The 72089-nt window shown below is 44.3% G+C and overlaps 2 protein-coding genes and 8 pseudogenes across 2 annotated transcripts; 2 read left to right on the top strand and 8 right to left on the bottom strand.

The window, feature by feature from the left end:
- Positions 1 to 43861: 43861 nt before the first annotated feature.
- LOC149670731 (5S ribosomal RNA) lies at positions 43862 to 43980 on the bottom strand (annotated as a pseudogene).
- Positions 43981 to 44342: 362 nt separating this feature from the next.
- LOC149670730 (5S ribosomal RNA) lies at positions 44343 to 44461 on the bottom strand (annotated as a pseudogene).
- Positions 44462 to 44822: 361 nt separating this feature from the next.
- LOC149670729 (5S ribosomal RNA) lies at positions 44823 to 44941 on the bottom strand (annotated as a pseudogene).
- Positions 44942 to 45063: 122 nt separating this feature from the next.
- LOC149670728 (5S ribosomal RNA) lies at positions 45064 to 45166 on the bottom strand (annotated as a pseudogene).
- A 137-nt stretch (positions 45167 to 45303) lies between these two features.
- Positions 45304 to 45422, bottom strand: LOC149670727 (5S ribosomal RNA; annotated as a pseudogene).
- Positions 45423 to 45782: 360 nt separating this feature from the next.
- Positions 45783 to 45901, bottom strand: LOC149670726 (5S ribosomal RNA; annotated as a pseudogene).
- A 362-nt stretch (positions 45902 to 46263) lies between these two features.
- LOC149670725 (5S ribosomal RNA) lies at positions 46264 to 46382 on the bottom strand (annotated as a pseudogene).
- Positions 46383 to 46696: 314 nt separating this feature from the next.
- LOC149670724 (5S ribosomal RNA) lies at positions 46697 to 46815 on the bottom strand (annotated as a pseudogene).
- Positions 46816 to 49165: 2350 nt separating this feature from the next.
- On the top strand, positions 49166 to 53011 carry LOC149670723 (uncharacterized). The gene has a single exon (XM_089840461.1). The coding sequence runs from the start codon at positions 49166 to 49168 to the stop codon at positions 53009 to 53011; it is 3846 nt and encodes a 1281-aa protein (XP_089696587.1).
- LOC149670722 (uncharacterized) lies at positions 53012 to 53968 on the top strand. Its single transcript, XM_089840460.1, has one exon. It carries the CDS (start codon positions 53012 to 53014, stop codon positions 53966 to 53968), a length of 957 nt encoding a protein of 318 aa, XP_089696586.1.
- Positions 53969 to 72089: the final 18121 nt, after the last annotated feature.

Here is a 72089-nt window from a genome sequence, read left to right as displayed (position 1 = left end):
CGGGAGGGATCAAAACACCCGTCTTTTGAAAAGCAGCTGAACGCGCTAACCATTGCGCCACGGAAGCCCAAAAATTAAATGGTCGTCAGGTATTGTGGAAAAACCTTGACTTTTTACTTCACATCTGAGACGTCACAACACCGCTCCCGGGAGGGCTCAAAACACCAGTCTTTTGAATAGCAGCTGAACGCGCTAACCATTGCGCCACGGAAGCCCAAAAATTAAATGGTCGTCAGGTATTGTGGAAAAACCTTGACTTTTTACTTCTCATCTGAGACGTCACAACACCGCTCCCGGATGGGCTCGAACCACCAACCTATTCGTTAACAGCCGAGCGCGCTAACCATTGAGCCACGGAAGCTCAGAAATTAAATGGTTGTCAGGTATTGTGGAAAAGTTATGACTTTTTACGCTCCATCTTAGACCCCACAACACCTCTCCCGGGTGGGCTCGAACCATCAACCTTTCGGTTAACAGCTGAAAGCGCTAACCATTGCGCCACGGAAGCCCAAAAATTAAATGTTCGTCAGGTATTGTGGAAAAACTCTGACATTTTACGTTACATCTGAGACGTCACGACACCGCTCCCGGGAGGGCTCAAACCACCAGTCTTTTGAATAGCAGCTGAACGCGCTAACCATTGCGCCACGGAAGCCCAAAAATTAAATGGTCGTCAGGTATTGTGGAAAAACCTTGACTTTTTACTTCACATCTGAGACGTCACAACACCGCTCCCGGATGGGCTCGAACCACCAACCTATTCGTTAACAGCCGAACGCGCTAACCATTGAGCCACGGAAGCTCAGAAATTATATGGTTGTCAGGTATTGTGGAAAAGTTATGACTTTTTACGCTACATCTGAGACGTCACAACACCGCTCCCGGGAGGGCTCAAACCACCAGTCTTTTGAATAGCAGCTAAACGCGCTAACCATTGCTCCACGGAAGCCCAAAAATTAAATGGTCGTCATGTATTGTGGAAAAACCTTGACTTTTTACTTCACATCTGAGACCCTACAACACCTCTCCAGGGTGCGCTCGAACCACCAACCTATTCGTTAACAGCCAAACGCGCTAACCATTGAGCCACGGAAGCTCAGAAATTAAATGGTTGTCAGGTATTGTGGAAGAGTTATGACTTTTTACGCTACATCTGAGACCCCACAACACCTTTCCCGGGTGGGCTCGAACCACCAACCTTTCGGTTAACAGCTGAAAGCGCTAACCATTGCGCCACGGAAGCCCAAAAATTAAATGGTCGTCAGGTATTGTGGAAAAACCTTGACTTTTTACTTCACATCTGAGACGTCACAACACCGCTCCCGGGAGGGCTCAAAACACCAGTCTTTTGAATAGCAGCTGAACGCGCTAACCATTGCGCCACGGAAGCCCAAAAATTAAATGGTCGTCAGGTATTGTGGAAAAACTCTGACATTTTACGTTACATCTAAGACATCACAACACCGCTCCCTTGAGGGTTCAAAACACCAGTCTTTTGAAAAGCAGCTGAACGCGCTAACCATTGCGCCACGGAAGCCCAAAAATTAAATGGTCGTCAGGTATTGTGGAAAAACCTTGACTTTTTACTTCACATCTGAGACGTCACAACACCGCTCCCGGGAGGGCTCAAAACACCAGTCTTTTGAATAGCAGCTGAACGCGCTAACCATTGCGCCACGGAAGCCCAAAAATTAAATGGTCGTCAGGTATTGTGGAAAAACCTTGACTTTTTACTTCACATCTGAGACGTCACAACACCGCTCCCGGATGGGCTCGAACCACCAACCTATTCGTTAACAGCCGAACGCGCTAACCATTGAGCCACGGAAGCTCAGAAATTATATGGTTGTCAGGTATTGTGGAAAAGTTATGACTTTTTACGCTACATCTGAGACGTCACAACACCGCTCCCGGGAGGGCTCAAACCACCAGTCTTTTGAATAGCAGCTAAACGCGCTAACCATTGCTCCACGGAAGCCCAAAAATTAAATGGTCGTCATGTATTGTGGAAAAACCTTGACTTTTTACTTCACATCTGAGACCCTACAACACCTCTCCAGGGTGCGCTCGAACCACCAACCTATTCGTTAACAGCCAAACGCGCTAACCATTGAGCCACGGAAGCTCAGAAATTAAATGGTTGTCAGGCATTGTGGAAAAGTTATGACTTTTTACGCTACATCGGAGACCCCACAACACCTCTCCCGGGTGGGTTCGAACCACCAACCTTTCGATTAACAGCTGAACGTGCTAACCATTGCGCCACTGAAGCCCAAAAATTAAATGTTCGTCAGGTATTGTGGAAAAACTCTGACATTTTACGTTACATCTGAGACGTCACAACACCGCTCCCGGGAGGGTTCAAAACACCAGTCTTTTGAAAAGCAGCTGAACGCGCTAACCATTGCGCCACGGAAGCCCAAAAATTAAATGGTCGTCAGGTATTGTGGAAAAACCTTGACTTTTTACTTCACATCTGAGACGTCACCACACCGCTCCCGGGAGGGCTCAAAACACCAGTCTTTTGAATAGCAGCTGAACGCGCTAACCATTGCGCCACGGAAGCCCAAAAATTAAATGGTCGTCAGGTATTGTGGAAAAAACCTTGACTTTTTACTTCACATCTGAGACGTCACAACACCGCTCCCGGATGGGCTCGAACCACCAACCTATTCGTTAACAGCCGAACGCGCTAACCCTTGAGCCACGGAAGCTCAGAAATTAAATGGTTGTCAGGTATTGTGGAAAAGTTATGACTTTTTACGCTACATCGGAGACCCCACAACACCTCTCCCGGGTGGGTTCGAACCACCAACCTTTCGATTAACAGCTGAACGTGCTAACCATTGCGCCACTGAAGCCCAAAAATTAAATGTTCGTCAGGTATTGTGGAAAAACTCTGACATTTTACGTTACATCTGAGACGTCACAACACCGCTCCCGGGAGGGTTCAAAACACCAGTCCTTTGAAAAGCAGCTGAACGCGCTAACCATTGCGCCACGGAAGCCCAAAAATTAAATGGTCGTCAGGTATTGTGGAAAAACCTTGACTTTTTACTTCACATCTGAGACGTCACAACACCGCTCCCGGGAGGGCTCAAAACACCAGTCTTTTGAATAGCAGCTGAACGCGCTAACCATTGCGCCACGGAAGCCCAAAAATAAATGGTCGTCAGGTATTGTGGAAAAACCTTGACTTTTTACTTCACATCTGAGACGTCACAACACCGCTCCCGGATGGGCTCGAACCACCAACCTATTCGTTAACAGCCGAACGCGCTAACCATTGAGCCACGGAAGCTCAGAAATTAAATGGTTGTCAGGTATTGTGGAAAAGTTATGACTTTTTACGCTACATCTGAGACCCCACAACACCTCTCCCGGGTGGGTTCGAACCACCAACCTTTCGATTAACAGCTGAACGTGCTAACCATTGCGACACTGAAGCCCAAAAATTAAGTGTTCGTCAGGTATTGTGGAAAAACTCTGACATTTTACGTTACATCTGAGACGTCACAACACCGCTCCCGGGAGGGTTCAAAACACCAGTCTTTTGAAAAGCAGCTGAACGCGCTAACCATTGCGCCACGGAAGCCCAAAAATTAAATGGTCGTCAGGTATTGTGGAAAAACCTTGACTTTTTACTTCACATCTGAGACGTCACAACACCGCTCCCGGGAGGGCTCAAAACACCAGTCTTTTGAATAGCAGCTGAACGCGCTAACCATTGCGCCACGGAAGCCCAAAAATTAAATGGTCGTCAGGTACTGTGGAAAAACTCTGACATTTTACGTTACATCTAAGACGTCACAACTCCGCTCCCGGGAGAGCTCAAACCACCAGTCTTTTGAATAGCAGCTGAACGCGCTAACCATTGCGCCTGGGAAGCCCAAAAAAAAATGTTCGTCAGGTATTGTGGAAAAACTCTGACATTTTACGTTACATCTGAGACGTCACAACACCGCTCCCGGGAGGGTTCAAAACACCAGTCTTTTGAATAGCAGCTGAACGCGCTAACCATTGCGCCACGGAAGCCCAAAAATTAAATGGTCGTCAGCTATTTTAGAAAAACTCTGACATTTTACGTTACATCTGAGACGTCACAACACCGCTCCCGGGAGGGTTCAAAACACCAGTCTTTTGAATAGCAGCTGAACGCGCTAACCATTGCGCCACGGAAGCACAAAAATTAAATGTTCGTCAGGTATTGTGGAAAAACTCTGACATTTTACGTTACATCTGAGACGTCACGACACCGCTCCCGGGAGGGCTCAAACCACCAGTCTTTTGAATAGCAGCTGAACGCGCTAACCATTGCGCCACGGAAGCCCAAAAATTAAATGGTCGTCAGGTATTGTGGAAAAACCTTGACTTTTTACTTCACATCTGAGACGTCACAACACCGCTCCCGGATGGGCTCGAACCACCAACCTATTCGTTAACAGCCGAACGCGCTAACCATTGAGCCACGGAAGCTCAGAAATTATATGGTTGTCAGGTATTGTGGAAAAGTTATGACTTTTTACGCTACATCTGAGACCCCACAACACCTCTCCCGGGTGGGTTCGAACCACCAACCTTTCGATTAACAGCTGAACGTGCTAACCATTGCGACACTGAAGCCCAAAAATTAAATGTTCGTCAGGTATTGTGGAAAAACTCTGACATTTTACGTTACATCTGAGACGTCACAACACCGCTCCCGGGAGGGTTCAAAACACCAGTCTTTTGAAAAGCAGCTGAACGCGGTAACCATTGCGCCACGGAAGCCCAAAAATTAAATGGTCGTCAGGTATTGTGGAAAAACCTTGACTTTTTACTTCACATCTGAGACGTCACAACACCGCTCCCGGGAGGGCTCAAAACACCAGTCTTTTGAATAGCAGCTGAACGCGCTAACCATTGCGCCACGGAAGCCCAAAAATTAAATGGTCGTCAGGTATTGTGGAAAAACTCTGACATTTTACGTTACATCTAAGACGTCACAACTCCGCTCCCGGGAGAGCTCAAACCACCAGTCTTTTGAATAGCAGCTGAACGCGCTAACCATTGCGCCTGGGAAGCCCAAAAATTAAATGTTCGTCAGGTATTGTGGAAAAACCTTGACTTTTTACTTCACATCTGAGACGTCACAACACCGCTCCCGGGAGGGCTCAAAACACCAGTCTTTTGAATAGCAGCTGAACGCGCTAACCATTGCGCCACGGAAGCCCAAAAATTAAATGGTCGTCAGGTATTGTGGAAAAACTCTGACATTTTACGTTACATCTGAGACGTCACAACACCGCTCCCGGGAGGGTTCAAAACACCAGTCTTTTGAATAGCAGCTGAACGCGCTAACCATTGCGCCACGGAAGCCCAAAAATTAAATGGTCGTCAGGTATTGTGGAAAAACCTTGACTTTTTACTTCACATCTGAGACGTCACAACACCGCTCCTGGATGGGCTCGAACCACAAACCTATTCGTTAACAGCCGAACGCGCTAACCATTGAGCCACGGAAGCTCAGAAATTAAATGGTTGTCAGGTATTGTGGAAAAGTTATTACTTTTTACGCTACATCTGAGACCCCACAACACCTCTCCCGGGTGGGTTCGAACCACCAACCTTTCGATTAACAGCTGAACGTGCTAACCATTGCGACACTGAAGCCCAAAAATTAAATGTTCGTCAGGTATTGTGGAAAAACTCTGACATTTTACGTTACATCTGAGACGTCACAACACCGCTCCCGGGAGGGTTCAAAACACCAGTCTTTTGAAAAGCAGCTGAACGCGCTAACCATTGCGCCACGGAAGCCCAAAAATTAAATGGTCGTCAGGTATTGTGGAAAAACCTTGACTTTTTACTTCACATCTGAGACGTCACAACACCGCTCCCGGGAGGGCTCAAAACACCAGTCTTTTGACTAGCAGCTGAACGCGCTAACCATTGCGCCACGGAAGCCCAAAAATTAAATGGTCGTCAGGTATTGTTGAAAAACTCTGACATTTTACGTTACATCTGAGACGTCACGACACCGCTCCCGGGAGGGCTCAAACCACCAGTCTTTTGAATAGCAGCTGAACGCGCTAACCATTGCGCCACGGAAGCCCAAAAATTAAATGGTCGTCAGGTATTGTGGAAAAACCTTGACTTTTTTCTTCACATCTGAGACGTCACAACACCGCTCCCGGATGGGCTCGAACCACCAACCTATTCGTTAACAGCCGAACGCGCTAACCATTGAGCCACGGAAGCTCAGAAATTAAATGGTTGTCAGGTATTGTGGAAAAGTTATGACTTTTTACGCTACATCTGAGACCCCACAACACCTCTCCCGGGTGGGTTCGAACCACCAACCTTTCGATTAACAGCTGAACGTGCTAACCATTGCGACACTGAAGCCCAAAAATTAAATGTTCGTCAGGTATTGTGGAAAAATTCTGACATTTTACGTTACATCTGAGACGTCACAACACCGCTCCCGGGAGGGTTCAAAACACCAGTCTTTTGAAAAGCAGCTGAACGCGCTAACCATTGCGCCACGGAAGCCCAAAAATTAAATGGTCGTCAGGTATTGTGGAAAAACCTTGACTTTTTACTTCACATCTGAGACGTCACAACACCGCTCCCGGGAGTGCTCAAAACACCAGTCTTTTGAATAGCAGCTGAACGCGCTAACCATTGCGCCACGGAAGCCCAAAAATTAAATGGTCGTCAGGTATTGTGGAAAAACTCTGACATTTTACGTTACATCTAAGACGTCACAACGCCGCTCCCGGGAGAGCTCAAACCACCAGTCTTTTGAATAGCAGCTGAACGCGCTAACCATTGCGCCTGGGAAGCCCAAAAATTAAATGTTCGTCAGGTATTGTGGAAAAACTCTGACATTTTACGTTACATCTGAGACGTCACAACACCGCTCCCGGGAGGGTTCAAAACACCAGTCTTTTGAATAGCAGCTGAACGCGCTAACCATTGCGCCACGGAAGCCCAAAAATTAAATGGTCGTCAGGTATTGTGGAAAAACCTTGACTTTTTACTTCACATCTGAGACGTCACAACACCGCTCCTGGATGGGCTCGAACCACCAACCTATTCGTTAACAGCCGAACGCGCTAACCATTGAGCCACGGAAGCTCAGAAATTAAATGGTTGTCAGGTATTGTGGAAAAGTTATTACTTTTTACGCTACATCTGAGACCCCACAACACCTCTCCCGGGTGGGTTCGAACCACCAACCTTTCGATTAACAGCTGAACGTGCTAACCATTGCGACACTGAAGCCCAAAAATTAAATGTTCGTCAGGTATTGTGGAAAAACTCTGACATTTTACGTTACATCTGAGACGTCACAACACCGCTCCCGGGAGGGTTCAAAACACCAGTCTTTTGAAAAGCAGCTGAACGCGCTAACCATTGCGCCACGGAAGCCCAAAAATTAAATGGTCGTCAGGTATTGTGGAAAAACCTTGACTTTTTACTTCACATCTGAGACGTCACAACACCGCTCCCGGGAGGGCTCAAAACACCAGTCTTTTGAATAGCAGCTGAACGCGCTAACCATTGCGCCACGGAAGCCCAAAAATTAAATGGTCGTCAGGTATTGTGGAAAAACTCTGACATTTTACGTTACATCTAAGACGTCACAACTCCGCTCCCGGGAGAGCTCAAACCACCAGTCTTTTGAATAGCAGCTGAACGCGCTAACCATTGCGCCTGGGAAGCCCAAAAATTAAATGTTCGTCAGGTATTGTGGAAAAACTCTGACATTTTACGTTACATCTGAGACGTCACAACACCGCTCCCGGGAGGGTTCAAAACACCAGTCTTTTGAATAGCAGCTGAACGCGCTAACCATTGCGCCACGGAAGCCCAAAAATTAAATGGTCGTCAGGTATTGTGGAAAAACTCTGACATTTTACGTTACATCTAAGACGTCACAACTCCGCTCCCGGGAGAGCTCAAACCACCAGTCTTTTGAATAGCAGCTGAACGCGCTAACCATTGCGCCTGGGAAGCCCAAAAATTAAATGTTCGTCAGGTATTGTGGAAAAACTCTGACATTTTACGTTACATCTGAGACGTCACAACACCGCTCCCGGGAGGGTTCAAAACACCAGTCTTTTGAATAGCAGCTGAACGCGCCAACCATTGCGCCACGGAAGCCCAAAAATTAAATGGTCGTCAGGTATTGTGGAAAAACTCTGACATTTTACGTTACATCTAAGACGTCACAACTCCGTTCCCGGGAGAGCTCAAACCACCAGTCTTTTGAATAGCAGCTGAACGCGCTAACCATTGCGCCTGGGAAGCCCAAAAATTAAATGTTCGTCAGGTATTGTGGAAAAACTCTGACATTTTACGTTACATCTGAGACGTCACAACACCGCTCCCGGGAGGGTTCAAAACACCAGTCTTTTGAATAGCAGCTGAACGCGCCAACCATTGCGCCACGGAAGCCCAAAAATTAAATGGTCGTCAGGTATTGTGGAAAAACTCTGACATTTTACGTTACATCTGAGACGTCACAACACCGCTCCCGGGAGGGTTCAAAACACCAGTCTTTTGAATAGCAGCTGAACGCGCTAACCATTGCGCCACGGAAGCCCAAAAATTAAATGGTCGTCAGGTATTGTGGAAAAACCTTGACTTTTTACTTCACATCTGAGACGTCACAACACCGCTCCCGGGAGGGCTCAAAACACCAGTCTTTTGAATAGCAGCTGAACGCGCTAACCATTGCGCCACGGAAGCCCAAAAATTAAATGGTCGTCAGGTATTGTGGAAAAACTCTGACATTTTACGTTACATCTAAGACGTCACAACTCCGCTCCCGGGAGAGCTCAAACCACCAGTCTTTTGAATAGCAGCTGAACGCGCTAACCATTGCGCCTGGGAAGCCCAAAAATTAAATGTTCGTCAGGTATTGTGGAAAAACTCTGACATTTTACGTTACATCTGAGACGTCACAACACCGCTCCCGGGAGGGTTCAAAACACCAGTCTTTTGAATAGCAGCTGAACGCGCCAACCATTGCGCCACGGAAGCCCAAAAATTAAATGGTCGTCAGGTATTGTGGAAAAACTCTGACATTTTACGTTACATCTGAGACGTCACAACACCGCTCCCGGGAGGGTTCAAAACACCAGTCTTTTGAATAGCAGCTGAACGCGCTAACCATTGCGCCACGGAAGCCCAAAAATTAAATGGTCGTCAGGTATTGTGGAAAAACCTTGACTTTTTACTTCACATCTGAGACGTCACAACACCGCTCCTGGATGGGCTCGAACCACCAACCTATTCGTTAACAGCCGAACGCGCTAACCATTGAGCCACGGAAGCTCAGAAATTAAATGGTTGTCAGGTATTGTGGAAAAGTTATTACTTTTTACGCTACATCTGAGACCCCACAACACCTCTCCCGGGTGTGCTCGAACCACCAACCTTTCGATTAAAAGCTGAACGTGCTAACCATTGCGCCACGGAAGCCCAAAAATTAAATGTTCGTCAGGTATTGTAGAAAAACTCTGACATTTTACGTTACATCTGAGACGTCACAACACCGCTCCCGGGAGGGTTCAAAACACCAGTCTTTTGAAAAGCAGCTGAACGCGCTAACCATTGCGCCACGGAAGCCCAAAAATTAAATGGTCGTCAGGTATTGTGGAAAAACCCTGACTTTTTACTTCACATCTGAGACGTCACAACACCGCTCCCGGGAGGGCTCAAAACACCAGTCTTTTGAAAAGCAGCTGAACGCGATAACCATTGCGCCACGGAAGCCCAAAAATTAAATGGTCGTCAGGTATTGTGGAAAAACCTTGACTTTTTACTTCACATCTGAGACGTCACCACACCGCTCCCGGGAGGGCTCAAAACACCAGTCTTTTGAATAGCAGCTGAACGCGCTAACCATTGCGCCACGGAAGCCCAAAAATTAAATGGTCGTCAGGTATTGTGGAAAAAACCTTGACTTTTTACTTCACATCTGAGACGTCACAACACCGCTCCCGGATGGGCTCGAACCACCAACCTATTCGTTAACAGCCGAACGCGCTAACCATTGAGCCACGGAAGCTCAGAAATTAAATGGTTGTCAGGTATTGTGGAAAAGTTATGACTTTTTACGCTACATCGGAGACCCCACAACACCTCTCCCGGGTGGGTTCGAACCACCAACCTTTCGATTAACAGCTGAACGTGCTAACCATTGCGCCACTGAAGCCCAAAAATTAAATGTTCGTCAGGTATTGTGGAAAAACTCTGACATTTTACGTTACATCTGAGACGTCACAACACCGCTCCCGGGAGGGTTCAAAACACCAGTCTTTTGAAAAGCAGCTGAACGCGCTAACCATTGCGCCACGGAAGCCCAAAAATTAAATGGTCGTCAGGTATTGTGGAAAAACCTTGACTTTTTACTTCACATCTGAGACGTCACAACACCGCTCCCGGGAGGGCTCAAAACACCAGTCTTTTGAATAGCAGCTGAACGCGCTAACCATTGCGCCACGGAAGCCCAAAAATAAATGGTCGTCAGGTATTGTGGAAAAACCTTGACTTTTTACTTCACATCTGAGACGTCACAACACCGCTCCCGGATGGGCTCGAACCACCAACCTATTCGTTAACAGCCGAACGCGCTAACCATTGAGCCACGGAAGCTCAGAAATTAAATGGTTGTCAGGTATTGTGGAAAAGTTATGACTTTTTACGCTACATCTGAGACCCCACAACACCTCTCCCGGGTGGGTTCGAACCACCAACCTTTCGATTAACAGCTGAACGTGCTAACCATTGCGACACTGAAGCCCAAAAATTAAGTGTTCGTCAGGTATTGTGGAAAAACTCTGACATTTTACGTTACATCTGAGACGTCACAACACCGCTCCCGGGAGGGTTCAAAACACCAGTCTTTTGAAAAGCAGCTGAACGCGCTAACCATTGCGCCACGGAAGCCCAAAAATTAAATGGTCGTCAGGTATTGTGGAAAAACCTTGACTTTTTACTTCACATCTGAGACGTCACAACACCGCTCCCGGGAGGGCTCAAAAGACCAGTCTTTTGAATAGCAGCTGAACGCGCTAACCATTGCGCCACGGAAGCCCAAAAATTAAATGGTCGTCAGGTACTGTGGAAAAACTCTGACATTTTACGTTACATCTAAGACGTCACAACTCCGCTCCCGGGAGAGCTCAAACCACCAGTCTTTTGAATAGCAGCTGAACGCGCTAACCATTGCGCCTGGGAAGCCCAAAAATTAAATGTTCGTCAGGTATTGTGGAAAAACTCTGACATTTTACGTTACATCTGAGACGTCACAACACCGCTCCCGGGAGGGTTCAAAACACCAGTCTTTTGAATAGCAGCTGAACGCGCTAACCATTGCGCCACGGAAGCCCAAAAATTAAATGGTCGTCAGCTATTTTAGAAAAACTCTGACATTTTACGTTACATCTGAGACGTCACAACACCGCTCCCGGGAGGGTTCAAAACACCAGTCTTTTGAATAGCAGCAGAACGCGCTAACCATTGCGCCACGGAAGCACAAAAATTAAATGTTCGTCAGGTATTGTGGAAAAACTCTGACATTTTACGTTACATCTGAGACGTCACGACACCGCTCCCGGAAGGGCTCAAACCACCAGTCTTTTGAATAGCTGCTGAACGCGCTAACCATTGCGCCACGGAAGCCCTATTTACTTCTCATCTGAGACGTCACAACACCGCTCCCGGATGGGCTCGAACCACCAACCTATTCGTTAACAGCCGAGCGCGCTAACCATTGAGCCACGGAAGCTCAGAAATTAAATGGTTGTCAGGTATTGTGGAAAAGTTATGACTTTTTACGCTCCATCTTAGACCCCACAACACCTCTCCCGGGTGGGCTCGAACCATCAACCTTTCGGTTAACAGCTGAAAGCGCTAACCATTGCGCCACGGAAGCCCAAAAATTAAATGTTCGTCAGGTATTGTGGAAAAACTCTGACATTTTACGTTACATCTGAGACGTCACGACACCGCTCCCGGGAGGGCTCAAACCACCAGTCTTTTGAATAGCAGCTGAACGCGCTAACCATTGCGCCACGGAAGCCCAAAAATTAAATGGTCGTCAGGTATTGTGGAAAAACCTTGACTTTTTACTTCACATCTGAGACGTCACAACACCGCTCCCGGATGGGCTCGAACCACCAACCTATTCGTTAACAGCCGAACGCGCTAACCATTGAGCCACGGAAGCTCAGAAATTATATGGTTGTCAGGTATTGTGGAAAAGTTATGACTTTTTACGCTACATCTGAGACCCCACAACACCTCTCCCGGGTGGGTTCGAACCACCAACCTTTCGATTAACAGCTGAACGTGCTAACCATTGCGACACTGAAGCCCAAAAATTAAATGTTCGTCAGGTATTGTGGAAAAACTCTGACATTTTACGTTACATCTGAGACGTTACAACACCGCTCCCGGGAGGGTTCAAAACACCAGTCTTTTGAAAAGCAGCTGAACGCGGTAACCATTGCGCCACGGAAGCCCAAAAATTAAATGGTCGTCAGGTATTGTGGAAAAACTCTGACATTTTACGTTACATCTGAGACGTCACGACACCGCTCCCGGAAGGGCTCAAACCACCAGTCTTTTGAATAGCAGCTGAACGCGCTAACCATTGCGCCACGGAAGCCCTATTTACTTCTCATCTGAGACGTCACAACACCGCTCCCGGATGGGCTCGAACCACCAACCTATTCGTTAACAGCCGAGCGCGCTAACCATTGAGCCACGGAAGCTCAGAAATTAAATGGTTGTCAGGTATTGTGGAAAAGTTATGACTTTTTACGCTCCATCTTAGACCCCACAACACCTCTCCCGGGTGGGCTCGAACCATCAACCTTTCGGTTAACAGCTGAAAGCGCTAACCATTGCGCCACGGAAGCCCAAAAATTAAATGTTCGTCAGGTATTGTGGAAAAACTCTGACATTTTACGTTACATCTGAGACGTCACGACACCGCTCCCGGGAGGGCTCAAACCACCAGTCTTTTGAATAGCAGCTGAACGCGCTAACCATTGCGCCACGGAAGCCCAAAAATTAAATGGTCGTCAGGTATTGTGGAAAAACCTTGACTTTTTACTTCACATCTGAGACGTCACAACACCGCTCCCGGATGGGCTCGAACCACCAACCTATTCGTTAACAGCCGAACGCGCTAACCATTGAGCCACGGAAGCTCAGAAATTATATGGTTGTCAGGTATTGTGGAAAAGTTATGACTTTTTACGCTACATCTGAGACCCCACAACACCTCTCCCGGGTGGGTTCGAACCACCAACCTTTCGATTAACAGCTGAACGTGCTAACCATTGCGACACTGAAGCCCAAAAATTAAATGTTCGTCAGGTATTGTGGAAAAACTCTGACATTTTACGTTACATCTGAGACGTCACAACACCGCTCCCGGGAGGGTTCAAAACACCAGTCTTTTGAAAAGCAGCTGAACGCGGTAACCATTGCGCCACGGAAGCCCAAAAATTAAATGGTCGTCAGGTATTGTGGAAAAACCTTGACTTTTTACTTCACATCTGAGACGTCACAACACCGCTCCCGGGAGGGCTCAAAACACCAGTCTTTTGAATAGCAGCTGAACGCGCTAACCATTGCGCCACGGAAGCCCAAAAATTAAATGGTCGTCAGGTATTGTGGAAAAACTCTGACATTTTACGTTACATCTAAGACGTCACAACTCCGCTCCCGGGAGAGCTCAAACCACCAGTCTTTTGAATAGCAGCTGAACGCGCTAACCATTGCGCCTGGGAAGCCCAAAAATTAAATGTTCGTCAGGTATTGTGGAAAAACCTTGACTTTTTACTTCACATCTGAGACGTCACAACACCGCTCCCGGGAGGGCTCAAAACACCAGTCTTTTGAATAGCAGCTGAACGCGCTAACCATTGCGCCACGGAAGCCCAAAAATTAAATGGTCGTCAGGTATTGTGGAAAAACTCTGACATTTTACGTTACATCTGAGACGTCACAACACCGCTCCCGGGAGGGTTCAAAACACCAGTCTTTTGAATAGCAGCTGAACGCGCTAACCATTGCGCCACGGAAGCCCAAAAATTAAATGGTCGTCAGGTATTGTGGAAAAACCTTGACTTTTTACTTCACATCTGAGACGTCACAACACCGCTCCCGGATGGGCTCGAACCACCAACCTATTCGTTAACAGCCGAACGCGCTAACCATTGAGCCACGGAAGCTCAGAAATTAAATGGTTGTCAGGTATTGTGGAAAAGTTATGACTTTTTACGCTACATCTGAGACCCCACAACACCTCTCCCGGGTGGGTTCGAACCACCAACCTTTCGATTAACAGCTGAACGTGCTAACCATTGCGACACTGAAGCCCAAAAATTAAATGTTCGTCAGGTATTGTGGAAAAACTCTGACATTTTACGTTACATCTGAGACGTCACAACACCGCTCCCGGGAGGGTTCAAAACACCAGTCTTTTGAAAAGCAGCTGAACGCGCTAACCATTGCGCCACGGAAGCCCAAAAATTAAATGGTCGTCAGGTATTGTGGAAAAACTCTGACATTTTACGTTACATCTAAGACGTCACAACGCCGCTCCCGGGAGAGCTCAAACCACCAGTCTTTTGAATAGCAGCTGAACGCGCTAACCATTGCGCCTGGGAAGCCCAAAAATTAAATGTTCGTCAGGTATTGTGGAAAAACTCTGACATTTTACGTTACATCTGAGACGTCACAACACCGCTCCCGGGAGGGTTCAAAACACCAGTCTTTTGAATAGCAGCTGAACGCGCTAACCATTGCGCCACGGAAGCCCAAAAATTAAATGGTCGTCAGGTATTGTGGAAAAACTTTGACTTTTTACTTCACATCTGAGACGTCACAACACCGCTCCCGGATGGGCTCGAACCACCAACCTATTCGTTAACAGCCGAACGCGCTAACCATTGAGCCACGGAAGCTCAGAAATTAAATGGTTGTCAGGTATTGTGGAAAAGTTATGACTTTTTACGCTACATCTGAGACCCCACAACACCTCTCCCGGGTGGGTTCGAACCACCAACCTTTCGATTAACAGCTGAACGTGCTAACCATTGCGACACTGAAGCCCAAAAATTAAATGTTCGTCAGGTATTGTGGAAAAACTCTGACATTTTACGTTACATCTGAGACGTCACAACACCGCTCCCGGGAGGGTTCAAAACACCAGTCTTTTGAAAAGCAGCTGAACGCGCTAACCATTGCGCCACGGAAGCCCAAAAATTAAATGGTCGTCAGGTATTGTGGAAAAACTCTGACATTTTACGTTACATCTAAGACGTCACAACGCCGCTCCCGGGAGAGCTCAAACCACCAGTCTTTTGAATAGCAGCTGAACGCGCTAACCATTGCGCCTGGGAAGCCCAAAAATTAAATGTTCGTCAGGTATTGTGGAAAAACTCTGACATTTTACGTTACATCTGAGACGTCACAACACCGCTCCCGGGAGGGTTCAAAACACCAGTCTTTTGAATAGCAGCTGAACGCGCTAACCATTGCGCCACGGAAGCCCAAAAATTAAATGGTCGTCAGGTATTGTGGAAAAACCTTGACTTTTTACTTCACATCTGAGACGTCACAACACCGCTCCTGGATGGGCTCGAACCACCAACCTATTCGTTAACAGCCGAACGCGCTAACCATTGAGCCACGGAAGCTCAGAAATTAAATGGTTGTCAGGTATTGTGGAAAAGTTATTACTTTTTACGCTACATCTGAGACCCCACAACACCTCTCCCGGGTGGGTTCGAACCACCAACCTTTCGATTAACAGCTGAACGTGCTAACCATTGCGACACTGAAGCCCAAAAATTAAATGTTCGTCAGGTATTGTGGAAAAACTCTGACATTTTACGTTACATCTGAGACGTCACAACACCGCTCCCGGGAGGGTTCAAAACACCAGTCTTTTGAAAAGCAGCTGAACGCGCTAACCATTGCGCCACGGAAGCCCAAAAATTAAATGGTCGTCAGGTATTGTGGAAAAACCTTGACTTTTTACTTCACATCTGAGACGTCACAACACCGCTCCCGGGAGGGCTCAAAACACCAGTCTTTTGAATAGCAGCTGAACGCGCTAACCATTGCGCCACGGAAGCCCAAAAATTAAATGGTCGTCAGGTATTGTGGAAAAACTCTGACATTTTACGTTACATCTAAGACGTCACAACTCCGCTCCCGGGAGAGCTCAAACCTTTTGAATAGCAGCTGAACGCGCTAACCATTGCGCCTGGGAAGCCCAAAAATTAAATGTTCGTCAGGTATTGTGGAAAAACTCTGACATTTTACGTTACATCTGAGACGTCACAACACCGCTCCCGGGAGGGTTCAAAACACCAGTCTTTTGAATAGCAGCTGAACGCGCTAACCATTGCGCCACGGAAGCCCAAAAATTAAATGGTCGTCAGGTATTGTGGAAAAACTCTGACATTTTACGTTACATCTAAGACGTCACAACTCCGCTCCCGGGAGAGCTCAAACCACCAGTCTTTTGAATAGCAGCTGAACGCGCTAACCATTGCGCCTGGGAAGCCCAAAAATTAAATGTTCGTCAGGTATTGTGGAAAAACTCTGACATTTTACGTTACATCTGAGACGTCACAACACCGCTCCCGGGAGGGTTCAAAACACCAGTCTTTTGAATAGCAGCTGAACGCGCCAACCATTGCGCCACGGAAGCCCAAAAATTAAATGGTCGTCAGGTATTGTGGAAAAACTCTGACATTTTACGTTACATCTAAGACGTCACAACTCCGTTCCCGGGAGAGCTCAAACCACCAGTCTTTTGAATAGCAGCTGAACGCGCTAACCATTGCGCCTGGGAAGCCCAAAAATTAAATGTTCGTCAGGTATTGTGGAAAAACTCTGACATTTTACGTTACATCTGAGACGTCACAACACCGCTCCCGGGAGGGTTCAAAACACCAGTCTTTTGAATAGCAGCTGAACGCGCCAACCATTGCGCCACGGAAGCCCAAAAATTAAATGGTCGTCAGGTATTGTGGAAAAACTCTGACATTTTACGTTACATCTGAGACGTCACAACACCGCTCCCGGGAGGGTTCAAAACACCAGTCTTTTGAATAGCAGCTGAACGCGCTAACCATTGCGCCACGGAAGCCCAAAAATTAAATGGTCGTCAGGTATTGTGGAAAAACCTTGACTTTTTACTTCACATCTGAGACGTCACAACACCGCTCCCGGGAGGGCTCAAAACACCAGTCTTTTGAATAGCAGCTGAACGCGCTAACCATTGCGCCACGGAAGCCCAAAAATTAAATGGTCGTCAGGTATTGTGGAAAAACTCTGACATTTTACGTTACATCTAAGACGTCACAACTCCGCTCCCGGGAGAGCTCAAACCACCAGTCTTTTGAATAGCAGCTGAACGCGCTAACCATTGCGCCTGGGAAGCCCAAAAATTAAATGTTCGTCAGGTATTGTGGAAAAACTCTGACATTTTACGTTACATCTGAGACGTCACAACACCGCTCCCGGGAGGGTTCAAAACACCAGTCTTTTGAATAGCAGCTGAACGCGCCAACCATTGCGCCACGGAAGCCCAAAAATTAAATGGTCGTCAGGTATTGTGGAAAAACTCTGACATTTTACGTTACATCTGAGACGTCACAACACCGCTCCCGGGAGGGTTCAAAACACCAGTCTTTTGAATAGCAGCTGAACGCGCTAACCATTGCGCCACGGAAGCCCAAAAATTAAATGGTCGTCAGGTATTGTGGAAAAACCTTGACTTTTTACTTCACATCTGAGACGTCACAACACCGCTCCTGGATGGGCTCGAACCACCAACCTATTCGTTAACAGCCGAACGCGCTAACCATTGAGCCACGGAAGCTCAGAAATTAAATGGTTGTCAGGTATTGTGGAAAAGTTATTACTTTTTACGCTACATCTGAGACCCCACAACACCTCTCCCGGGTGTGCTCGAACCACCAACCTTTCGATTAAAAGCTGAACGTGCTAACCATTGCGCCACGGAAGCCCAAAAATTAAGTGTTCGTCAGGTATTGTAGAAAAACTCTGACATTTTACGTTACATCTGAGACGTCACAACACCGCTCCCGGGAGGGTTCAAAACACCAGTCTTTTGAAAAGCAGCTGAACGCGCTAACCATTGCGCCACGGAAGCCCAAAAATTAAATGGTCGTCAGGTATTGTGGAAAAACCCTGACTTTTTACTTCACATCTGAGACGTCACAACACCGCTCCCGGGAGGGCTCAAAACACCAGTCTTTTGAATAGCAGCTGAACGCGCTAACCATTGCGCCACGGAAGCCCAAAAATTAAATGGTCGTCAGGTATTGTGGAAAAACTCTGACATTTTACGTTACATCTAAGACGTCACAACTCCGCTCCCGGGAGAGCTCAAACCACCAGTCTTTTGAATAGCAGCTGAACGCGCTAACCATTGCGCCTGAGAAGCCCAAAAATTAAATGTTCGTCAGGTATTGTGGAAAAACTCTGACATTTTACGTTACATCTGAGACGTCACAACACCGCTCCCGGGAGGGTTCAAAACACCAGTCTTTTGAATAGCAGCTGAACGCGCCAACCATTGCGCCACGGAAGCCCAAAAATTAAATGGTCGTCAGGTATTGTGGAAAAACCTTGACTTTTTACTTCACATCTGAGACGTCACAACACCGCTCCTGGATAGGCTCGAACCACCAACCTATTCGTTAACAGCCGAACGCGCTAACCATTGAGCCACGGAAGCTCAGAAATTAAATGGTTGTCAGGTATTGTGGAAAAGTTAAGACTTTTTACGCTACATCTGAGACCCCACAACACCTCTCCCGGGTGGGCTCGAACCACCAACCTTTCGATTAACAGCTGAACGTGCTAACCATTGCGCCACGGAAGCCCAAAAATTAAATGTTCGTCAGGTATTGTGGAAAAACTCTGACATTTTACGTTACATCTGAGACGTCACGACACCGCTCCCGGGAGGGCTCAAACCACCAGTCTTTTGAATAGCAGCTGAACGCGCTAACCTTTGCGCCACGGAAGCCCAAAAATTAAATGGTCGTCAGGTATTGTGGAAAAACCTTGACTTTTTACTTCACATCTGAGACCCTACGACACCTCTCCAGGGTGGGCTTGAACCACCAACCTATTCGTTAACAGCCGAACACGCTAACCATTGAGCCACGGAAGCTCAGAAATTAAATGGTTGTCAGGTATTGTGGAAAAGTTATGACTTTTTACGCTCCATCTTAGACCCCACAACACCTCTCCCGGGTGGGCTCGAACCATCAACCTTTCGGTTAACAGCTGAAAGCGCTAACCATTGCGCCACGGAAGCCCAAAAATTAAATGTTCGTCAGGTATTGTGGAAAAACTCTGACATTTTACGTTACATCTGAGACATCACGACACCGCTCCCGGGAGGGCTCAAACCACCAGTCTTTTGAATAGCAGCTGAACGCGCTAACCATTGCGCCACGGAAGCCCAAAAATTAAATGGTCGTCAGGTATTGTGGAAAAACCTTGACTTTTTACTTCACATCTGAGACGTCACAACACCGCTCCCGGGAGGGCTCAAAACACCAGTCTTTTGAATAGCAGCTGAACGCGCTAACCATTGCGCCACGGAAGCCCAAAAATTAAATGGTCGTCAGGTATTGTGGAAAAACTCTGACATTTTACGTTACATCTAAGACGTCACAACTCCGCTCCCGGGAGAGCTCAAACCACCAGTCTTTTGAATAGCAGCTGAACGCGCTAACCATTGCGCCTGGGAAGCCCAAAAATTAAATGTTCGTCAGGTATTGTGGAAAAACTCTGACATTTTACGTTACATCTGAGACGTCACAACACCGCTCCCGGGAGGGTTCAAAACACCAGTCTTTTGAATAGCAGCTGAACGCGCCAACCATTGCGCCACGGAAGCCCAAAAATTAAATGGTCGTCAGGTATTGTGGAAAAACCTTGACTTTTTACTTCACATCTGAGACGTCACAACACCGCTCCTGGATAGGCTCGAACCACCAACCTATTCGTTAACAGCCGAACGCGCTAACCATTGAGCCACGGAAGCTCAGAAATTAAATGGTTGTCAGGTATTGTGGAAAAGTTAAGACTTTTTACGCTACATCTGAGACCCCACAACACCTCTCCCGGGTGGGCTCGAACCACCAACCTTTCGATTAACAGCTGAACGTGCTAACCATTGCGCCACGGAAGCCCAAAAATTAAATGTTCGTCAGGTATTGTGGAAAAACTCTGACATTTTACGTTACATCTGAGACGTCACGACACCGCTCCCGGGAGGGCTCAAACCACCAGTCTTTTGAATAGCAGCTGAACGCGCTAACCTTTGCGCCACGGAAGCCCAAAAATTAAATGGTCGTCAGGTATTGTGGAAAAACCTTGACTTTTTACTTCACATCTGAGACCCTACGACACCTCTCCAGGGTGGGCTTGAACCACCAACCTATTCGTTAACAGCCGAACACGCTAACCATTGAGCCACGGAAGCTCAGAAATTAAATGGTTGTCAGGTATTGTGGAAAAGTTATGACTTTTTACGCTCCATCTTAGACCCCACAACACCTCTCCCGGGTGGGTTCGAACCACCAACCTTTCGATTAACAGCTGAACGTGCTAACCATTGCGACACTGAAGCCCAAAAATTAAATGTTCGTCAGGTATTGTGGAAAAACTCTGACATTTTACGTTACATCTGAGACGTCACAACACCGCTCCCGGGAGGGTTCAAAACACCAGTCTTTTGAAAAGCAGCTGAACGCGCTAACCATTGCGCCACGGAAGCCCAAAAATTAAATGGTCGTCAGGTATTGTGGAAAAACTCTGACATTTTACGTTACATCTGAGACGTCACAACACCGCTCCCGGGAGGGTTCAAAACACCAGTCTTTTGAAAAGCAGCTGAACGCGCTAACCATTGCGCCACGGAAGCCCAAAAATTAAATGGTCGTCAGGTATTGTGGAAAAACCTTGACTTTTTACTTCACATCTAAGACGTCACAACACCGCTCCCGGGAGGGCTCAAAACACCAGTCTTTTGAATAGCAGCTGAACGCGCTAACCATTGCGCCACGGAAGCCCAAAAATTAAATGTCCGTCAGGTATTGTGGAAAAACTCTGACATTTTACGTTACATCTGAGACGTCACAACACCGCTCCCGGGAGGGTTCAAAACACCAGTCTTTTGAATAGCAGCTGAACGCGCTAACCATTGCGCCACGGAAGCCCAAAAATTAAATGGTCGTCAGGTATTGTGGAAAAACCTTGACTTTTTACTTCACATCTGAGACGTCACAACACCGCTCCTGGATGGGCTCGAACCACCAACCTATTCGTTAACAGCCGAACGCGCTAACCATTGAGCCACGGAAGCTCAGAAATTAAATGGTTGTCAGGTATTGTGGAAAAGTTATTACTTTTTACGCTACATCTGAGACCCCAACACACCTCTCCCGGGTGGGTTCGAACCACCAACCTTTCGATTAACAGCTGAACGTGCTAACCATTGCGACACTGAAGCCCAAAAATTAAATGTTCGTCAGGTATTGTGGAAAAACTCTGACATTTTACGTTACATCTGAGACGTCACAACACCGCTCCCGGGAGGGTTCAAAACACCAGTCTTTTGAAAAGCAGCTGAACGCGCTAACCATTGCGCCACGGAAGCCCAAAAATTAAATGGTCGTCAGGTATTGTGGAAAAACCTTGACTTTTTACTTCACATCTGAGACGTCACAACACCGCTCCCGGGAGGGCTCAAAACACCAGTCTTTTGAATAGCAGCTGAACGCGCTAACCATTGCGCCACGGAAGCCCAAAAATTAAATGGTCGTCAGGTATTGTGGAAAAACTCTGACATTTTACGTTACATCTAAGACGTCACAACTCCGCTCCCGGGAGAGCTCAAACCACCAGTCTTTTGAATAGCAGCTGAACGCGCTAACCATTGCGCCTGGGAAGCCCAAAAATTAAATGTTCGTCAGGTATTGTGGAAAAACTCTGACATTTTACGTTACATCTGAGACGTCACAACACCGCTCCCGGGAGGGTTCAAAACACCAGTCTTTTGAATAGCAGCTGAACGCGCTAACCATTGCGCCACGGAAGCCCAAAAATTAAATGGTCGTCAGGTATTGTGGAAAAACCTTGACTTTTTACTTCACATCTGAGACGTCACAACACCGCTCCTGGATGGGCTCGAACCACCAACCTATTCGTTAACAGCCGAACGCGCTAACCATTGAGCCACGGAAGCTCAGAAATTAAATGGTTGTCAGGTATTGTGGAAAAGTTATTACTTTTTACGCTACATCTGAGACCCCACAACACCTCTCCCGGGTGGGTTCGAACCACCAACCTTTCGATTAACAGCTGAACGTGCTAACCATTGCGACACTGAAGCCCAAAAATTAAATGTTCGTCAGGTATTGTGGAAAAACTCTGACATTTTACGTTACATCTGAGACGTCACAACACCGCTCCCGGGAGGGTTCAAAACACCAGTCTTTTGAAAAGCAGCTGAACGCGCTAACCATTGCGCCACGGAAGCCCAAAAATTAAATGGTCGTCAGGTATTGTGGAAAAACTCTGACATTTTACGTTACATCTGAGACGTCACAACACCGCTCCCGGGAGGGTTCAAAACACCAGTCTTTTGAAAAGCAGCTGAACGCGCTAACCATTGCGCCACGGAAGCCCAAAAATTAAATGGTCGTCAGGTATTGTGGAAAAACCTTGACTTTTTACTTCACATCTGAGACGTCACAACACCGCTCCTGGATGGGCTCGAACCACCAACCTATTCGTTAACAGCCGAACGCGCTAACCATTGAGCCACGGAAGCTCAGAAATTAAATGGTTGTCAGGTATTGTGGAAAAGTTATTACTTTTTACGCTACATCTGAGACCCCACAACACCTCTCCCGGGTGGGTTCGAACCACCAACCTTTCGATTAACAGCTGAACGTGCTAACCATTGCGACACTGAAGCCCAAAAATTAAATGTTCGTCAGGTATTGTGGAAAAACTCTGACATTTTACGTTACATCTGAGACGTCACAACACCGCTCCCGGGAGGGTTCAAAACACCAGTCTTTTGAAAAGCAGCTGAACGCGCTAACCATTGCGCCACGGAAGCCCAAAAATTAAATGGTCGTCAGGTATTGTGGAAAAACTCTGACATTTTACGTTACATCTGAGACCCCACAACACCTCTCCCGGGTGGGCTCGAACCACCAACCTTTCGGTTAACAGCTGAAAGCGCTAACCATTGCGCCACGGAAGCCCAAAAATTAAATGTTCGTCAGGTATTGTGGAAAAACTCTGACATTTTACGTTACATCTGAGACGTCACGACACCGCTCCCGGGAGGGCTCAAACCACCAGTCTTTTGAATAGCAGCTGAACGCGCTAACCTTTGCGCCACGGAAGCCCAAAAATTAAATGGTCGTCAGGTATTGTGGAAAAACCTTGACTTTTTACTTCACATCTGAGACCCTACGACACCTCTCCAGGGTGGGCTTGAACCACCAACCTATTCGTTAACAGCCGAACACGCTAACCATTGAGCCACGGAAGCTCAGAAATTAAATGGTTGTCAGGTATTGTGGAAAAGTTATGACTTTTTACGCTCCATCTTAGACCCCACAACACCTCTCCCGGGTGGGCTCGAACCATCAACCTTTCGGTTAACAGCTGAAAGCGCTAACCATTGCGCCACGGAAGCCCAAAAATTAAATGTTCGTCAGGTATTGTGGAAAAACTCTGACATTTTACGTTACATCTGAGACATCACGACACCGCTCCCGGGAGGGCTCAAACCACCAGTCTTTTGAATAGCAGCTGAACGCGCTAACCATTGCGCCACGGAAGCCCAAAAATTAAATGGTCGTCAGGTATTGTGGAAAAACCTTGACTTTTTACTTCACATCTGAGACGTCACAACACCGCTCCCGGGAGGGCTCAAAACACCAGTCTTTTGAATAGCAGCTGAACACGCTAACCATTGCGCCACGGAAGCCCAAAAATTAAATGGTCGTCAGGTATTGTGGAAAAACTCTGACATTTTACGTTACATCTAAGACGTCACAACTCCGCTCCCGGGAGAGCTCAAACCACCAGTCTTTTGAATAGCAGCTGAACGCGCTAACCATTGCGCCTGGGAAGCCCAAAAATTAAATGTTCGTCAGGTATTGTGGAAAAACTCTGACATTTTACGTTACATCTGAGACGTCACAACACCGCTCCCGGGAGGGTTCAAAACACCAGTCTTTTGAATAGCAGCTGAACGCGCCAACCATTGCGCCACGGAAGCCCAAAAATTAAATGGTCGTCAGGTATTGTGGAAAAACCTTGACTTTTTACTTCACATCTGAGACGTCACAACACCGCTCCTGGATAGGCTCGAACCACCAACCTATTCGTTAACAGCCGAACGCGCTAACCATTGAGCCACGGAAGCTCAGAAATTAAATGGTTGTCAGGTATTGTGGAAAAGTTAAGACTTTTTACGCTACATCTGAGACCCCACAACACCTCTCCCGGGTGGGCTCGAACCACCAACCTTTCGATTAACAGCTGAACGTGCTAACCATTGCGCCACGGAAGCCCAAAAATTAAATGTTCGTCAGGTATTGTGGAAAAACTCTGACATTTTACGTTACATCTGAGACGTCACGACACCGCTCCCGGGAGGGCTCAAAACACCAGTCTTTTGAATAGCAGCTGAACGCGCTAACCATTGCGCCACGGAAGCCCAAAAATTAAATGGTCGTCAGGTATTGTGGAAAAACTCTGACATTTTACGTTACATCTGAGACGTCACAACACCGCTCCCGGGAGGGTTCAAAACACCAGTCTTTTGAATAGCAGCTGAACGCGCTAACCATTGCGCCACGGAAGCCCAAAAATTAAATGGTCGTCAGGTATTGTGGAAAAACCTTGACTTTTTACTTCACATCTGAGACGTCACAACACCGCTCCTGGATGGGCTCGAACCACCAACCTATTCGTTAACAGCCGAACGCGCTAACCATTGAGCCACGGAAGCTCAGAAATTAAATGGTTGTCAGGTATTGTGGAAAAGTTATTACTTTTTACGCTACATCTGAGACCCCAACACACCTCTCCCGGGTGGGTTCGAACCACCAACCTTTCGATTAACAGCTGAACGTGCTAACCATTGCGACACTGAAGCCCAAAAATTAAATGTTCGTCAGGTATTGTGGAAAAACTCTGACATTTTACGTTACATCTGAGACGTCACAACACCGCTCCCGGGAGGGTTCAAAACACCAGTCTTTTGAAAAGCAGCTGAACGCGCTAACCATTGCGCCACGGAAGCCCAAAAATTAAATGGTCGTCAGGTATTGTGGAAAAACCTTGACTTTTTACTTCACATCTGAGACGTCACAACACCGCTCCCGGGAGGGCTCAAAACACCAGTCTTTTGAATAGCAGCTGAACGCGCTAACCATTGCACCACGGAAGCCCAAAAATTAAATGGTCGTCAGGTATTGTGGAAAAACTCTGACATTTTACGTTACATCTAAGACGTCACAACTCCGCTCCCGGGAGAGCTCAAACCACCAGTCTTTTGAATAGCAGCTGAACGCGCTAACCATTGCGCCTGGGAAGCCCAAAAATTAAATGTTCGTCAGGTATTGTGGAAAAACTCTGACATTTTACGTTACATCTGAGACGTCACAACACCGCTCCCGGGAGGGTTCAAAACACCAGTCTTTTGAATAGCAGCTGAACGCGCTAACCATTGCGCCACGGAAGCCCAAAAATTAAATGGTCGTCAGGTATTGTGGAAAAACCTTGACTTTTTACTTCACATCTGAGACGTCACAACACCGCTCCTGGATGGGCTCGAACCACCAACCTATTCGTTAACAGCCGAACGCGCTAACCATTGAGCCACGGAAGCTCAGAAATTAAATGGTTGTCAGGTATTGTGGAAAAGTTATTACTTTTTACGCTACATCTGAGACCCCACAACACCTCTCCCGGGTGGGTTCGAACCACCAACCTTTCGATTAACAGCTGAACGTGCTAACCATTGCGACACTGAAGCCCAAAAATTAAATGTTCGTCAGGTATTGTGGAAAAACTCTGACATTTTACGTTACATCTGAGACGTCACAACACCGCTCCCGGGAGGGTTCAAAACACCAGTCTTTTGAAAAGCAGCTGAACGCGCTAACCATTGCGCCACGGAAGCCCAAAAATTAAATGGTCGTCAGGTATTGTGGAAAAACTCTGACATTTTACGTTACATCTGAGACGTCACAACACCGCTCCCGGGAGGGTTCAAAACACCAGTCTTTTGAAAAGCAGCTGAACGCGCTAACCATTGCGCCACGGAAGCCCAAAAATTAAATGGTCGTCAGGTATTGTGGAAAAACCTTGACTTTTTACTTCACATCTGAGACGTCACAACACCGCTCCTGGATGGGCTCGAACCACCAACCTATTCGTTAACAGCCGAACGCGCTAACCATTGAGCCACGGAAGCTCAGAAATTAAATGGTTGTCAGGTATTGTGGAAAAGTTATTACTTTTTACGCTACATCTGAGACCCCACAACACCTCTCCCGGGTGGGTTCGAACCACCAACCTTTCGATTAACAGCTGAACGTGCTAACCATTGCGACACTGAAGCCCAAAAATTAAATGTTCGTCAGGTATTGTGGAAAAACTCTGACATTTTACGTTACATCTGAGACGTCACAACACCGCTCCCGGGAGGGTTCAAAACACCAGTCTTTTGAAAAGCAGCTGAACGCGCTAACCATTGCGCCACGGAAGCCCAAAAATTAAATGGTCGTCAGGTATTGTGGAAAAACTCTGACATTTTACGTTACATCTGAGACGTCACAACACCGCTCCCGGGAGGGTTCAAAACACCAGTCTTTTGAAAAGCAGCTGAACGCGCTAACCATTGCGCCACGGAAGCCCAAAAATTAAATGGTCGTCAGGTATTGTGGAAAAACCTTGACTTTTTACTTCACATCTGAGACGTCACAACACCGCTCCCGGGAGGGCTCAAAACACCAGTCTTTTGAATAGCAGCTGAACGCGCCAACCATTGCGCCACGGAAGCCCAAAAATTAAATGGTCGTCAGGTATTGTGGAAAAACCTTGACTTTTTACTTCACATCTGAGACGTCACAACACCGCTCCTGGATAGGCTCGAACCACCAACCTATTCGTTAACAGCCGAACGCGCTAACCATTGAGCCACGGAAGCTCAGAAATTAAATGGTTGTCAGGTATTGTGGAAAAGTTAAGACTTTTTACGCTACATCTGAGACCCCACAACACCTCTCCCGGGTGGGCTCGAACCACCAACCTTTCGATTAACAGCTGAACGTGCTAACCATTGCGCCACGGAAGCCCAAAAATTAAATGTTCGTCAGGTATTGTGGAAAAACTCTGACATTTTACGTTACATCTGAGACGTCACGACACCGCTCCCGGGAGGGCTCAAAACACCAGTCTTTTGAATAGCAGCTGAACGCGCTAACCATTGCGCCACGGAAGCCCAAAAATTAAATGGTCGTCAGGTATTGTGGAAAAACTCTGACATTTTACGTTACATCTGAGACGTCACAACACCGCTCCCGGGAGGGTTCAAAACACCAGTCTTTTGAATAGCAGCTGAACGCGCTAACCATTGCGCCACGGAAGCCCAAAAATTAAATGGTCGTCAGGTATTGTGGAAAAACCTTGACTTTTTACTTCACATCTGAGACGTCACAACACCGCTCCTGGATGGGCTCGAACCACCAACCTATTCGTTAACAGCCGAACGCGCTAACCATTGAGCCACGGAAGCTCAGAAATTAAATGGTTGTCAGGTATTGTGGAAAAGTTATTACTTTTTACGCTACATCTGAGACCCCAACACACCTCTCCCGGGTGGGTTCGAACCACCAACCTTTCGATTAACAGCTGAACGTGCTAACCATTGCGACACTGAAGCCCAAAAATTAAATGTTCGTCAGGTATTGTGGAAAAACTCTGACATTTTACGTTACATCTGAGACGTCACAACACCGCTCCCGGGAGGGTTCAAAACACCAGTCTTTTGAAAAGCAGCTGAACGCGCTAACCATTGCGCCACGGAAGCCCAAAAATTAAATGGTCGTCAGGTATTGTGGAAAAACCTTGACTTTTTACTTCACATCTGAGACGTCACAACACCGCTCCCGGGAGGGCTCAAAACACCAGTCTTTTGAATAGCAGCTGAACGCGCTAACCATTGCACCACGGAAGCCCAAAAATTAAATGGTCGTCAGGTATTGTGGAAAAACTCTGACATTTTACGTTACATCTAAGACGTCACAACTCCGCTCCCGGGAGAGCTCAAACCACCAGTCTTTTGAATAGCAGCTGAACGCGCTAACCATTGCGCCTGGGAAGCCCAAAAATTAAATGTTCGTCAGGTATTGTGGAAAAACTCTGACATTTTACGTTACATCTGAGACGTCACAACACCGCTCCCGGGAGGGTTCAAAACACCAGTCTTTTGAATAGCAGCTGAACGCGCTAACCATTGCGCCACGGAAGCCCAAAAATTAAATGGTCGTCAGGTATTGTGGAAAAACCTTGACTTTTTACTTCACATCTGAGACGTCACAACACCGCTCCTGGATGGGCTCGAACCACCAACCTATTCGTTAACAGCCGAACGCGCTAACCATTGAGCCACGGAAGCTCAGAAATTAAATGGTTGTCAGGTATTGTGGAAAAGTTATTACTTTTTACGCTACATCTGAGACCCCACAACACCTCTCCCGGGTGGGTTCGAACCACCAACCTTTCGATTAACAGCTGAACGTGCTAACCATTGCGACACTGAAGCCCAAAAATTAAATGTTCGTCAGGTATTGTGGAAAAACTCTGACATTTTACGTTACATCTGAGACGTCACAACACCGCTCCCGGGAGGGTTCAAAACACCAGTCTTTTGAAAAGCAGCTGAACGCGCTAACCATTGCGCCACGGAAGCCCAAAAATTAAATGGTCGTCAGGTATTGTGGAAAAACCTTGACTTTTTACTTCACATCTGAGACGTCACAACACCGCTCCCGGGAGGGCTCAAAACACCAGTCTTTTGAATAGCAGCTGAACGCGCCAACCATTGCGCCACGGAAGCCCAAAAATTAAATGGTCGTCAGGTATTGTGGAAAAACCTTGACTTTTTACTTCACATCTGAGACGTCACAACACCGCTCCTGGATAGGCTCGAACCACCAACCTATTCGTTAACAGCCGAACGCGCTAACCATTGAGCCACGGAAGCTCAGAAATTAAATGGTTGTCAGGTATTGTGGAAAAGTTAAGACTTTTTACGCTACATCTGAGACCCCACAACACCTCTCCCGGGTGGGCTCGAACCACCAACCTTTCGATTAACAGCTGAACGTGCTAACCATTGCGCCACGGAAGCCCAAAAATTAAATGTTCGTCAGGTATTGTGGAAAAACTCTGACATTTTACGTTACATCTGAGACGTCACGACACCGCTCCCGGGAGGGCTCAAAACACCAGTCTTTTGAATAGCAGCTGAACGCGCTAACCATTGCGCCACGGAAGCCCAAAAATTAAATGGTCGTCAGGTATTGTGGAAAAACTCTGACATTTTACGTTACATCTGAGACGTCACAACACCGCTCCCGGGAGGGTTCAAAACACCAGTCTTTTGAATAGCAGCTGAACGCGCTAACCATTGCGCCACGGAAGCCCAAAAATTAAATGGTCGTCAGGTATTGTGGAAAAACCTTGACTTTTTACTTCACATCTGAGACGTCACAACACCGCTCCTGGATGGGCTCGAACCACCAACCTATTCGTTAACAGCCGAACGCGCTAACCATTGAGCCACGGAAGCTCAGAAATTAAATGGTTGTCAGGTATTGTGGAAAAGTTATTACTTTTTACGCTACATCTGAGACCCCAACACACCTCTCCCGGGTGGGTTCGAACCACCAACCTTTCGATTAACAGCTGAACGTGCTAACCATTGCGACACTGAAGCCCAAAAATTAAATGTTCGTCAGGTATTGTGGAAAAACTCTGACATTTTACGTTACATCTGAGACGTCACAACACCGCTCCCGGGAGGGTTCAAAACACCAGTCTTTTGAAAAGCAGCTGAACGCGCTAACCATTGCGCCACGGAAGCCCAAAAATTAAATGGTCGTCAGGTATTGTGGAAAAACCTTGACTTTTTACTTCACATCTGAGACGTCACAACACCGCTCCCGGGAGGGCTCAAAACACCAGTCTTTTGAATAGCAGCTGAACGCGCTAACCATTGCACCACGGAAGCCCAAAAATTAAATGGTCGTCAGGTATTGTGGAAAAACTCTGACATTTTACGTTACATCTAAGACGTCACAACTCCGCTCCCGGGAGAGCTCAAACCACCAGTCTTTTGAATAGCAGCTGAACGCGCTAACCATTGCGCCTGGGAAGCCCAAAAATTAAATGTTCGTCAGGTATTGTGGAAAAACTCTGACATTTTACGTTACATCTGAGACGTCACAACACCGCTCCCGGGAGGGTTCAAAACACCAGTCTTTTGAATAGCAGCTGAACGCGCTAACCATTGCGCCACGGAAGCCCAAAAATTAAATGGTCGTCAGGTATTGTGGAAAAACCTTGACTTTTTACTTCACATCTGAGACGTCACAACACCGCTCCTGGATGGGCTCGAACCACCAACCTATTCGTTAACAGCCGAACGCGCTAACCATTGAGCCACGGAAGCTCAGAAATTAAATGGTTGTCAGGTATTGTGGAAAAGTTATTACTTTTTACGCTACATCTGAGACCCCACAACACCTCTCCCGGGTGGGTTCGAACCACCAACCTTTCGATTAACAGCTGAACGTGCTAACCATTGCGACACTGAAGCCCAAAAATTAAATGTTCGTCAGGTATTGTGGAAAAACTCTGACATTTTACGTTACATCTGAGACGTCACAACACCGCTCCCGGGAGGGTTCAAAACACCAGTCTTTTGAAAAGCAGCTGAACGCGCTAACCATTGCGCCACGGAAGCCCAAAAATTAAATGGTCGTCAGGTATTGTGGAAAAACCTTGACTTTTTACTTCACATCTGAGACGTCACAACACCGCTCCCGGGAGGGCTCAAAACACCAGTCTTTTGAATAGCAGCTGAACGCGCCAACCATTGCGCCACGGAAGCCCAAAAATTAAATGGTCGTCAGGTATTGTGGAAAAACCTTGACTTTTTACTTCACATCTGAGACGTCACAACACCGCTCCTGGATAGGCTCGAACCACCAACCTATTCGTTAACAGCCGAACGCGCTAACCATTGAGCCACGGAAGCTCAGAAATTAAATGGTTGTCAGGTATTGTGGAAAAGTTAAGACTTTTTACGCTACATCTGAGACCCCACAACACCTCTCCCGGGTGGGCTCGAACCACCAACCTTTCGATTAACAGCTGAACGTGCTAACCATTGCGCCACGGAAGCCCAAAAATTAAATGTTCGTCAGGTATTGTGGAAAAACTCTGACATTTTACGTTACATCTGAGACGTCACGACACCGCTCCCGGGAGGGCTCAAAACACCAGTCTTTTGAATAGCAGCTGAACGCGCTAACCATTGCGCCACGGAAGCCCAAAAATTAAATGGTCGTCAGGTATTGTGGAAAAACTCTGACATTTTACGTTACATCTGAGACGTCACAACACCGCTCCCGGGAGGGTTCAAAACACCAGTCTTTTGAATAGCAGCTGAACGCGCTAACCATTGCGCCACGGAAGCCCAAAAATTAAATGGTCGTCAGGTATTGTGGAAAAACCTTGACTTTTTACTTCACATCTGAGACGTCACAACACCGCTCCTGGATGGGCTCGAACCACCAACCTATTCGTTAACAGCCGAACGCGCTAACCATTGAGCCACGGAAGCTCAGAAATTAAATGGTTGTCAGGTATTGTGGAAAAGTTATTACTTTTTACGCTACATCTGAGACCCCAACACACCTCTCCCGGGTGGGTTCGAACCACCAACCTTTCGATTAACAGCTGAACGTGCTAACCATTGCGACACTGAAGCCCAAAAATTAAATGTTCGTCAGGTATTGTGGAAAAACTCTGACATTTTACGTTACATCTGAGACGTCACAACACCGCTCCCGGGAGGGTTCAAAACACCAGTCTTTTGAAAAGCAGCTGAACGCGCTAACCATTGCGCCACGGAAGCCCAAAAATTAAATGGTCGTCAGGTATTGTGGAAAAACCTTGACTTTTTACTTCACATCTGAGACGTCACAACACCGCTCCCGGGAGGGCTCAAAACACCAGTCTTTTGAATAGCAGCTGAACGCGCTAACCATTGCACCACGGAAGCCCAAAAATTAAATGGTCGTCAGGTATTGTGGAAAAACTCTGACATTTTACGTTACATCTAAGACGTCACAACTCCGCTCCCGGGAGAGCTCAAACCACCAGTCTTTTGAATAGCAGCTGAACGCGCTAACCATTGCGCCTGGGAAGCCCAAAAATTAAATGTTCGTCAGGTATTGTGGAAAAACTCTGACATTTTACGTTACATCTGAGACGTCACAACACCGCTCCCGGGAGGGTTCAAAACACCAGTCTTTTGAATAGCAGCTGAACGCGCTAACCATTGCGCCACGGAAGCCCAAAAATTAAATGGTCGTCAGGTATTGTGGAAAAACCTTGACTTTTTACTTCACATCTGAGACGTCACAACACCGCTCCTGGATGGGCTCGAACCACCAACCTATTCGTTAACAGCCGAACGCGCTAACCATTGAGCCACGGAAGCTCAGAAATTAAATGGTTGTCAGGTATTGTGGAAAAGTTATTACTTTTTACGCTACATCTGAGACCCCACAACACCTCTCCCGGGTGGGTTCGAACCACCAACCTTTCGATTAACAGCTGAACGTGCTAACCATTGCGACACTGAAGCCCAAAAATTAAATGTTCGTCAGGTATTGTGGAAAAACTCTGACATTTTACGTTACATCTGAGACGTCACAACACCGCTCCCGGGAGGGTTCAAAACACCAGTCTTTTGAAAAGCAGCTGAACGCGCTAACCATTGCGCCACGGAAGCCCAAAAATTAAATGGTCGTCAGGTATTGTGGAAAAACTCTGACATTTTACGTTACATCTGAGACGTCACAACACCGCTCCCGGGAGGGTTCAAAACACCAGTCTTTTGAAAAGCAGCTGAACGCGCTAACCATTGCGCCACGGAAGCCCAAAAATTAAATGGTCGTCAGGTATTGTGGAAAAACCTTGACTTTTTACTTCACATCTGAGACGTCACAACACCGCTCCTGGATGGGCTCGAACCACCAACCTATTCGTTAACAGCCGAACGCGCTAACCATTGAGCCACGGAAGCTCAGAAATTAAATGGTTGTCAGGTATTGTGGAAAAGTTATTACTTTTTACGCTACATCTGAGACCCCACAACACCTCTCCCGGGTGGGTTCGAACCACCAACCTTTCGATTAACAGCTGAACGTGCTAACCATTGCGACACTGAAGCCCAAAAATTAAATGTTCGTCAGGTATTGTGGAAAAACTCTGACATTTTACGTTACATCTGAGACGTCACAACACCGCTCCCGGGAGGGTTCAAAACACCAGTCTTTTGAAAAGCAGCTGAACGCGCTAACCATTGCGCCACGGAAGCCCAAAAATTAAATGGTCGTCAGGTATTGTGGAAAAACTCTGACATTTTACGTTACATCTGAGACGTCACAACACCGCTCCCGGGAGGGTTCAAAACACCAGTCTTTTGAAAAGCAGCTGAACGCGCTAACCATTGCGCCACGGAAGCCCAAAAATTAAATGGTCGTCAGGTATTGTGGAAAAACCTTGACTTTTTACTTCACATCTGAGACGTCACAACACCGCTCCCGGGAGGGCTCAAAACACCAGTCTTTTGAATAGCAGCTGAACGCGCTAACCATTGCGCCACGGAAGCCCAAAAATTAAATGGTCGTCAGGTATTGTGGAAAAACTCTGACATTTTACGTTACATCTGAGACCCCACAACACCTCTCCCGGGTGGGCTCGAACCACCAACCTTTCGGTTAACAGCTGAAAGCGCTAACCATTGCGCCACGGAAGCCCAAAAATTAAATGTTCGTCAGGTATTGTGGAAAAACTCTGACATTTTACGTTACATCTGAGACGTCACGACACCGCTCCCGGGAGGGCTCAAACCACCAGTCTTTTGAATAGCAGCTGAACGCGCTAACCATTGCGCCACGGAAGCCCAAAAATTAAATGGTCGTCAGGTATTGTGGAAAAACCTTGACTATTTACTTCACATCTGAGACGTCACAACACCGCTCCCGGATGGGCTCGAACCACCAACCTATTCGTTAACAGCCGAACGCGCTAACCATTGAGCCACGGAAGCTCAGAAATTAAATGGTTGTCAGGTATTGTGGAAAAGTTAAGACTGTTTACGCTACATCTGAGACCCCACAACACCTCTCCCGGGTGGGCTCGAACCACCAACCTTTCGATTAACAGCTGAACGTGCTAACCATTGCGCCACGGAAGCCCAAAAATTAAATGGTCGTCAGGTATTGTGGAAAAACCTTGACTTTTTACTTCACATCTGAGACGTCACAACACCGCTCCCGGGAGGGCTCAAAACACCAGTCTTTTGAATAGCAGCTGAACGCGCTAACCATTGCACCACGGAAGCCCAAAAATTAAATGGTCGTCAGGTATTGTGGAAAAACTCTGACATTTTACGTTACATCTAAGACGTCACAACTCCGCTCCCGGGAGAGCTCAAACCACCAGTCTTTTGAATAGCAGCTGAACGCGCTAACCATTGCGCCTGGGAAGCCCAAAAATTAAATGTTCGTCAGGTATTGTGGAAAAACTCTGACATTTTACGTTACATCTGAGACGTCACAACACCGCTCCCGGGAGGGTTCAAAACACCAGTCTTTTGAATAGCAGCTGAACGCGCTAACCATTGCGCCACGGAAGCCCAAAAATTAAATGGTCGTCAGGTATTGTGGAAAAACCTTGACTTTTTACTTCACATCTGAGACGTCACAACACCGCTCCTGGATGGGCTCGAACCACCAACCTATTCGTTAACAGCCGAACGCGCTAACCATTGAGCCACGGAAGCTCAGAAATTAAATGGTTGTCAGGTATTGTGGAAAAGTTATTACTTTTTACGCTACATCTGAGACCCCACAACACCTCTCCCGGGTGGGTTCGAACCACCAACCTTTCGATTAACAGCTGAACGTGCTAACCATTGCGACACTGAAGCCCAAAAATTAAATGTTCGTCAGGTATTGTGGAAAAACTCTGACATTTTACGTTACATCTGAGACGTCACAACACCGCTCCCGGGAGGGTTCAAAACACCAGTCTTTTGAAAAGCAGCTGAACGCGCTAACCATTGCGCCACGGAAGCCCAAAAATTAAATGGTCGTCAGGTATTGTGGAAAAACTCTGACATTTTACGTTACATCTGAGACGTCACAACACCGCTCCCGGGAGGGTTCAAAACACCAGTCTTTTGAAAAGCAGCTGAACGCGCTAACCATTGCGCCACGGAAGCCCAAAAATTAAATGGTCGTCAGGTATTGTGGAAAAACCTTGACTTTTTACTTCACATCTGAGACGTCACAACACCGCTCCTGGATGGGCTCGAACCACCAACCTATTCGTTAACAGCCGAACGCGCTAACCATTGAGCCACGGAAGCTCAGAAATTAAATGGTTGTCAGGTATTGTGGAAAAGTTATTACTTTTTACGCTACATCTGAGACCCCACAACACCTCTCCCGGGTGGGTTCGAACCACCAACCTTTCGATTAACAGCTGAACGTGCTAACCATTGCGACACTGAAGCCCAAAAATTAAATGTTCGTCAGGTATTGTGGAAAAACTCTGACATTTTACGTTACATCTGAGACGTCACAACACCGCTCCCGGGAGGGTTCAAAACACCAGTCTTTTGAAAAGCAGCTGAACGCGCTAACCATTGCGCCACGGAAGCCCAAAAATTAAATGGTCGTCAGGTATTGTGGAAAAACTCTGACATTTTACGTTACATCTGAGACGTCACAACACCGCTCCCTGGAGGGTTCAAAACACCAGTCTTTTGAAAAGCAGCTGAACGCGCTAACCATTGCGCCACGGAAGCCCAAAAATTAAATGGTCGTCAGGTATTGTGGAAAAACCTTGACTTTTTACTTCACATCTGAGACGTCACAACACCGCTCCCGGGAGGGCTCAAAACACCAGTCTTTTGAATAGCAGCTGAACGCGCTAACCATTGCGCCACGGAAGCCCAAAAATTAAATGGTCGTCAGGTATTGTGGAAAAACTCTGACATTTTACGTTACATCTGAGACCCCACAACACCTCTCCCGGGTGGGCTCGAACCACCAACCTTTCGGTTAACAGCTGAAAGCGCTAACCATTGCGCCACGGAAGCCCAAAAATTAAATGTTCGTCAGGTATTGTGGAAAAACTCTGACATTTTACGTTACATCTGAGACGTCACGACACCGCTCCCGGGAGGGCTCAAACCACCAGTCTTTTGAATAGCAGCTGAACGCGCTAACCATTGCGCCACGGAAGCCCAAAAATTAAATGGTCGTCAGGTATTGTGGAAAAACCTTGACTATTTACTTCACATCTGAGACGTCACAACACCGCTCCCGGATGGGCTCGAACCACCAACCTATTCGTTAACAGCCGAACGCGCTAACCATTGAGCCACGGAAGCTCAGAAATTAAATGGTTGTCAGGTATTGTGGAAAAGTTAAGACTTTTTACGCTACATCTGAGACCCCACAACACCTCTCCCGGGTGGGCTCGAACCACCAACCTTTCGATTAACAGCTGAACGTGCTAACCATTGCGCCACGGAAGCCCAAAAATTAAATGTTCGTCAGGTATTGTGGAAAAACTCTGACATTTTACGTTACATCTGAGACGTCACGACACCGCTCCCGGGAGGGCTCAAACCACCAGTCTTTTGAATAGCAGCTGAACGCGCTAACCTTTGCGCCACGGAAGCCCAAAAATTAAATGGTCGTCAGGTATTGTGGAAAAACCTTGACTTTTTACTTCACATCTGAGACCCTACGACACCTCTCCAGGGTGGGCTTGAACCACCAACCTATTCGTTAACAGCCGAACACGCTAACCATTGAGCCACGGAAGCTCAGAAATTAAATGGTTGTCAGGTATTGTGGAAAAGTTATGACTTTTTACGCTCCATCTTAGACCCCACAACACCTCTCCCGGGTGGGTTCGAACCACCAACCTTTCGATTAACAGCTGAACGTGCTAACCATTGCGACACTGAAGCCCAAAAATTAAATGTTCGTCAGGTATTGTGGAAAAACTCTGACATTTTACGTTACATCTGAGACGTCACAACACCGCTCCCGGGAGGGTTCAAAACACCAGTCTTTTGAAAAGCAGCTGAACGCGCTAACCATTGCGCCACGGAAGCCCAAAAATTAAATGGTCGTCAGGTATTGTGGAAAAACTCTGACATTTTACGTTACATCTGAGACGTCACAACACCGCTCCCGGGAGGGTTCAAAACACCAGTCTTTTGAAAAGCAGCTGAACGCGCTAACCATTGCGCCACGGAAGCCCAAAAATTAAATGGTCGTCAGGTATTGTGGAAAAACCTTGACTTTTTACTTCACATCTGAGACGTCACAACACCGCTCCCGGGAGGGCTCAAAACACCAGTCTTTTGAATAGCAGCTGAACGCGCTAACCATTGCGCCACGGAAGCCCAAAAATTAAATGGTCGTCAGGTATTGTGGAAAAACTCTGACATTTTACGTTACATCTGAGACGTCACAACACCGCTCCCGGGAGGGTTCAAAACACCAGTCTTTTGAATAGCAGCTGAACGCGCTAACCATTGCGCCACGGAAGCCCAAAAATTAAATGGTCGTCAGGTATTGTGGAAAAACCTTGACTTTTTACTTCACATCTGAGACGTCACAACACCGCTCCTGGATGGGCTCGAACCACCAACCTATTCGTTAACAGCCGAACGCGCTAACCATTGAGCCACGGAAGCTCAGAAATTAAATGGTTGTCAGGTATTGTGGAAAAGTTATTACTTTTTACGCTACATCTGAGACCCCAACACACCTCTCCCTGGTGGGTTCGAACCACCAACCTTTCGATTAACAGCTGAACGTGCTAACCATTGCGCCACGGAAGCCCAAAAATTAAATGTTCGTCAGGTATTGTGGAAAAACTCTGACATTTTACGTTACATCTGAGACGTCACGACACCGCTCCCGGGAGGGCTCAAACCACCAGTCTTTTGAATAGCAGCTGAACGCGCTAACCTTTGCGCCACGGAAGCCCAAAAATTAAATGGTCGTCAGGTATTGTGGAAAAACCTTGACTTTTTACTTCACATCTGAGACCCTACGACACCACTCCAAGGTGGGCTTGAACCACCAACCTATTCGTTAACAGCCGAACACGCTAACCATTGAGCCACGGAAGCTCAGAAATTAATTGGTTGTCAGGTATTGTGGAAAAGTTATGACTTTTTACGCTCCATCTTAGACCCCACAACACCTCTCCCGGGTGGGTTCGAACCACCAACCTTTCGATTAACAGCTGAACGTGCTAACCATTGCGACACTGAAGCCCAAAAATTAAATGTTCGTCAGGTATTGTGGAAAAACTCTGACATTTTACGTTACATCTGAGACGTCACAACACCGCTCCCGGGAGGGTTCAAAACACCAGTCTTTTGAAAAGCAGCTGAACGCGCTAACCATTGCGCCACGGAAGCCCAAAAATTAAATGGTCGTCAGGTATTGTGGAAAAACTCTGACATTTTACGTTACATCTGAGACGTCACAACACCGCTCCCGGGAGGGTTCAAAACACCAGTCTTTTGAAAAGCAGCTGAACGCGCTAACCATTGCGCCACGGAAGCCCAAAAATTAAATGGTCGTCAGGTATTGTGGAAAAACCTTGACTTTTTACTTCACATCTGAGACGTCACAACACCGCTCCCGGGAGGGCTCAAAACACCAGTCTTTTGAATAGCAGCTGAACGCGCTAACCATTGCGCCACGGAATCCCAAAAATTAAATGGTCGTCAGGTATTGTGGAAAAACTCTGACATTTTACGTTACATCTGAGACGTCACAACACCGCTCCCGGGAGGGTTCAAAACACCAGTCTTTTGAATAGCAGCTGAACGCGCTAACCATTGCGCCACGGAAGCCCAAAAATTAAATGGTCGTCAGGTATTGTGGAAAAACCTTGACTTTTTACTTCACATCTGAGACGTCACAACACCGCTCCTGGATGGGCTCGAACCACCAACCTATTCGTTAACAGCCGAACGCGCTAACCATTGAGCCACGGAAGCTCAGAAATTAAATGGTTGTCAGGTATTGTGGAAAAGTTATTACTTTTTACGCTACATCTGAGACCCCAACACACCTCTCCCGGGTGGGTTCGAACCACCAACCTTTCGATTAACAGCTGAACGTGCTAACCATTGCGACACTGAAGCCCAAAAATTAAATGTTCGTCAGGTATTGTGGAAAAACTCTGACATTTTACGTTACATCTGAGACGTCACAACACCGCTCCCGGGAGGGTTCAAAACACCAGTCTTTTGAAAAGCAGCTGAACGCGCTAACCATTGCGCCACGGAAGCCCAAAAATTAAATGGTCGTCAGGTATTGTGGAAAAACCTTGACTTTTTACTTCACATCTGAGACGTCACAACACCGCTCCCGGGAGGGCTCAAAACACCAGTCTTTTGAATAGCAGCTGAACGCGCTAACCATTGCGCCACGGAAGCCCAAAAATTAAATGGTCGTCACATATTGTGGAAAAACTCTGACATTTTACGTTACATCTAAGACGTCACAACTCCGCTCCCGGGAGAGCTCAAACCACCAGTCTTTTGAATAGCAGCTGAACGCGCTAACCATTGCGCCTGGGAAGCCCAAAAATTAAATGTTCGTCAGGTATTGTGGAAAAACTCTGACATTTTACGTTACATCTGAGACGTCACAACACCGCTCCCGGGAGGGTTCAAAACACCAGTCTTTTGAATAGCAGCTGAACGCGCTAACCATTGCGCCACGGAAGCCCAAAAATTAAATGGTCGTCAGGTATTGTGGAAAAACCTTGACTTTTTACTTCACATCTGAGACGTCACAACACCGCTCCTGGATGGGCTCGAACCACCAACCTATTCGTTAACAGCCGAACGCGCTAACCATTGAGCCACGGAAGCTCAGAAATTAAATGGTTGTCAGGTATTGTGGAAAAGTTATTACTTTTTACGCTACATCTGAGACCCCACAACACCTCTCCCGGGTGGGTTCGAACCACCAACCTTTCGATTAACAGCTGAACGTGCTAACCATTGCGACACTGAAGCCCAAAAATTAAATGTTCGTCAGGTATTGTGGAAAAACTCTGACATTTTACGTTACATCTGAGACGTCACAACACCGCTCCCGGGAGGGTTCAAAACACCAGTCTTTTGAAAAGCAGCTGAACGCGCTAACCATTGCGCCACGGAAGCCCAAAAATTAAATGGTCGTCAGGTATTGTGGAAAAACTCTGACATTTTACGTTACATCTGAGACGTCACAACACCGCTCCCGGGAGGGTTCAAAACACCAGTCTTTTGAAAAGCAGCTGAACGCGCTAACCATTGCGCCACGGAAGCCCAAAAATTAAATGGTCGTCAGGTATTGTGGAAAAACCTTGACTTTTTACTTCACATCTGAGACGTCACAACACCGCTCCCGGGAGGGCTCAAAACACCAGTCTTTTGAATAGCAGCTGAACGCGCTAACCATTGCGCCACGGAAGCCCAAAAATTAAATGGTCGTCAGGTATTGTGGAAAAACTCTGACATTTTACGTTACATCTGAGACCCCACAACACCTCTCCCGGGTGGGCTCGAACCACCAACCTTTCGGTTAACAGCTGAAAGCGCTAACCATTGCGCCACGGAAGCCCAAAAATTAAATGTTCGTCAGGTATTGTGGAAAAACTCTGACATTTTACGTTACATCTGAGACGTCACGACACCGCTCCCGGGAGGGCTCAAACCACCAGTCTTTTGAATAGCAGCTGAACGCGCTAACCATTGCGCCACGGAAGCCCAAAAATTAAATGGTCGTCAGGTATTGTGGAAAAACCTTGACTATTTACTTCACATCTGAGACGTCACAACACCGCTCCCGGATGGGCTCGAACCACCAACCTATTCGTTAACAGCCGAACGCGCTAACCATTGAGCCACGGAAGCTCAGAAATTAAATGGTTGTCAGGTATTGTGGAAAAGTTATGACTTTTTACGCTACATCTGAGACCCCACAACACCTCTCCCGGGTGTGCTTGAACCACGAACCTTTCGATTAAAAGCTGAACGTGCTAACCATTGCGCCACGGAAGCCCAAAAATTAAATGTTCGTCAGGTATTGTGGAAAAACTCTGACATTTTACGTTACATCTGAGACGTCACAACACCGCTCCCGGGAGGGTTCAAAACAACAGTCTTTTGAAAAGCAGCTGAACGCGCTAACCATTGCGCCACGGAAGCCCAAAAATTAAATGGTCGTCAGGTATTGTGGAAAAACCTTGACTTTTTACTTCACATCTGAGACGTCACAACACCGCTCCCGGATGGGCTCGAACCACCAACCTATTCGTTAACAGCCGAACGCGCTAACCATTGAGCCACGGAAGCTCAGAAATTAAATGGTTGTCAGGTATTGTGGAAAAGTTATGACTTTTTACGCTACATCTGAGACCCCACAACACCTCTCCCGGGTGGGTTCGAACCACCAACCTTTCGATTAACAGCTGAACGTGCTAACCATTGCGCCACTGAAGCCCAAAAATTAAATGTTCGTCAGGTATTGTGGAAAAACTCTGACATTTTACGTTACATCTGAGACGTCACAACACCGCTCTCGGGAGGGTTCAAAACACCAGTCTTTTGAAAACCAGCTGAACGCGCTAACCATTGCGCCACGGAAGCCCAAAAATTAAATGGTCGTCAGGTATTGTGGAAAAACCTTGACTATTTACTTCACATCTGAGACGTCACAACACCGCTCCCGGATGGGCTCGAACCACCAACCTATTCGTTAACAGCCGAACGCGCTAACCATTGAGCCACGGAAGCTCAGAAATTAAATGGTTGTCAGGTATTGTGGAAAAGTTATGACTTTTTACGCTACATCTGAGACCCCACAACACCTCTCCCGGGTGGGTTCGAACCACCAACCTTTCGATTAACAGCTGAACGTGCTAACCATTGCGCCACTGAAGCCCAAAAATTAAATGTTCGTCAGGTATTGTGGAAAAACTCTGACATTTTACGTTACATCTGAGACGTCACAACACCGCTCTCGGGAGGGTTCAAAACACCAGTCTTTTGAAAACCAGCTGAACGCGCTAACCATTGCGCCACGGAAGCCCAAAAATTAAATGGTCGTCAGGTATTGTGGAAAAACCTTGACTATTTACTTCACATCTGAGACGTCACAACACCGCTCCCGGATGGGCTCGAACCACCAACCTATTCGTTAACAGCCGAACGCGCTAACCATTGAGCCACGGAAGCTCAGAAATTAAATGGTTGTCAGGTATTGTGGAAAAGTTATGACTTTTTACGCTACATCTGAGACCCCACAACACCTCTCCCGGGTGTGCTTGAACCACCAACCTTTCGATTAAAAGCTGAACGTGCTAACCATTGCGCCACGGAAGCCCAAAAATTAAATGTTCGTCAGGTATTGTGGAAAAACTCTGACATTTTACGTTACATCTGAGACGTCACAACACCGCTCCCGGGAGGGTTCAAAACACCAGTCTTTTGAAAAGCAGCTGAACGCGCTAACCATTGCGCCACGGAAGCCCAAAAATTAAATGGTCGTCAGGTATTGTGGAAAAACCTTGACTTTTTACTTCACATCTGAGACGTCACAACACCGCTCCCGGGAGGGCTCAAAACACCAGTCTTTTGAATAGCAGCTGAACGCGCTAACCATTGCGCCACGGAAGCCCAAAAATTAAATGGTCGTCAGGTATTGTGGAAAAACCTTGACTTTTTACTTCACATCTGAGACGTCACAACACCGCTCCCGGATGGGCTCGAACCACCAACCAATTCGTTAACAACCGAACGCGCTAACCATTGAGCCACGGAAGCTCAGAAATTAAATGGTTGTCAGGTATTGTGGAAAAGTTATGACTTTTTACGCTACATCGGAGACGCCACAACACCTCTCCCGGGTGGGTTCGAACCAACAACCTTTCGATTAACAGCTGAACGTGCTAACCATTGCGCCACTGAAGCCCAAAAATTAAATGTTCGTCAGGTATTGTGGAAAAACACTGACATTTTACGTTACATCTGAGACGTCACAACACCGCTCCCGGGAGGGTTCAAAACACCGGTCTTTTGAAAAGCAGCTGAACGCGCTAGCCATTGCGTCACGGAAGCCCAAAAATTAAATGGTCGTCAGGTATTGTTGAATCAACGTCGGCGATCGGACGAGAACCGGTGTTCTCAGCGTGATATGGCCGTTGCCGAGAGTGCCAGATAATAATTCGAATTTAAATTAAGTGAGACAAATTAACCTTCATCTTTTTCAAACAATAACAAAAAGAAAATATGTTTGCTTTTTTCATATCTATTGGAATTTAAAAGAGGAAAAAAAAGTGAAAAAGCTAACGGCACGCAGTGTTCCTAAGTGGTCGCCCTCCCAAGTACTGACTGCGCTCGACGCTGCTTAACTTCGGTTATCGGACGAGAACCGGTGTATTCAGCGTGATATGGCCGTTGCCGAGAGTGCTAGTTAATAATTTTAATTTAATTAACCTTCATCTTTATAAAACAATAACAAAAAGAAGATATGTTTGCTTTTTTCATATCTGGTGGAATTTAAAAGAGGAAACAAAAGTGAAAAAACAAACGGCACGCAGTATTCCCAAGTACTGTATGCGCTCGACGCTGCTTAACTTCGGTGATCGGACGTGAACAGGTGTTTTCAGCGTGATATGGCCGTTGCCGAGAGTGCTAGTTAATAATTCGAGTTTAAATTAAGTGAGACAAATTAACCTTTATCATTTTAAAACAATAACAAAAAGAAAACATGTTTGCTTTTTTCATATCTATTAAAATTTAAAAGAGGAAAAAAAAGTGAAAAAGCCAACGGCACGCAGTGTTCCTAAGTGGTCTCCCTCCCTAGTAGTGACTGCGCTCGACGCTGCTTAACTTCGGTTATCGAACGAGAACCGGTGTATTCAGCGTGATATGGCCGTTGCCGAGAGTGCTAGTTAATAATTTGAATTTAATTAACTTTCATCTTTATAAAACAATAACAAAAAAGAAGATATGTTTGCTTTTTTCATATCTGGTGGAATTTGAAAGAGGAAACAAAAGTGAAAAAGCCAACGGCACGCAGTATTCCCAAGTACTGTATGCGCTCGACGCTGCTAACGTCGGCGATCGTACGAGAACCGGTGTTCTCAGCGTGATATGGCCGTTGCCGAGAGTGCTAGATAATAATTCGAATTTAAATTAAGTGAGACAAATTAACCTTCATCTTTTTAAAACAATAACAAAAAGAAAATATGTTTGCTTTTTTCATATGTATTGGAATTTAAAAGAGGAAAAAAAGTGAAAATGCTAACGGCACGCAGTATTCCTAAGTGGTCGCCCTCCCAAGTACTGACTGCGCTCGACGCTGCTTAACTTCGGTTATCGGACGAGAACCGGTGTATTCAGCGTGATATGGCCGTTGCCGATTGTCCTAGTTAATAATTTGAATTTAATTAACCTTCATCTTTATAAAACAATAACAAAAAGAAGATATGTTTGTTTTTTTCATATCTGGTGGAATTTAAAGGAGGAAACAAAAGTGAAAAAGCCAACGGCACGCAGTATTCCCAAGTACTGTATGCGCTCGACGCTGCTTAACTTCGGTGATCGGACGTGAACCGGTGTTTTCAGCGTGATATGACCGTTGCCGAGAGTGCTAGTTAATAATTCGAATTTAAGTTAAGTGAGACAAATTAACCTTCATCATTTTAAAACTATAACAAAAAGAAAACCTGTTTGCTTTTTACATATCTATTAAAATTTAAAAGAGGAAAAAAAAGTGAAAAAGCCAACGGCACGCAGTGTTCCTAAGCGGTCTCCCTCCCAAGTAATGACTGCGTTCGACGCTGCTTAACTTCGGTTATCGGACGAGAATCGGTGTATTCAGCGTGATATGGCCGTTGCCGAGAGTGCTAGTTAATAATTTGAATTTAATTAACTTTCATCTTTATAAAACAATAACAAAAAGAAGATATGTTTGCTTTTTTCATATCTGGTGGAATTTGAAAGAGGAAACAAAAGTGAAAAAGCAAACGGCACGCAGTATTACCAAGTACTGACTGCGCTCGACGCTGCTAACGTCGGCAATCGGACGAGAACCGGTTTTCTCAGCGTGATATGGCCGTTGCCGAGAGTGCTAGATAATAATTCGAATTTAAATTAAGTGAGACAAATTAACCTTCATCTTTTTCAAACAATAACAAAAAGAAAATATGTATGCTTTTTTCATATCTATTGGAATTTAAAAGAGGAAAAAAAGTGAAAAAGCTAACGGCACGCAGTGTTCCTAAGTGGTCGCCCTCCCAAGTACTGACTGCGCTCGACGCTGCTTAACTTCGGTTATCGGACGAGAACCGGTGTATTCAGCGTGATATGGCCGTTGCCGAGAGTGCTAGTTAATAATTTGAATTTAATTAACCTTCATCTTTATAAAACAATAACAAAAAGAAGATATGTTTGCTTTTTTCATATCTGGTGGAATTTAAAAGAGGAAACAAAAGTGAAAAAACAAACGGCACGCAGTATTCGCAAGTACTGTATGCGCTCGACGCTGCTTAACTTCGGTGATCGGACGTGAACCGGTGTTTTCAGCGTGATATGGCCGTTGCCGAGAGTGCTAGTTAATAATTCGAATTTAAATTAAGTGAGACAAATAAACCTTCATCATTTTAAAACAATAACAAAATGAAAACATGTTTGCTTTTTTCATATCTATTAAAAATTAAAAGAGGAAAAAAAAGTGAAAAAGCCAACGGCACGCAGTGTTCCTAAGTGGTCTCCCTCCCAAGTAGTGACTGCGCTCGACGCTACTTAACTTCAGTTATCGGACGTGAACCGGTGTATTCAGCGTGATATGGCCGTTGCCGAGAGTGCTAGTTAAAAATTCGAACTTAAATTAAGTGAGACAAATTAACCTTCATCTTTATAAAACAATAACAATAAGAAGATATGTTTGTTTTTTCATATCTGGTGGAATTTAAGAGGAAACAAAAGTGAAAAAGCCATCGGCATGCAGTGTTCCCAAGTAGTGACTGCGCTCGACGCTGCTTAACTTCGGTTATCGTACGAGAACCGGTGTATTCAGCGTGTTATGGCCGTTGCCGAGAGTGCTAGTTAAAAATTCGAATTTAAATTAAGTGAGACAAATTAACCTTCATCTTTATAAAACAATAACAAAAAGAAGATAGGCACGCAGTGTTCCTAAGTGGTCGCCCTCCCAAGTACTGACTGCGCTCGACGCTGCTTAACTTCGGTGATCGGACGAGAACCGGTGTATTCAGCGTGATATGGCCGTTGCCGAGAGTGCTAGTTAATAATTTGAACTTAATTAACCTTCATCTTTATAAAAAATAACAATAAGAAGATATGTTTGTTTTTTCATATCTGGTGGAATTTAAGAGGAAACAAGTTGGGAAAACCAAAATATTACCTCTCCGAGTCAAGACGACTACTTACAAACTTATTTACCCAGATATGGAAATGTTGCTTAAGTTAAAATTTATGAAATATTAAAGCAGTATACAAAGCATAGCAAATTTACTGTAAATCAGACGACATTTTACATCCAATAATGATATACTTGTACACATTTAAATCATCCGATGGGGAAAAACGGGAAATGAAGAGATAAAACTTTGGAGGGATATTACCTTTACGTGTTTGTAAAGGCCCAATTTTCTACTCCTCAACTGTATGCCCTCTATGTTCAAAGCCATATTCACAACAGGGTTGGCATGTAAACACTATCCTCTCGTTTCACCTCAACGATTTTCTTAGTTTAACAACATGACTTAACGTTACATAACACCAAAGCTTATTTGTGGCTACACACACTGAAAGTAAATGCGTACCATAAAAAGCATGAAAACACGAAGCTATTATCCGATTACGATCAGACCTTTCACTGGTCTGGGCTGCGTTCAGCAGAGCTCACCAAAAAAGACAGCGGATTTTGGAAATGTTTACCGGTGAGCTCTGTCGTCATAGCTTTTCTCCGGTCATCGGCGTTTTATAAATGACGCTAGCGCAATAAAGCGTGCAAGGTACCAAGGCTTAACAAAAATTGTAGGATAACATATTTATAGAGATAGATAACAACTTTTATAATTAAAATTAGAAAATAACATATCTCTTAAAATTCTCGCGTGATCAACTGGTTTCACGCCAATTAAATAGCTATAGTCCCATAAAGCTATTTGTATTAATTCCTCCATGGTTTTTTCGCCAAGCTGAGAACTACGCGTCTTACGTCACGTTATCCAAAAAGCCGACTATTTTTTTTGAAGACCGCGCTAGTAGCTCAGCGCTAAGGACCGTGACGTCAAAATTCAAAAACAAAATCCCGTTATGTAGGACACTGCTAACATCGCTGGGCTCTGCTGAACGCGGCCCAGATTTCCACCATGATTATAAAATCTAAGCCTAATTATTTAAGAGTGTATTTAACTTTCGGCTCATTCTGAACCGTTAATGTCTCTGCATACAGAAACGAAAACAAAACCCTAACGTTTACTGTTTGGTTCACTAGGCCTATTGACAAACAAAAGTTCATTTGGCCAACATAACAGCGTTGAGCTTGTATTCACTGTGACTTTAGAAAGGATTATGCTATAAACAGATGTAGTATAGCTTAAGTAATATATAAACATCCATTTTAAATAATAATATTAAAAAAAATCTTTGGAATATCAAAATGAAACGGAGCTATAAAGCTACAAAAGTACTAAATGCATCAAAATTACGAAAAATATTTCCACATATTCATTTTATATTATGGAAAACGGGAATATTAAGGTTCTGAAGGATTTCTTTACACATCAAAACAAAACGAACTTCTAACGCAGCGCACTAGTGTTACAACGGACGGACACATATAGACAAACACATAGACTGCTGTTTTACCCTTTCCGTATTAATTTTGAGTTGAGAGACATGATTATCTTAAATAATAAAATAAATATAATTAATATTAAATATTTTCTTCGATAGTTGTTCGCCTTATTGAGCGTTACATCGTTTTGAAAAAGAACAATTAAACATTCTTGAGAGACTTGACTAATATTGGCGTTTGAAATGAAGCATACGCCGGTTGCTTCGCCTTCATCAAATAGGTAGTATATAAGGGTGTCGAATCGCAGCTATGGATAAGAACAGCGCAATTGCGTGAACCTTTGGTGGAAGCCCCACCATTGGGAGGACGGACGTTTCTCGTAACCCTGGCTGTTCCGATCGGAAAAAATGATATTACATAAAAAAGATACTAATTTTGTAAACCTATTTTTTATCGTTTGTTTGTTAGTGTACATTTTTAGAATTAATTTTTTGTTCGTACTATATAATTAGATAACTTAATATCAAAATTGGATTTGGTTTTGTAGTCGCCGTCCGGGCACTTCGCTTAGTTTTTACCATTAGTTAAATAAATTGTTTATGTTTAGTTAACCAAGTTCGCTTTCTTGTCGTCAGACACCACAACCGCGTCCAGGCTAATTATAACCTTTTACCGTGTCAAGTCGTCCGCGCAAGTTGTCCGGTAGGCCTATTCGACTAGTTCACGAACATTTATGGTCCGTCGAGCCGGATCGTCAGAGTCGGCTTAATTACGTGGAAAGCTGGTCGTTGGGTTGATCACCACTGCGGACGTTCACAATGCCAGTAACCGCTCTGGAGAAAGCCACTGCGGAACGGAATAAAGGCGAATTGGGTCTGAACAACATCAGCAACAGAGTTCAAACACATGCCAAGACTCCTCTTAATCAACAGCAATTGGAATTTTTTCTGGAAGAAGTGGACAAGTCGTGGCAAGTCATCGATGATGCGCATGTCAAGGTGGTCTCGTTGGACGCTGAAAATGCTGGCCTGCATGAACGGAAATGGGATGACTTATTCACGTTGTATACGAATTCGAAATGCGCACTTAAATCTATGCTAGCCACTATGGTTCCAATCTCGACACGTCAGTTGTCTGTAGGGTCACATTCGGAGATCAAATTACCTAAAATCAACCTCCCAACGTTCGCGGGAGAAATACATAATTGGATATCATTCCGGGACATGTACCTCACTGCCATCCACAACAATCAAGAATTATCAGATGCCCAGAAATTTACCTATCTCAAGTCAAGTTTAACCGGAAACGCCGTAAATCTAATCAAATCACTCACCATTTCTGATGCCAATTACACCATTGCTTGGGATACGGTCACCAAGAGGTTCGAAAACAACAGAGAACTCTACTTTGCCATTATGAGACGATTCTGCTCGCTGCCCATGATACCAACCAGCAACTCAAATGCCTTACGATCGATCGTGGATGCGGCGATGGAATGTACCAGAGCTCTCGACACTCTTCCGATAGCGAATAAATGGGATGCCGTTCTGTTGTTCCTTCTAACCCAGAAGTTAGATCCGTCCTCTAAGGAGCAATGGGAACTTAGTCTCAAGAACACAGAGATACCAAAATCAAGCGATCTGCTGGAATTTATTGAACAAAGAGCGCGCTCCTTGGCGGCATCATCATCCGGTCGCAATCCTCACGTCACAAGGAACCCAGTGACCTTGCACACCAGAACTGGAGCATCGTCCTCAGATGGTAAATGTTCGTTCTGTTCCGCCAATCATTTCAATTTCCGATGCCCAAGACTGTCCGCTATGAAGGTCCACGAAAGACGATCATTAGTACAGCAATCGAACCTTTGTTTCAACTGCCTTCGGACGGGACATAGAGTGAAAGAATGTCCACTGGAAAAATACTGCAAGACCTGCGATAAAAAGCATCACTCCCTTCTTCACGTGGAAGTTGAGAAACCAGACAAAGAGTCAAGTAGTCAACCATCCAATACAAAAGAGTCCGATAGACAACAACCAAGCCAGGCGCAGAATTTTCATGTCCAGGACGCCGCCTGTGCAAGGGATGATTCCATACTAGCTACCGCTGTAATCAAAGTAAAAACTGCGCAAGAGACAGCCCTTCAAGTTCGAGCTCTATTGGATGGCGGATCGACTGTATCGTGCATCTCCGAAGCGTGCATGGCGAGACTGGGCCTCGCACGAAAGAAAGTCCAGACGGAAGTAGTAGGCCTAGGTGCGACGCAACTCGGTCGAGCTAGAGGACTTACTCAGGTTCATTTCAAACCATTCTTCGAGGACACAACGTCAGAAAGGTTTTGTGTCAACGCTTATGTATTGAAGAAAATCACATGTCAGCTACCTTTACGAAAATATGATACAAGCAATTGGCCTCATCTCAGGAAGCTGCGACTGGCGGATCCCGAGTTTAACATCCCTGGCGACATTGATGTACTGTTGGGTGCTGACGTATTTTTCAAACTCCTTTTAAATGGGAAACGAACCAAGGATGCCTTTTCTCCGGATGCGATCAATTCCAAGCTAGGATGGCTGGTTTCCGGGCCGACGAGCATTGACCAACCTAGAGTACACCTTCATCATACTCTCACACTCGAAGAAACCCTGAATCAATTTTGGGCGATTGAACAAGTGCCAAAGACACAAGTCATGACGCCGGAAGAAAAAGCTTGCGAGGAGGATTTTCTAAAGTTCCATTGCCGAGATCCAGCCGGAAGATTCGTGGTACGCATACCAATGAAAGAGCCAACGATTCCTCTTGGATCTTCGCGCGAGATAGCCCTGAGAAGATTCTACCAAATTGAAAGGAAGATCGACGCACGCCCGGAGTTGAAAGCCTTATACGAAGGATTCATGGAACAGTACGAAGAGTTGGGACATATGTCGAAGATCTTGCCAGAGAACCAAAAGAAGTCTGCAAGAGTCTATATTCCTCATCACTATGTAATGAAAGATTGGAACCAAACCTGTAAATTCCGAGTGGTCTTCGATGCATCTTCTAAGACCACCTCTGGATTCTCCTTCAACGACGCGCAACTCGTGGGTCCAGTGGTCCAAGATTCGCTATATGCCATTGTCATGCGGTTCAGAATACATCGTATTGCCTTTGTCGCTGACATCATGAAAATGTACCGCCAGATACTAGTAGTCCCAGAACAACGAAATCTGCAATGCATACTGTGGCGGTCGACACCCAAGGCTCCTGTTCAAGAATTCCAATTGAACACTGTAACCTATGGAACAGCCTCGGCACCCTTCTTGGCAACTCGAGTATTGCAGGAGCTGGGCGACACGGGGTTACATGAACATCCGTTGGGAGCTGCGATTATCAAAAGGGATTTTTACATGGACGATGTAATGAGCGGAGGACAAACCGCAACACAAACCAAGATCGCTATATACCAGATTCGCTCACTGTGCGATGGTGCCGGTTTCCGACTCAGTAAATTTGCCTCAAACGACCCTGATTGTTTAACAGAAGTACCGCCTGAGTTACAAGATTCCAAGAACATACTAGCGATGGATGACGATGCTCTTGTCAAGACACTCGGACTTTACTGGGATACGAGGAAAGATCAGTTCCTGTTCAAAGTACAACCTGCGCCCTGTCAGTTACCTCTTACGAAGAGGACTCTACTTTCCGAAATATCGAAGATCTTCGATCCCATGGGTTGGCTTGCCCCCATCATTATTCGCACGAAAATCTTGATGCAGGATGTATGGAAGGAGAAAATCGATTGGGATGCCGAAACTTCCGTAGGAGTTCAAACATTATGGGCGGATTTCAAGAATTCCATTATAAACATTCAAGATCTTCGAATAGACCGATGGATGCATTCTTTACCTGAGATATCCGTTCTCGAACTTCACGGATTTTCGGATGCATCCGAGAAAGCATACGCTGGAGTGGTATATCTGAGATCGGTCGATCAAGCTGGAAATGTCCACATTTCATTACTCACAGCAAAGACAAGAGTGGCTCCGGCAAATAAAGCGATATCAATCCCGAGGATGGAGCTCTGTGGTGCATTGCTCCTTGCGGATCTCATGGAAACAGTTCAAGAGTCCTTAAATCTGAACTTCAATCAAGTTAAAGCTTGGACAGATTCGACCATCGTATTATGTTGGCTGTCCTCTTGTCCACGTCGATGGAAGACGTTTGTCGCAAACCGGGTTTCAAGAATTCAAGAGATAATTCCGGTATCACACTGGCATCATGTTCCCGGACTTGAGAATCCAGCTGATGCAGCCTCCAGAGGAGTATCAGTGCCCGAGCTACTAAACCATAAACTCTGGTGGAAGGGACCTCTATGGCTATCCAGTCGGGAGCCGTGGCCAACTCCATCCATTTCGGATTCCAAGACGAATGCCACAGCCATCGAAGAAGAAGAAAAAATCGTCATTATGACCACAAGAATAATTGTTGATAACGACATCTTTACACGGTTCTCTACGCTTCTGCGACTACGACGCATAACAGCATGGATACTTCGTTTCAAACATAATGGCCTGAACAGTTACCGGAAGAGACAAGACCCCAACTTCAAAGCCGTAATACTTTCTGGTCCCTTGACAAGCATGGAATTAGAGAACGCGTTGCTCACATTAGTAAAGATAGTCCAAGCCTAAATGTTTCCGGAAGAGATAGAGTCCTTACGCCAGAGTAATCCGTTGCCGAAGCGAAGCAAACTACTATGTCTACATCCTGTCTTGGATTCCATCGGGGTCCTCCGTGTAGGAGGAAGACTTAAACACGCAGATCTCGATACAGCCACAAAGCGTCCAATTCTGCTACCGAGACATCACAAATTTACGGAGATGGTCATTCAAGAGGCCCATACCCAAAATCTGCATGCTGGTACTCAGATGGTTCAGAGCATCCTATCATTAAAGTATTGGATCATTCGAGGAAAAGATGCAGTAAGACACCAAATTCGGAAATGTGCAGTCTGCACCAGATATCGTGCCGCCACCGCTAACCAGATGATGGGTGATCTACCAAGGGCTCGAGTTCAATACTGCCGAGCATTTGCGAGAACTGGCGTTGACTACGCAGGACCCTTTTATCTTCGTCCAATCACTCCGAGAAGCAAGACATCCTACAAGGCTTACTTATCCCTTTTTGTATGCTTCGTGACGAAGGCACTACATCTTGAAATTGTCTCATCACAAACCACCGAAGCCTTTCTGGCAGCATTGCGCCGATTCACTTCAAGACGTGGGAAGCCTAGCGATATATATAGCGACTGTGGAACGACCTTCGTTGGGGCCGCCAAGGAACTAAAGGAATTTATGAAACTGATTCAGTCAAATCCACACAATGCAGCTGTCGCAGATCATCTTTCCGCACAGGGCATAACATGGCATTTTAACCCTGCCGGAGCCCCACATTTTGACGGACTATGGGAGGCCGGCGTCAAGTCGGTAAAATACCACCTACATCGAGTCATTGGTAACACCAGACTGACCTACGAAGAGTTCTCAACCGTAGTCACACAGATAGAGGGTTGCCTAAATTCAAGACCGTTAACTCCGCTTTCATCGGATCCCACCGATCTTAATGTTCTCACAGGGTCAAGTAATTAAGCAATACGTGAACAAACAAACCCCTCCATAGAAAATGCATTAGACTATATTTTGCAGGCCCATAACTCTGTGTCTACTAGAGATACCGGGAGGTTCTTAGGAAATGTTATAGTCCAACTTGTCCTTCATCTAACCATACTAAAAACTTTGGGCTACGACAAACAGGGGCCGAGTACTTAAGCAAAACGTAAAGAAACAAACCCCCTCCATAGGAAATGCATTAGACTATTTTTTGCAGGCTCGTAACTCTGTTTCTACTCGATATACGAGGATGTCCTTTGAGTATGGTATTGTCCAACTTGTCCCCCATCTAACCATATTAAAATATTTGGGTTACGACAAACAGGAGCCGAGTACTTAAGCAAAACGTAAAGAAACAAGCCCCCTCCATAGGACATGAGTTAGACTATAATTTGCAGGCTCGTTACTCTGTTTCTACTGGAGATACGAGGATGTCCTTCGGATATGTTATAGTCCAAATTGTCCCCCATCTAACCATACTAAAAACTTTGGGCTACGACAAACAGGGGCCGAGTAATTAAGTTAAACGTAAAGAAACAACCCCTCCATAGGAAATGCATTAGACTATACTTTGCAGGCTCGTAACTCTGTTTCTACTGGAGATACGGGGATGTCCTTTGAGTATGTTTTAGTCCAATTTGTCTGTATGTCCTTAGGATATGTTATAGTCCAAATTGTCCCCCATCTAACCATTCTAAAAACATTGAGCTACGACAAACAGGGGCCGAGATATTAAGCAAAGTGTTCGTCAACTTTGGTATCGTCTCACTTATTTTATTATGTTACTTATGATTTTTGCACAAAACGTTGAAGGCTCATAACTCTTGTTCTACAAGAGATACTGGGATCTCCTTTGGATATGTTATAGTACTCTTTGCTCCCCATACAAGGATACTTTAAACTTGAGGCTACCTCAATATCGTCGTCAACTTATTTTTTGTCTCACTTATTGTTAGAAGGTTACTTTTGATTTTTGAAAAAAAACTTTGCAGGCTCCTAACTCTGTTTCTACTGGAGATACGGGGATGTCCTTTGAGTATGTTATAGACCAATTTGTCCCCCATCTAGCCATACTAAGAATTAGGGCTACGACAAACAGTAGTCGAGTAATTAAGTTAATCGTAAACAAACAAACCCCTCCATAGGAAATACATTAGACTAAATTCTGGAGGCTCGTAACTCTGGTTCTACCAGACATACGGGGATGTAAATAATGTGACCTTGACACAAATGTTCGGATAATTATAAAGATCTTTGCTGGTTCCAAGCAAAAAAAAAAAAAAAAACTTCGCGGTTTCGAACCTGTGGCCTTCCGGGAGTGAGGCGGATGCGATAACCGCTACACTAAAGATATGTTATTATTTTTAATCGAAAGAACAGGGTCAAGTAATTAAGCAATACGTGAACAAACAAACCCCTCCATAGAAAATGCATTAGACTATATTTTGCAGGCCCATAACTCTGTGTCTACTAGAGATACCGGGAGGTTCTTAGGATATGTTATAGTCCAACTTGTCCTTCATCTAACCATACTAAAAACTTTGGGCTACGACAAACAGGGGCCGAGTACTTAAGCAAAACGTAAAGAAACAAACCCCCTCCATAGGAAATGAGTTAGACTATAATTTGCAGGCTCGTAACTCTGTTTCTACTGGAGATACGGGGATGTCCTTTGAGTATGTTATAGTCCAATTTGTCCGCCATCAAACCATACTAAAAACATTGAGCTACGACAAACAGGGGCCGAGTAATTAAGCTAAACGTAAACAAACAACCCCTCCATAGGAAATGCATTAGACTATTTTTTGCAGGCTCGTAACTCTGTTTCTACTCGAGATACGAGGATGTCCTTTGAGTATGGTATTGTCCAACTTGTCCCCCATCTAACCATATTAAAATATTTGGGTTACGACAAACAGGAGCCGAGTACTTAAGCAAAACGTAAAGAAACAAGCCCCCTCCATAGGAAATGAGTTAGACTATACTTTGCAGGCTCGTTACTCTGTTTCTACTGGAGATACGAGGATGTCCTTCGGATATGTTATAGTCCAAATTGTCCCCCATCTAACCATACTAAAAACTTTGGGCTACGACAAACAGGGGCCGAGTAATTAAGTTAAACGTAAAGAAACAACCCCTCCATAGGAAATGCATTAGACTATACTTTGCAGGCTCGTAACTCTGTTTCTACTGGAGATACGGGGATGTCCTTTGAGTATGTTTTAGTCCAATTTGTCTGTATGTCCTTAGGATATGTTATAGTCCAAATTGTCCCCCATCTAACCATTCTAAAAACATTGAGCTACGACAAACAGGGGCCGAGATATTAAGCAAAGTGTTCGTCAACTTTGGTATCGTCTCACTTATTTTATTATGTTACTTATGATTTTTGCACAAAACTTTGAAGGCTCATAACTCTTGTTCTACAAGAGATACTGGGATCTCCTTTGGATATGTTATAGTACTCTTTGCTCCCCATACAAGGATACTTTAAACTTGAGGCTACCTCAATATCGTCGTCAACTTATTTTTTGTCTCACTTATTGTTAGAAGGTTACTTTTGATTTTTGAAAAAAAACTTTGCAGGCTCCTAACTCTGTTTCTACTGGAGATACGGGGATGTCCTTTGAGTATGTTATAGACCAATTTGTCCCCCATCTAGCCATACTAAGAATTAGGGCTACGACAAACAGTAGTCGAGTAATTAAGTTAATCGTAAACAAACAAACCCCTCCATAGGAAATACATTAGACTAAATTCTGGAGGCTCGTAACTCTGGTTCTACCAGACATACGGGGATGTAAATAATGTGACCTTGACACAAATGTTCGGATAATTATAAAGATCTTTGCTGGTTCCAAGCAAAAAAAAAAAAAAACTTCGCGGTTTCGAACCTGTGGCCTTCCGGGAGTGAGGCGGATGCGATAACCGCTACACTAAAGATATGTTATTATTTTTAATCGAAAGAACAGGGTCAAGTAATTAAGCAATACGTGAACAAACAAACCCCTCCATAGAAAATGCATTAGACTATATTTTGCAGGCCCATAACTCTGTGTCTACTAGAGATACCGGGAGGTTCTTAGGATATGTTATAGTCCAACTTGTCCTTCATCTAACCATACTAAAAACTTTGGGCTACGACAAACAGGGGCCGAGTACTTAAGCAAAACGTAAAGAAACAAACCCCCTCCATAGGAAATGAGTTAGACTATAATTTGCAGGCTCGTAACTCTGTTTCTACTGGAGATACGGGGATGTCCTTTGAGTATGTTATAGTCCAATTTGTCCGCCATCAAACCATACTAAAAACATTGAGCTACGACAAACAGGGGCCGAGTAATTAAGCTAAACGTAAACAAACAACCCCTCCATAGGAAATGCATTAGACTATTTTTTGCAGGCTCGTAACTCTGTTTCTACTCGAGATACGGGGATGTCCTTTGAGTATGGTATTGTCCAACTTGTCCTCCATCTAACCATATTAAAATATTTGGGTTACGACAAACAGGAGCCGAGTACTTAAGCAAAACGTAAAGAAACAAGCCCCCTCCATAGGAAATGAGTTAGACTATACTTTGCAGGCTCGTTACTCTGTTTCTACTGGAGATACGAGGATGTCCTTCGGATATGTTATAGTCCAAATTGTCCCCCATCTAACCATACTAAAAACTTTGGGCTACGACAAACAGGGGCCGAGTAATTAAGTTAAACGTAAAGAAACAACCCCTCCATAGGAAATGCATTAGACTATACTTTGCAGGCTCGTAACTCTGTTTCTACTGGAGATACGGGGATGTCCTTTGAGTATGTTTTAGTCCAATTTGTCTGTATGTCCTTAGGATATGTTATAGTCCAAATTGTCCCCCATCTAACCATTCTAAAAACATTGAGCTACGACAAACAGGGGCCGAGATATTAAGCAAAGTGTTCGTCAACTTTGGTATCGTCTCACTTATTTTATTATGTTACTTATGATTTTTGCACAAAACTTTGAAGGCTCATAACTCTTGTTCTACAAGAGATACTGGGATCTCCTTTGGATATGTTATAGTACTCTTTGCTCCCCATACAAGGATACTTTAAACTTGAGGCTACCTCAATATCGTCGTCAACTTATTTTTTGTCTCACTTATTGTTAGAAGGTTACTTTTGATTTTTGAAAAAAAACTTTGCAGGCTCCTAACTCTGTTTCTACTGGAGATACGGGGATGTCCTTTGAGTATGTTATAGACCAATTTGTCCCCCATCTAGCCATACTAAGAATTAGGGCTACGACAAACAGTAGTCGAGTAATTAAGTTAATCGTAAACAAACAAACCCCTCCATAGGAAATACATTAGACTAAATTCTGGAGGCTCGTAACTCTGGTTCTACCAGACATACGGGGATGTAAATAATGTGACCTTGACACAAATGTTCGGATAATTATAAAGATCTTTGCTGGTTCCAAGCAAAAAAAAAAAAAACTTCGCGGTTTCGAACCTGTGGCCTTCCGGGAGTGAGGCGGATGCGATAACCGCTACACTAAAGATATGTTATTATTTTTAATCGAAAGAACAGGGTCAAGTAATTAAGCAATACGTGAACAAACAAACCCCTCCATAGAAAATGCATTAGACTATATTTTGCAGGCCCATAACTCTGTGTCTACTAGAGATACCGGGAGGTTCTTAGGATATGTTATAGTCCAACTTGTCCTTCATCTAACCATACTAAAAACTTTGGGCTACGACAAACAGGGGCCGAGTACTTAAGCAAAACGTAAAGAAACAAACCCCCTCCATAGGAAATGAGTTAGACTATACTTTGCAGGCTCGTTACTCTGTTTCTACTGGAGATACGAGGATGTCCTTCGGATATGTTATAGTCCAAATTGTCCCCCATCTAACCATACTAAAAACTTTGGGCTACGACAAACAGGGGCCGAGTAATTAAGTTAAACGTAAAGAAACAACCCCTCCATAGGAAATGCATTAGACTATACTTTGCAGGCTCGTAACTCTGTTTCTACTGGAGATACGGGGATGTCCTTTGAGTATGTTTTAGTCCAATTTGTCTGTATGTCCTTAGGATATGTTATAGTCCAAATTGTCCCCCATCTAACCATTCTAAAAACATTGAGCTACGACAAACAGGGGCCGAGATATTAAGCAAAGTGTTCGTCAACTTTGGTATCGTCTCACTTATTTTATTATGTTACTTATGATTTTTGCACAAAACTTTGAAGGCTCATAACTCTTGTTCTACAAGAGATACTGGGATCTCCTTTGGATATGTTATAGTACTCTTTGCTCCCCATACAAGGATACTTTAAACTTGAGGCTACCTCAATATCGTCGTCAACTTATTTTTTGTCTCACTTATTGTTAGAAGGTTACTTTTGATTTTTGAAAAAAAACTTTGCAGGCTCCTAACTCTGTTTCTACTGGAGATACGGGGATGTCCTTTGAGTATGTTATAGACCAATTTGTCCCCCATCTAGCCATACTAAGAATTAGGGCTACGACAAACAGTAGTCGAGTAATTAAGTTAATCGTAAACAAACAAACCCCTCCATAGGAAATACATTAGACTAAATTCTGGAGGCTCGTAACTCTGGTTCTACCAGACATACGGGGATGTAAATAATGTGACCTTGACACAAATGTTCGGATAATTATAAAGATCTTTGCTGGTTCCAAGCAAAAAAAAAAAAAAACTTCGCGGTTTCGAACCTGTGGCCTTCCGGGAGTGAGGCGGATGCGATAACCGCTACACTAAAGATATGTTATTATTTTTAATCGAAAGAACAGGGTCAAGTAATTAAGCAATACGTGAACAAACAAACCCCTCCATAGAAAATGCATTAGACTATATTTTGCAGGCCCATAACTCTGTGTCTACTAGAGATACCGGGAGGTTCTTAGGATATGTTATAGTCCAACTTGTCCTTCATCTAACCATACTAAAAACTTTGGGCTACGACAAACAGGGGCCGAGTACTTAAGCAAAACGTAAAGAAACAAACCCCCTCCATAGGAAATGAGTTAGACTATAATTTGCAGGCTCGTAACTCTGTTTCTACGGAGATACGGGGATGTCCTTTGAGTAGTTATAGTCCAATTTGTCCCCCATCAAACCATACTAAAAACATTGAGCTACGACAAACAGGGGCCGAGTAATTAAGCTAAACGTAAACAAACAACCCCTCCATAGGAAATGCATTAGACTATTTTTTGCAGGCTCGTAACTCTGTTTCTACTCGAGATACGGGGATGTCCTTTGAGTATGGTATTGTCCAACTTGTCCCCCATCTAACCATATTAAAATATTTGGGTTACGACAAACAGGAGCCGAGTACTTAAGCAAAACGTAAAGAAACAAGCCCCCTCCATAGGAAATGAGTTAGACTATACTTTGCAGGCTCGTTACTCTGTTTCTACTGGAGATACGAGGATGTCCTTCGGATATGTTATAGTCCAAATTGTCCCCCATCTAACCATACTAAAAACTTTGGGCTACGACAAACAGGGGCCGAGTAATTAAGTTAAACGTAAAGAAACAACCCCTCCATAGGAAATGCATTAGACTATACTTTGCAGGCTCGTAACTCTGTTTCTACTGGAGATACGGGGATGTCCTTTGAGTATGTTTTAGTCCAATTTGTCTGTATGTCCTTAGGATATGTTATAGTCCAAATTGTCCCCCATCTAACCATTCTAAAAACATTGAGCTACGACAAACAGGGGCCGAGATATTAAGCAAAGTGTTCGTCAACTTTGGTATCGTCTCACTTATTTTATTATGTTACTTATGATTTTTGCACAAAACTTTGAAGGCTCATAACTCTTGTTCTACAAGAGATACTGGGATCTCCTTTGGATATGTTATAGTACTCTTTGCTCCCCATACAAGGATACTTTAAACTTGAGGCTACCTCAATATCGTCGTCAACTTATTTTTTGTCTCACTTATTGTTAGAAGGTTACTTTTGATTTTTGAAAAAAAACTTTGCAGGCTCCTAACTCTGTTTCTACTGGAGATACGGGGATGTCCTTTGAGTATGTTATAGACCAATTTGTCCCCCATCTAGCCATACTAAGAATTAGGGCTACGACAAACAGTAGTCGAGTAATTAAGTTAATCGTAAACAAACAAACCCCTCCATAGGAAATACATTAGACTAAATTCTGGAGGCTCGTAACTCTGGTTCTACCAGACATACGGGGATGTAAATAATGTGACCTTGACACAAATGTTCGGATAATTATAAAGATCTTTGCTGGTTCCAAGCAAAAAAAAAAAAAAACTTCGCGGTTTCGAACCTGTGGCCTTCCGGGAGTGAGGCGGATGCGATAACCGCTACACTAAAGATATGTTATTATTTTTAATCGAAAGAACAGGGTCAAGTAATTAAGCAATACGTGAACAAACAAACCCCTCCATAGAAAATGCATTAGACTATATTTTGCAGGCCCATAACTCTGTGTCTACTAGAGATACCGGGAGGTTCTTAGGATATGTTATAGTCCAACTTGTCCTTCATCTAACCATACTAAAAACTTTGGGCTACGACAAACAGGGGCCGAGTACTTAAGCAAAACGTAAAGAAACAAACCCCCTCCATAGGAAATGAGTTAGACTATAATTTGCAGGCTCGTAACTCTGTTTCTACTGGAGATACGGGGATGTCCTTTGAGTAGTTATAGTCCAATTTGTCCCCCATCAAACCATACTAAAAACATTGAGCTACGACAAACAGGGGCCGAGTAATTAAGCTAAACGTAAACAAACAACCCCTCCATAGGAAATGCATTAGACTATTTTTTGCAGGCTCGTAACTCTGTTTCTACTCGAGATACGGGGATGTCCTTTGAGTATGGTATTGTCCAACTTGTCCCCCATCTAACCATATTAAAATATTTGGGTTACGACAAACAGGAGCCGAGTACTTAAGCAAAACGTAAAGAAACAAGCCCCCTCCATAGGAAATGAGTTAGACTATACTTTGCAGGCTCGTTACTCTGTTTCTACTGGAGATACGAGGATGTCCTTCGGATATGTTATAGTCCAAATTGTCCCCCATCTAACCATACTAAAAACTTTGGGCTACGACAAACAGGGGCCGAGTAATTAAGTTAAACGTAAAGAAACAACCCCTCCATAGGAAATGCATTAGACTATACTTTGCAGGCTCGTAACTCTGTTTCTACTGGAGATACGGGGATGTCCTTTGAGTATGTTTTAGTCCAATTTGTCTGTATGTCCTTAGGATATGTTATAGTCCAAATTGTCCCCCATCTAACCATTCTAAAAACATTGAGCTACGACAAACAGGGGCCGAGATATTAAGCAAAGTGTTCGTCAACTTTGGTATCGTCTCACTTATTTTATTATGTTACTTATGATTTTTGCACAAAACTTTGAAGGCTCATAACTCTTGTTCTACAAGAGATACTGGGATCTCCTTTGGATATGTTATAGTACTCTTTGCTCCCCATACAAGGATACTTTAAACTTGAGGCTACCTCAATATCGTCGTCAACTTATTTTTTGTCTCACTTATTGTTAGAAGGTTACTTTTGATTTTTGAAAAAAAACTTTGCAGGCTCCTAACTCTGTTTCTACTGGAGATACGGGGATGTCCTTTGAGTATGTTATAGACCAATTTGTCCCCCATCTAGCCATACTAAGAATTAGGGCTACGACAAACAGTAGTCGAGTAATTAAGTTAATCGTAAACAAACAAACCCCTCCATAGGAAATACATTAGACTAAATTCTGGAGGCTCGTAACTCTGGTTCTACCAGACATACGGGGATGTAAATAATGTGACCTTGACACAAATGTTCGGATAATTATAAAGATCTTTGCTGGTTCCAAGCAAAAAAAAAAAAAAACTTCGCGGTTTCGAACCTGTGGCCTTCCGGGAGTGAGGCGGATGCGATAACCGCTACACTAAAGATATGTTATTATTTTTAATCGAAAGAACAGGGTCAAGTAATTAAGCAATACGTGAACAAACAAACCCCTCCATAGAAAATGCATTAGACTATATTTTGCAGGCCCATAACTCTGTGTCTACTAGAGATACCGGGAGGTTCTTAGGATATGTTATAGTCCAACTTGTCCTTCATCTAACCATACTAAAAACTTTGGGCTACGACAAACAGGGGCCGAGTACTTAAGCAAAACGTAAAGAAACAAACCCCCTCCATAGGAAATGAGTTAGACTATAATTTGCAGGCTCGTAACTCTGTTTCTACTGGAGATACGGGGATGTCCTTTGAGTAGTTATAGTCCAATTTGTCCCCCATCAAACCATACTAAAAACATTGAGCTACGACAAACAGGGGCCGAGTAATTAAGCTAAACGTAAACAAACAACCCCTCCATAGGAAATGCATTAGACTATTTTTTGCAGGCTCGTAACTCTGTTTCTACTCGAGATACGGGGATGTCCTTTGAGTATGGTATTGTCCAACTTGTCCCCCATCTAACCATATTAAAATATTTGGGTTACGACAAACAGGAGCCGAGTACTTAAGCAAAACGTAAAGAAACAAGCCCCCTCCATAGGAAATGAGTTAGACTATACTTTGCAGGCTCGTTACTCTGTTTCTACTGGAGATACGAGGATGTCCTTCGGATATGTTATAGTCCAAATTGTCCCCCATCTAACCATACTAAAAACTTTGGGCTACGACAAACAGGGGCCGAGTAATTAAGTTAAACGTAAAGAAACAACCCCTCCATAGGAAATGCATTAGACTATACTTTGCAGGCTCGTAACTCTGTTTCTACTGGAGATACGGGGATGTCCTTTGAGTATGTTTTAGTCCAATTTGTCTGTATGTCCTTAGGATATGTTATAGTCCAAATTGTCCCCCATCTAACCATTCTAAAAACATTGAGCTACGACAAACAGGGGCCGAGATATTAAGCAAAGTGTTCGTCAACTTTGGTATCGTCTCACTTATTTTATTATGTTACTTATGATTTTTGCACAAAACTTTGAAGGCTCATAACTCTTGTTCTACAAGAGATACTGGGATCTCCTTTGGATATGTTATAGTACTCTTTGCTCCCCATACAAGGATACTTTAAACTTGAGGCTACCTCAATATCGTCGTCAACTTATTTTTTGTCTCACTTATTGTTAGAAGGTTACTTTTGATTTTTGAAAAAAAACTTTGCAGGCTCCTAACTCTGTTTCTACTGGAGATACGGGGATGTCCTTTGAGTATGTTATAGACCAATTTGTCCCCCATCTAGCCATACTAAGAATTAGGGCTACGACAAACAGTAGTCGAGTAATTAAGTTAATCGTAAACAAACAAACCCCTCCATAGGAAATACATTAGACTAAATTCTGGAGGCTCGTAACTCTGGTTCTACCAGACATACGGGGATGTAAATAATGTGACCTTGACACAAATGTTCGGATAATTATAAAGATCTTTGCTGGTTCCAAGCAAAAAAAAAAAAAACTTCGCGGTTTCGAACCTGTGGCCTTCCGGGAGTGAGGCGGATGCGATAACCGCTACACTAAAGATATGTTATTATTTTTAATCGAAAGAACAGGGTCAAGTAATTAAGCAATACGTGAACAAACAAACCCCTCCATAGAAAATGCATTAGACTATATTTTGCAGGCCCATAACTCTGTGTCTACTAGAGATACCGGGAGGTTCTTAGGATATGTTATAGTCCAACTTGTCCTTCATCTAACCATACTAAAAACTTTGGGCTACGACAAACAGGGGCCGAGTACTTAAGCAAAACGTAAAGAAACAAACCCCCTCCATAGGAAATGAGTTAGACTATAATTTGCAGGCTCGTAACTCTGTTTCTACTGGAGATACGGGGATGTCCTTTGAGTATGTTATAGTCCAATTTGTCCCCCATCAAACCATACTAAAAACATTGAGCTACGACAAACAGGGGCCGAGTAATTAAGCTAAACGTAAACAAACAACCCCTCCTTAGGAAATGCATTAGACTATTTTTTGCAGGCTCGTAACTCTGTTTCTACTCGAGATACGGGGATGTCCTTTGAGTATGGTATTGTCCAACTTGTCCCCCATCTAACCATATTAAAATATTTGGGTTACGACAAACAGGAGCCGAGTACTTAAGCAAAACGTAAAGAAACAAGCCCCCTCCATAGGAAATGAGTTAGACTATACTTTGCAGGCTCGTTACTCTGTTTCTACTGGAGATACGAGGATGTCCTTCGGATATGTTATAGCCCAAATTGTCCCCCATCTAACCATACTAAAAACTTTGGGCTACGACAAACAGGGGCCGAGTAATTAAGTTATACGTAAAGAAACAACCCCTCCATAGGAAATGCATTAGACTATACTTTGCAGGCTCGTAACTCTGTTTCTACTGGAGATACGGGGATGTCCTTTGAGTATGTTTTAGTCCAATTTGTCTGTATGTCCTTAGGATATTTTATAGTCCAATTTGTCCCCCATCAAACCATACTAAAACATTGAGCTACGACAAACAGGGGCCGAGTAATTAAGCTAAAAGTAAACAAACAACCCGTCCATAGGAAATGCATTAGACTATAATTTGCAGGCCCATAACTCTGTGTCTACTAGAGATACGGAGATGTCCTTAGGATATGTTAAAGTCCAAATTGTCCCCCATCTAACCATTCTAAAAACATTGAGCTACGACAAACAGGGGCCGAGATATTAAGCAAAGTGTTCGTCAAATTTGGTATCGTCTCACTTATTTTATTATGTTACTTATGATTTTTGCACAAAACTTTGAAGGCTCATAACTCTTGTTCTACAAGAGATACTGGGATCTCCTTTGGATATGTTATATTACTCTTTGCTCCCCATACAAGGATACTTTAAACTTGAGGCTACCTCAATATCGTCGCCAACATATTTTTGTCTCACTTATTGTTAGAAGGTTACTTTTGATTTTTGAAAAAAAACTTTGCAGGCTCGTAACTCTGTTTCTACTGGAGATACGGGGATGTCCTTTGAGTATGTTATAGACCAATTTGTCCCCCATCTAGCCATACTAAGAATTAGGGCTACGACAAACAGTAGTCGAGTAATTAAGTTAATCGTAAACAAACAAACCCCTCCATAGGAAATACATTAGACTAAATTCTGGAGGCTCGTAACTCTGGTTCTACCAGAGATACGGGGATGTAAATAATGTGACCTTGACACAAATGTTCGGATAATTATAAAGATCTTTGCTGGTTCCAAGCAAAAAAAAAAACTTCGCGGTTTCGAATCTGTGGCCTTCCGGGAGTGAGGCGGATGCGATAACCGCTACACTAAAGATATGTTATTATTTTTAATCGAAAGAACAGGGTCAAGTAATTAAGCAATACGTGAACAAACAAACCCCTCCATAGAAAATGCATTAGACTATATTTTGCAGGCCCATAACTCTGTGTCTACTAGAGATACCGGGAGGTTCTTAGGATATGTTATAGTCCAACTTGTCCTTCATCTAACCATACTAAAAACTTTGGGCTACGACAAACAGGGGCCGAGTACTTAAGCAAAACGTAAAGAAACAAACCCCCTCCATAGGAAATGAGTTAGACTATAATTTGCAGGCTCGTAACTCTGTTTCTACTCGAGATACGGGGATGTCCTTTGAGTATGGTATTGTCCAACTTGTCCCCCATCAAACCATATTAAAATATTTGGGTTACGACAAACAGGAGCCGAGTACTTAAGCAAAACGTAAAGAAACAAGCCCCCTCCATAGGAAATGAGTTAGACTATACTTTGCAGGCTCGTTACTCTGTTTCTACTGGAGATACGAGGATGTCCTTCGGATATGTTATAGCCCAAATTGTCCCCCATCTAACCATACTAAAAACTTTGGGCTACGACAAACAGGGGCCGAGTAATTAAGTTATACGTAAAGAAACAACCCCTCCATAGGAAATGCATTAGACTATACTTTGCAGGCTCGTAACTCTGTTTCTACTGGAGATACGGGGATGTCCTTTGAGTATGTTTTAGTCCAATTTGTCTGTATGTCCTTAGGATATTTTATAGTCCAATTTGTCCCCCATCAAACCATACTAAAACATTGAGCTACGACAAACAGGGGCCGAGTAATTAAGCTAAAAGTAAACAAACAACCCGTCCATAGGAAATGCATTAGACTATAATTTGCAGGCCCATAACTCTGTGTCTACTAGAGATACGGAGATGTCCTTAGGATATGTTAAAGTCCAAATTGTCCCCCATCTAACCATTCTAAAAACATTGAGCTACGACAAACAGGGGCCGAGATATTAAGCAAAGTGTTCGTCAAATTTGGTATCGTCTCACTTATTTTATTATGTTACTTATGATTTTTGCACAAAACTTTGAAGGCTCATAACTCTTGTTCTACAAGAGATACTGGGATCTCCTTTGGATATGTTATAGTACTCTTTGCTCCCCATACAAGGATGCTTTAAACTTGAGGCTACCTCAATATCGTCGCCAACATATTTTTGTCTCACTTATTGTTAGAAGGTTACTTTTGATTTTTGAAAAAAAACTTTGCAGGCTCGTAACTCTGTTTCTACTGGAGATACGGGGATGTCCTTTGAGTATGTTATAGACCAATTTGTCCCCCATCTAGCCATACTAAGAATTAGGGCTACGACAAACAGTAGTCGAGTAATTAAGTTAATCGTAAACAAACAAACCCCTCCATAGGAAATACATTAGACTAAATTCTGGAGGCTCGTAACTCTGGTTCTACCAGAGATACGGGGATGTAAATAATGTGACCTTGACACAAATGTTCGGATAATTATAAAGATCTTTGCTGGTTCCAAGCAAAAAAAAAAACTTCGCGGTTTCGAATCTGTGGCCTTCCGGGAGTGAGGCGGATGCGATAACCGCTACACTAAAGATATGTTATTATTTTTAATCGAAAGAACAGGGTCAAGTAATTAAGCAATACGTGAACAAACAAACCCCTCCATAGAAAATGCATTAGACTATATTTTGCAGGCCCATAACTCTGTGTCTACTAGAGATACCGGGAGGTTCTTAGGATATGTTATAGTCCAACTTGTCCTTCATCTAACCATACTAAAAACTTTGGGCTACGACAAACAGGGGCCGAGTACTTAAGCAAAACGTAAAGAAACAAACCCCCTCCATAGGAAATGAGTTAGACTATAATTTGCAGGCTCGTAATTCTGTTTCTACTCGAGATACGGGGATGTCCTTTGAGTATGGTATTGTCCAACTTGTCCCCCATCAAACCATATTAAAATATTTGGGTTACGACAAACAGGAGCCGAGTACTTAAGCAAAACGTAAAGAAACAAGCCCCCTCCATAGGAAATGAGTTAGACTATACTTTGCAGGCTCGTTACTCTGTTTCTACTGGAGATACGAGGATGTCCTTCGGATATGTTATAGCCCAAATTGTCCCCCATCTAACCATACTAAAAACTTTGGGCTACGACAAACAGGGGCCGAGTAATTAAGTTATACGTAAAGAAACAACCCCTCCATAGGAAATGCATTAGACTATACTTCAACTAATATATTGCCTCCGAAGGCTCAACGTGGAGGGCGCGCGGAGAGGAAGAGAGAAAACGACCCCCAATATCTGCAGGCTCGTAACTCTGTTTCTACTGGAGATACGGGGATGTCCTTTGAGTATGTTTTAGTCCAATTTGTCTGTATGTCCTTAGGATATTTTATAGTCCAATTTGTCCCCCATCAAACCATACTAAAACATTGAGCTACGACAAACAGGGGCCGAGTAATTAAGCTAAAAGTAAACAAACAACCCGTCCATAGGAAATGCATTAGACTATAATTTGCAGGCCCATAACTCTGTGTCTACTAGAGATACGGAGATGTCCTTAGGATATGTTAAAGTCCAAATTGTCCCCCATCTAACCATTCTAAAAACATTGAAATACGACAAACAGGGGCCGAGATATTAAGCAAAGTGTTCGTCAAATTTGGTATCGTCTCACTTATTTTATTATGTTACTTATGATTTTTGCACAAAACTTTGAAGGCTCATAACTCTTGTTCTACAAGAGATACTGGGATCTCCTTTGGATATGTTATAGTACTCTTTGCTCCCCATACAAGGATACTTTAAACTTGAGGCTACCTCAATATCGTCGCCAACATATTTTTGTCTCACTTATTGTTAGAAGGTTACTTTTGATTTTTGAAAAAAAACTTTGCAGGCTCGTAACTCTGTTTCTACTGGAGATACGGGGATGTCCTTTGAGTATGTTATAGACCAATTTGTCCCCCATCTAGCCATACTAAGAATTAGGGCTACGACAAACAGTAGTCGAGTAATTAAGTTAATCGTAAACAAACAAACCCCTCCATAGGAAATACATTAGACTAAATTCTGGAGGCTCGTAACTCTGGTTCTACCAGAGATACGGGGATGTAAATAATGTGACCTTGACACAAATGTTCGGATAATTATAAAGATCTTTGCTGGTTCCAAGCAAAAAAAAAAACTTCGCGGTTTCGAATCTGTGGCCTTCCGGGAGTGAGGCGGATGCGATAACCGCTACACTAAAGATATGTTATTATTTTTAATCGAAAGAACAGGGTCAAGTAATTAAGCAATACGTGAACAAACAAACCCCTCCATAGAAAATGCATTAGACTATATTTTGCAGGCCCATAACTCTGTGTCTACTAGAGATACCGGGAGGTTCTTAGGATATGTTATAGTCCAACTTGTCCTTCATCTAACCATACTAAAAACTTTGGGCTACGACAAACAGGGGCCGAGTACTTAAGCAAAACGTAAAGAAACAAACCCCCTCCATAGGAAATGAGTTAGACTATAATTTGCAGGCTCGTAATTCTGTTTCTACTCGAGATACGGGGATGTCCTTTGAGTATGGTATTGTCCAACTTGTCCCCCATCAAACCATATTAAAATATTTGGGTTACGACAAACAGGAGCCGAGTACTTAAGCAAAACGTAAAGAAACAAGCCCCCTCCATAGGAAATGAGTTAGACTATACTTTGCAGGCTCGTTACTCTGTTTCTACTGGAGATACGAGGATGTCCTTCGGATATGTTATAGCCCAAATTGTCCCCCATCTAACCATACTAAAAACTTTGGGCTACGACAAACAGGGGCCGAGTAATTAAGTTATACGTAAAGAAACAACCCCTCCATAGGAAATGCATTAGACTATACTTCAACTAATATATTGCCTCCGAAGGCTCAACGTGGAGGGCGCGCGGAGAGGAAGAGAGAAAACGACCCCCAATATCTGCAGGCTCGTAACTCTGTTTCTACTGGAGATACGGGGATGTCCTTTGAGTATGTTTTAGTCCAATTTGTCTGTATGTCCTTAGGATATTTTATAGTCCAATTTGTCCCCCATCAAACCATACTAAAACATTGAGCTACGACAAACAGGGGCCGAGTAATTAAGCTAAAAGTAAACAAACAACCCGTCCATAGGAAATGCATTAGACTATAATTTGCAGGCCCATAACTCTGTGTCTACTAGAGATAAGGAGATGTCCTTAGGATATGTTAAAGTCCAAATTGTCCCCCATCTAACCATTCTAAAAACATTGAGCTTCGACAAACAGGGGCCGAGATATTAAGCAAAGTGTTCGTCAAATTTGGTATCGTCTCACTTATTTTATTATGTTACTTATGATTTTTGCACAAAACTTTGAAGGCTCATAACTCTTGTTCTACAAGAGATACTGGGATCTCCTTTGGATATGTTATAGTACTCTTTGCTCCCCATACAAGGATACTTTAAACTTGAGGCTACCTCAATATCGTCGCCAACATATTTTTGTCTCACTTATTGTTAGAAGGTTACTTTTGATTTTTGAAAAAAAACTTTGCAGGCTCGTAACTCTGTTTCTACTGGAGATACGGGGATGTCCTTTGAGTATGTTATAGACCAATTTGTCCCCCATCTAGCCATACTAAGAATTAGGGCTACGACAAACAGTAGTCGAGTAATTAAGTTAATCGTAAACAAACAAACCCCTCCATAGGAAATACATTAGACTAAATTCTGGAGGCTCGTAACTCTGGTTCTACCAGAGATACGGGGATGTAAATAATGTGACCTTGACACAAATGTTCGGATAATTATAAAGATCTTTGCTGGTTCCAAGCAAAAAAAAAAAACTTCGCGGTTTCGAATCTGTGGCCTTCCGGGAGTGAGGCGGATGCGATAACCGCTACACTAAAGATATGTTATTATTTTTAATCGAAAGAACAGGGTCAAGTAATTAAGCAATACGTGAACAAACAAACCCCTCCATAGATAATGCATTAGACTATATTTTGCAGGCCCATAACTCTGTGTCTACTAGAGATACCGGGAGGTTCTTAGGATATGTTATAGTCCAACTTGTCCTTCATCTAACCATACTAAAAACTTTGGGCTACGACAAACAGGGGCCGAGTACTTAAGCAAAACGTAAAGAAACAAACCCCCTCCATAGGAAATGAGTTAGACTATAATTTGCAGGCTCGTAACTCTGTTTCTACTCGAGATACGGGGATGTCCTTTGAGTATGGTATTGTCCAACTTGTCCCCCATCAAACCATATTAAAATATTTGGGTTACGACAAACAGGAGCCGAGTGCTTAAGCAAAACGTAAAGAAACAAGCCCCCTCCATAGGAAATGAGTTAGACTATACTTTGCAGGCTCGTTACTCTGTTTCTACTGGAGATACGAGGATGTCCTTCGGATATGTTATAGTCCAAATTGTCCCCCATCTAACCATACTAAAAACTTTGGGCTACGACAAACAGGGGCCGAGTAATTAAGTTAAACGTAAAGAAACAACCCCTCCATAGGAAATGCATTAGACTATACTTTGCAGGCTCGTAACTCTGTTTCTACTGGAGATACGGGGATGTCCTTTGAGTATGTTTTAGTCCAATTTGTCTGTATGTCCTTAGGATATGTTATAGTCCAAATTGTCCCCCATCTAACCATACTAAAAACATTGAGCTACGACAAACAAGGGCCGAGATATTAAGCAAAATGTTCGTCAACTTTGGTATCGTCTCACTTATTTTTATTATGTTACTTATGATTTTTGCACTTAACTTTGGAGGCTCATAACTC

Source organism: Phalangium opilio, unplaced genomic scaffold (genome assembly GCF_054372755.1).
Source record: "Phalangium opilio isolate 3A_F unplaced genomic scaffold, DU_Popi_V2 ptg000054l_1, whole genome shotgun sequence".
NCBI lineage: Eukaryota > Metazoa > Arthropoda > Arachnida > Opiliones > Phalangiidae > Phalangium > Phalangium opilio.
The sequence above is the reverse complement of the archived record's forward strand: the minus strand, read 5'-3'. Positions and strand labels throughout refer to the sequence as shown.

What these genes read in the sequence shown, in the direction of transcription:
- LOC149670723 (XM_089840461.1), top strand. Translation starts at nt 49,166, where the DNA reads ATGCCAGTAACCGCTCTGGAGAAAGCCACTGCGGAACGGAATAAAGGC.
- LOC149670722 (XM_089840460.1), top strand. Translation starts at nt 53,012, where the DNA reads ATGTTTCCGGAAGAGATAGAGTCCTTACGCCAGAGTAATCCGTTGCCG.